Genomic DNA, 71263 nt, shown 5'->3' on the forward strand with positions numbered 1-71263 from the left:
TTCATTCTGTATTTTTGGGCTCCGACCCAAAATTGAGATAGTCATATTTTGAGGTCCTTTTCATGTTTGATTAAGGACCTTTTGTTGTTTGAGATCTCCTACTGCCACTTGCTTCTTTACCCCTCTTTTAGGCCTTTTCTTGCATGATAGTTTAGGTCTACTTGTATTTATTTTCGTGGCTTGTCATAAACTACAAAGTGTCTTATTTTGAGCCTCTATTCAACTTTGTTGAAGGGCTCTCTTCGGTTTGAGATCTCCTACTATCACTTGCCCCTTTATCTCCCTTTTAGGCCAATTTTGGGGGGAAATTTGAATTTCATTTTCCCTCCATTTTTCCCCCTCTTTTCCACCCTCTTGTGTCTATATAACAGACCCCCCAGCTGTGTTTTAGGGGTTAGAAAATTTTGATTTGGAGCTCTCACATTAAATCTCTCTCTCTCTCTCTCTCTACTCTAAGCCTTAAAAAACCCTTTGATTCTTATACCATTTCCTCATCATCACCTAGCACCACACCACCACTCCATTCCAGAAGCTTGGAGGGTCTTCTCAGAGCTTAGGAGGCAGCATTTCTTGGTCCAAAATGCTGTCAAAGATTAGTCTTCAAGGGAAAGTCCTCTTCTCCCCTTTTTGACCCTTTTCTTGGTTCACATCTTAGCTCTTTGTGCTTGCATGTTGGGGCTCCGACCCTAACTGAAAATATCATTTTTTTGAGCTCTATTTCATATTTGTTTAAGGGCCTCTCACTGTTTGAGGCTCCTTTTTTGCACTTGCTTCATTACCTCCTTTGTATGCCATTTTCTTGCATATTATTTTAGGCCTATATGTAAACTGTTTTGAGCTCTATTCCAAACTGTAAAGTGGCTTATTTTGAGCCCTTATTCAACATTGTTGAAGGGCTCATCACTGTTTGAGGCTTCCATTTGCCACTTACTTTTATATCCCTCTTTTGGCCTTATTTTTGCATGATTTGTTAGCCCTTTGTGCTTATATTTTTGGGCTCTGGTCCGAACTGTAAATAGCCTTATTTTGACCCCCTCTTCATGTTTGATCAAGGGTCTTTAGCTTTTTGGAGCCTCCTTTTTGCTCTTTGTGTTTAAACCTCTTTTTAGGCCTTATTTTGCATTGTATTTTAGGCTTGCATGTGAACTGTTTTGGGTTTGATCATAAACTGTAAAATGCCATGTTTTGGGTCCCTCTTCAACATTATTGAAGGGCCCTCTTATGTTTTGGGCCAGCAGCTATGACTTGCTTCTTTATCTCACATTTAGGGCCATTTTTGCATATCGGTTTAGCCTTATTTGTGTTCATTTTTTGGCCTTGCTTAAAACTGTAAATATGCTTGTTTTGGGACTGCCTTGAATCTGTATTCATGCTTCATGATCAAATAGTGCATGCTTTGTATAGCTATAGGCCTTTGCGTGTGCCTAGTTTTGCATTTGGGGTCTCATTTCATGCATCGGGTACCATATCGCCATGTTTCGGGGTTGTTTTGCATCATGTTTTGCTACTGAAATTTGCATGCTAGTGTGCCATATTCCATGCCTTGCCATGTCTTGTTAGAGTGGCATTTGGTGCCTTAGGATCGGTCCTCGGTTTGCGTGCACGCGAGCACGCATCTCGAGTATCTCATTTTCATCTAATGGCCTCTTATGTGAGTGTGGATGAGGTCCACTTGTGTTAGTGTAAGTCCATTTATGCATTGTGTATGCCATTTCATTTCATAGCATTGTGTATGCTAGGTTGTATGTTAGCGCATTGTGTATGCCATGTTACCTCGTGCATCGTGTATGCCATTTCATAGCATCGTGCATGCTAGGTTGTATCTTAGTTGCATTCATGCATGTCATGCATATTGCATTGTGCTTGGGATAGGAGTTAGCCCAAGCACGGGAAACGAGGTACGTTTCGTACTCCGAGTGACGAAACGTGTCTCAATTCCCAGTCGCCGACACTCCGGATTATCCATGATGGAGTCTAGGTTTTGTTGTGTTTTCATGTGCATTCATTCCATATTGAGTTGTGCAATTCGACTCCTCGGCCATCATGCATCGAGATGCGTGATTGGTGGCACGAGGATCGAGGCATGCATACATTTGTGAAAATACATTGCCATGCCCTTTTCCTGCTCTCTGTTGTAGCAAATCAAGAATCAGCAGTCTTTCGGGGCTTGGCGCGCTTTCTAAGAAATCATTGCAAAACAGAGGCTAATTGGGGCATCGCAGTGGATTTTCGTGCAAGGCAACCCGAGCATGCATCATTCATCATCCAGAGCGGAGTCAAGGCAGTCCCTAGCTTGCATGCTAGTTTACAGCTTTCTTACATTAATTTGTTAATTAATTAGGGTTTTGTACATATTTGGACTGTAATATTCATTTGGGACTGTATATTATTTTATTCGGACCCTCTGCGCGAGGGCAATGTTGTAATAAGTGTGCGTGTGTGTGATGTATGTCTTCCAACCCCACGTCTTTCTCTCTTTTATTTACCTGCTTATGATGGTTAGATTAGGGCATATTTCAATTAGCATACAGTATGATAGCATGTTTGCATTCATTCATCTGTTTTACATGCACCGGGCTCGGCGCATCATACTTACTGCATCGTATTTTCAATTCCAAGTTGAATACATGCTAGCTGTAGCATTTCATATGCTATGTTTAGAATAGCCGAGCCTGCTATAGTTGCATTTTTGCATGTGTTGCATTAGGCATTTCTGTATAGTTAGGATCATGCATGGATTTCTAACCTAGCTTCTGTTTTGGCTTGGAGTACTCGGTAAGTTTTATGCTTTAGCATCCTAGCATGCGTGTGAGTGACTGCCATGATAGCATGCTTACCATGAGGCTAATTGCTTATGTGATATAACTGCCTGAATGCCTGTGGGTGAAGGTTGAGTTATTTGGATTGGAACAACTCATTCACTGTGTGTTTTAAGCCCACTAGATAGTGGCAAAATCATATTTTCTAAAGCCCACCTGAGGGTGGCAAATCCACGTCTTAGCCTACTTGCGAGTAGCACCATCAAACCATTTTCAAACAAACAAACATGAAATGTTTTGTTCCAATTCAGGCGATCCAGTCTATACTTGTATGCTGTGCGCATCACATAGTAAATCTAGGCTAATAACCGGAATAAGAACGCATAATGTTTTCCAAAATAGATATCATGGTTAGTAGAGGCCGATCTTTGATCGGGCGAGCGGGGGTGCTCACGAAGTGACCTTCCCCAATCGTACCCAAGTTCCCGAGCCGAGGCAACTTTGGTGATGACGGACACGTGGCCTTAGGCAAACGAGTCAGGGTTTCCTAAATTTTTCCAAAATAAAATATTTAGGTGGCGGCTCTGTATCTGGCAAAGCAGTCCATGTTTGGCACTTCTTTAAAAAAAAATCTGTTTTCTCAAAACGATTTGCCGGATTTGGACTCTTTGGTTCAGATTAAGAACCGTGACATTTGAGAGTCCTGAAATGTAGTGAGTCCAATATCGAACGGAACGGGGGGAGCTCGTTCCTCCTCGGGGCGTTCGGGGACATCTACACACACATGTTGTCAAAGTAATCAGGACACCATCCAGTATACCAATTACACTAAAATAATATCCACGAACTGAAATTACAAGCGCATAACCACCAATCAAACATTTCGCAAATGCACTATAATTTAAACTATTCCTTGGCACTTTTAACTCAATATTTTAATTTAAAAATCAAAAAATCATTAAAAAAATCAAAAAAAAATCAACAACTTATAACAACTTAAAAAAAAAAAAGAAAAAAAAGGTCAAATATTGTTTTTTCTCTATACTTTTCGTACATTTTTCTGTAAAAAGTCAACAAATGATCCCAAATATAATTTTTTTACCTTATATTTTTGTCAAAAAATAAAAAAAAAATACTAAAATAGCATGTTAGGCAGAAAGTTACATATAACTCTAAAACAGGGAAAATTACTAACTCCAGTGTTTCTGAAATTTTAAAAATTAGAGTTCTAAAAGGAACGAAATGCTCAAGGATTGCTTGCGCATGTTTACATTATCTCCATATGGAAGAAACTGAAAAATAAAATAAAATAAATTGATGCATAAATAAATGTAATTTGGTGACACCTATAAGAGAAAATTGTAGATCATATGTTGTATCACATCAGCTCCGGCGGAATTCACACAGTAAGTTTTTATCTGCACGAGCAGAACAAAAGAAAAAGGTCACTCATTAGAAATGTTGATACTACTATCTTTCCCAAACAAGAAGAGATGATAAACTACTTTCTTTCTCTTTTATCTCACTCTTATACTATCCAAACAAGAAGAAGATAAACTAGTACTACTATCATTTCTTTGTTTACTTCTCTCATATTTTGCCAAATGGACTGAAATCTGATTGTGCTGACCCTCTTTTATCTGGAGGGGAATTCAAACTAGAGAGTTCCAATCCATTTCAAGAGGTTGACCTCCAAACCGCATTTTACTCATTGAGGTTATTATGTTTTTCCTTGATTCTGTAGTTAAATTAAAGAGAAAGAAGAAACTTGCCTGAATAGTGCTGTGCGCCAAAAGTCTTTGTTTAGTTCCACTGAAGTCAATATCAACCCTTTCCCAGCTCATTTTTGTGAGACCCCTGATCATTGCCTCTACAATTGGACGCAATGAGGAAAGAGTGTGAAAATTAAGGAATAATCAAGAATAAATATTTTACTTACATATAGAGCTCAGAATAATTCGACAATCTGAAATGATGGTAATGAAATCATATTGAACTTCAAATCCTCAAGAGCATAATGAAAATTTCATTTACTTGTATAAAGTTCTTCACCAAATAACTGTTCTAGAACTTCTAGTATTACCTCTTCAATTTCTCTTTTCCATTTTCTTTCCACTTGCTATAACAAATCAGGTTGTGTGTGTTGTGTGTGTGTGTGTGTTTTTCTTCCAGTTTTGACTAAACCAAGACATGCTAGTTCGAAGCCCAACCTTGTTTCACACTGAAATTCATTTTCAGTTATTTCATTCTTTTCACCAACTGGTATATGCTAGAACAGTCTGTATGCTTGGAAATTGAGCTAGCCCGATACACCTAAAATAATCCGGTACAAGCCAGAAAATTAACTGGAACTGTGTTAAGTCTCCATTATTCCAGTTTCCTGTTAAAATGGTATGTACCAGCTGGTACAACATGGTGTTGAGCGGGATTCACAATATTGCCAGTAACTTTTTACTCTCTTTCACAATTCCAGAAAAACTAAATATACAAGTGAAATCTACATTTAACATGAAGGAAAAACCTTTTTTATTTTAATTTTTAACTTGGTTTTTTAATGGGAAGTAATGGTTCTTGAATCTTGTAAGATTAGTGCTGTAGAACATGAATAACATTGACAAAAATTTGGTAACTAACCTTCCATATCAATGGTCTTGCATACATTGACTTGGCCCTCTAAAGACATTTCTTCTTGAGTATTCACAGGTTTTGCTAACTCCACATTTATGACATGCGGGTATTTGTCAATTCTTGACAGATTTTGACGCTGAAAAAAAAAGAAAGAAAAAAAAGTAAGAAAATTTGGAAACACAATTCTTAAGCTCCATAAAGATTAAGAATTACCTTTGGGAGCTCACTTCGACGCTGCAGTGATGATGTACTCCATCCAGCAAGATCTAAGAGGAAGTGTTAAGTTCTTCACATAAATTAGAGGATTTCAAAAAGAAGAAAATTGGAACAGCCTAACTAGTTTTTCATGTATTGCTTGAGCATATGTTTAAATGTCCTGACATTTTATCTCCAAATATTTTCCTACATAAACAAGTAAAAAATAATAAACAAATGTATATAGTATGGCAGGATACGATCATATCGTGCATTAGCGTAGGCAACCCGATGCCTAAAGGACCGTAGAGTAGATCTGCAGAGACAAGACAAGGAGTCAAGATAGGTTCTATATCATTTGTAGTCACAAAGAAACATTTGTTTGACTTCTAATCAGAATCTATTAAATTCATGAGGGCTCACATAAATGGAAGATCATCAGTATTGTTGGCCATCTGAAGTAAAATAGGAGGTTTTTCATTATCACCATCTCTCAAGAATAAATGTTTCCCTATTCTTCCAAGCAATGATGATGCATGAGCAGCTACTTTCTCCAGGGAATAAAAGCCGCAAAATGAAAATATATCCTAAAAGAAGAATGATATACATACATCCTAAAAAAATAAAAATAGAAATAGAAATAGAAACTCGCGGTTCTCAGCATGTAACAAAATCCAAATGAATTACCAACACCAAATGAAGATTTATAAAAATAAAAACTAATGAAAAGAAAAATAGTGTTCTGCAATAAGGATTCAAAAACCAAATTCATAAATCTATTAGATGTCATGACTGCCACATTCAAATGCTCAGATCAAAATTGTCCACATTTATTTGTCTTTGTGAGAATCCAAATATTCAACATCATCAAATCTTGATAAGAAAATAGAGAGAAAAATAATAAAGAGGGATTCAGGACTAATACAAAGCCCAATACAGTAATCATCTTCCGATATCAAGATCAAAACTTATGAACATCATAATCACCAGTTACAAACCTTCAAAAACAAAAACAAAAATAGAAAATAAATTTATAAAAATGATATTTTATAATTTGAGAGTGAAACAAATAAGACCATTAAGCAACTGACAGACTGACCATCCAATCTCTTACAATACAAAGAAGAAGAAACAGAAAACCCAAATGAGATTATTACCCAAATCTGATGAATCTTTAGGTCCAAAGAAGAGAGAGAAGAGTCAAAATCAAAAAGAAACCACTCTAAAAGTTGATACTATTCAAATGAAAAAACAAAGACAACCCACAAAGAAAAAAAAGCCCCCAAAACATCCCAGGAATTTATAGACAGTTGATCTGGTGACTTGTGAGTCCACAAGATCCTCAATAGTAATTTCATTTTCCAAAACAGTAAACAAGATCCTCAATAGAAAAGTGAAGAAACTGAACCTTCTGAGCAATCTGAGATTGCTTGTGGACTTCACGAGCCTCTTTCTTTCGTTTGCGCTCGAAATGATCATGGCGATAGCCATTTCTCTTCCTGTGAAGCTCTATGTAATCTCCTTGAGGCTTAACAAATCTTAAGAGATTAGGGATTTTTGGTTTTGGGCCCCTGGGGAAGGGGAATGGAAAAAAAAAAGCGGGAATGAAAAAAAAAAAAGAGGGAGACAGGGGTGGATAAAAAAAAAATTAAAATATTTTTTTTGGGGTCACAAATAAAATTTAAACAACAAAACAATGTCGTTTAATTTTTTTTTTTTTGTGACGAGGGTTGCTGTCGCTAAAAAAATTTATTTTTTGTTAAAATAATTTATTTTTTGTAGTTAATGAAAAAAATTTCATTTTTTTTAAGTTACTAAGATTGAAAATTTATTTGTTTCATTTTTATTTTAATTAAAAAAATTATTATTATTATTTTTTATTTGGTAGAAGTAGGGGTAATATTTTAATAAAAAAAAATTCACTAAAATAAAAGTTAATTTCTATGGTCAATGAAAAATATTTTTCTACGGCCTATTTTTTTTTTGTTACTAAAAATCATGAACTATTTTTTTGTGGTCGAGGAAAGGGAGCGACATTAGTGGTGGAGGTGGTGGATAAGAGATGATGGTGGTGGTGGTAGTGATGGTGAAAGATATTAGTGGTGAAGTTGTGGTAGTGGTAGTGTAGATGGAGTGACAGGGGTGAAGGAGAGGTAATGGTAGTAGTAGTGGCAGTAGTGGTAGTGGTAGTAGTGGAGTGGTGGCGATAGTAGTAGTAATGGTAGTCGTAGAGATGAAGTGACGATAGTGGAAGTAGTGGTGGTGGTGGAATGACGTTTGTAGTAGTGGTGAAGGTGGTAGAGGAGATGGGTGGTGAGAGAGAGATGAGTGAGAGACGGATAGAAGAGAGAGAGAGAGAGACAAAGTGGTTGCTAAAAGTACATTTTCTTGTAGTGGATCGATAAATCGAGAGGGAGCTCAGTAAATAGAGAAGACGGGAGGGAGACAGTGAGCAACGCAAACACGGTGGGAGAGAGAGAGAGAGACAAAAAAAGAAAGAGACAGAGAGTGAGAGACAGAAAAGAGACAGAGAGAAAAGAGAGATGGACGAGAGAGATAGAGAGAGACAGAGAGAGAAAAAAGATGAGCGAGAGAGACAGAGAGAGATGAGAGAGATAGAGAGAAGAGAGATGAGCGAAAGAGACAGAGAGAGAAAAGAGATGAGATAAGAGATAGATGAGTGGGAGACACAGAGAGAGAGAGAGAGACAGATAGACAGAAAGAAAAGAGTGATGAGTGAGAGAGAGAAAGAGAAGAGAGAGAGAGGAAGATGAAAAAATATGTGAAAAGATATAGACAAAGAGGGAGAGAGAAAAAAAAAGAGCGAAAAGAGATAAACGAGAGAGAGACAGAGAAAGATGAGCGAGAACAATAAAGAGAAGAGAGATAGAGAAGAGAGACAGAGAGAGAAGAGAGACGAGAGAGATAGACAGAAGAGAGATGGACGAGAGACACAGAGAGAAAGAGAGAGAGACAGAAAGACAGACAGAGAAGAGTGATGAGTAAAAGAGAGAAAAATAAGAGAAACAAAGACACAGAGAGAAAGAGAGAGACAGACAGACAGACAGAGAAGAGTGATGAGTGAGAGAGAGAGAGAGAAGAGAGAAGAGACAGAGAGATAGAAAGATGAAAAAATGGGTGAAAAAGTTTCGTGCCTAAAGCCTCCTTTTCTAGTAGTGGATCATTCATGGGTAGAATAGAGGTGCGGATTTGGGAATTGTATATTTTATATAAAAATCAAATTGAAATATTTTATACAATCACACCTATTTAGGGAGTGTGATTAAAAAGTAGTAATGTATATATAATCACACTTTAATTAAAATGTGTGATTAAAAAATATATATATAATCACACTTATTTAAAAAGTATGATTAAAAAGTAGTAGTGTATATATAATCACACTTTAATTAGAAGGTGTGATTAAAAAATATATAAAAACCACACTTTAATTAGAATGTGTGGTTAAAAAAAAAAAATATATATATATATATAATCACACTTATTTAAAAAGTGTGATTAAAAAGTAGTAGTGTATATATAATCACACTTTAATTAGAAGGTGTGATTAAAAAATATATAAATAATCACACTTTAATTAGAATGTGTGATTAAAATATATATATATATATATATATATATATATATATATATAACCACACTTGTTTAAAAAGTGTGATTAAACAGTAATAGTGTATATATAATCACACTTTAATTAGAAGGTGTGATTAAAAATATATATATATATATATATATATATATATATAATCACACTTAATTGAAAAGTGACATAAAAAATAAATATTATCACACTCAATCAAATTAAGTGTGATTAAAATATCAATCTAATTTTTTTTATCACACTTCCAATAAAAGTGAGATCTTTTTTTTTGTCAAAGTGTGATCTTTAACTATTCTTGTAGTAGTGAGTTACAGAAAGGTGGAGAAGGAAATTTCAATAAAGAATATGATATACAAGCCCACTTTCTAAACCAAATGATATATAAGTGAGATAATTGATTGATGATTAGAGAAGATATGAGAAAAAATATTATCTTATATATTTAATTAATTAGCATATCATTTAAAAATTAAATTTAATTTTTAGACTTGAATAACAATGTCCTTTTAGTAATTACCACAATGAATTTCACCCATTTATAATTGTTATTTTTGATTCCCCACTAAATTGTAAACAATTGCCCCAACTCTATTTTACAAGTGCACTTTTTTTCCCCACCAAATGTATATTATAAATTCAATAAAGATAATGTAATTCAAATTCAACTTTATATGATGAAAAATATAACTTAAATGAATCTAGGGTATACATAAATATTTTTTTTATGCACAAATTTTATGTAACTAACATTGTTGTTATAAATATCATGTATATATCTAAAATTGATTATACTAAGAACTCATTATTTTATAAATTTCATATGTAAATTTAACTTCCGTTGTCCACTATTTTATCATAACACAATTATCAAACTAGTATTCAATTCTATTACTATCAACACCATCACCGCTACAACGAAACCAGACCACTATCACAAGATAAAAGAGTAATTTAAGAATAGCAAATTTCAATTTGTAACTTTTTTTTACCTATTAAACAACTTCAATTAAATTCAATACTTAAATTTTAATAAATATCAACAAATTTTTAAAGATTTAAAAATTTAATATTTAATTAAAAAAATATTTGAGACTCTAAAAAAGTACCCACAATAACGTGATAGAGTATGTATCAATTTTTAATTTATTATATACATAATGATGATAGACTCAACTCTCATGCCATATATATAAATTTATGAATATGAATGTATAAGTCAGTAACGCTACTGAATTTAATTTTCACTTTTGAAATTTCAAATTTCAATTTTATTCAAGAGCATGGAAGTTCCTAAACAACCCGGGTAGGAGTAAAAGAACCCGTTTCGCAGTGAACCGGTGTTCCTCGTTAAACTTCAACCGAAGTTGGGGGTTTTGACGCTGCTTGTGATTGTTTTTGTTTGTTCTCTTCGTTGAGACCGTGTTTGATCCGAAAATGCCTGTGAGAGTTGTTGATAGTTCGGCCCCTTCTCAGGTTTCAGGTATCGAAACAATTCACAAACTCATTCATTCTTCGATTACTTATTCGTAATTTTTTTTTTTTTTTTTTTTTTTTTTTTTTAAGTCCCTAAAATTTAAGGCATTTTATGTGCATATGTTTTGTATGATCTGAATCCAAACATTGATTTTCCATTAATCGTAGGCATACCACTGATTAAAGCGCTGTTTTGGGTTAGTTTCATTGGTAGATTCTGTGTATTTGCTGAATTCTTTATATAATTTTTCTCGGTTGCTTTGGAGGTATGTGTTGGTCGCTGAGAAATTGGACAAAGGTGAGGAAAGTGAAAATCAGCCCAGTCAGGTAGTTATGTGTTCAGATTTCAGACAATAATTTAACCCAATAAGCTAAAATGGTAGTAAATCTTTACTTATTTATTTTAAATGAAAGTATGAACTGAACTGTGCAGCAGATGCTGCCTTTTGGACACACAACTGTAAATAAAAGACCTTTGAATTTTTACTAAGACCTTCGTTTGCCATTTTGTTGTTTTGAAAGACAGAACAAGCAACTTAAATAACATATTCAGACTATTATTCAGCACAACTACAATTTTTGTCCTTGCGAGTGTTGGGTATTGTGGAACCCAATAAGTACTGGTCATTGGGCCTTTGATCCAATGGGGGGTTCGGGAGCCTTCTCTGTGAGTTGGGCCCTGCCCGAATTTTTTTGATATTTTGGTAATTTTTCTATTGCTTCCTTGTTGCCCTAATTTATATTTTTGTATAGATGAGGGGTGTCTCTTGTATTGTAGAAGAGAGTCGTAATCATTTTCAGATCGTAGTGAAACTGCATCTGTCATGACCCAAACCTGCCCCTGAAAGTTTGGACATGATCCGCTGACCTTTAGGCCTCAATTTCAAACCATCATAAAGTTTACTTAATATCGGGGCCGAAACAGAAGCAAAATAATAGAAGAATAAAACATTCATTGAGCTGTGTCTAAATGCCAGGATCTTATCGCATCAGCGTATGTATATAACATTCCATGCACCATTCACATTACCAAGTGTAAAAGGAAAACAACCCAAAGTGCTTAGTGTTGTTAACATCTACATACATATCTATTTTCCCCAGTTTGTAACAAAACATGCCATCAGAGGGGCTTGCCAAAATAAAACAAGGAGTCATTTCGGTTGACTCAGCAAAACGGGTTCAGCAACAGGCTTCTAGGCTGACCTAAGGTTGACCCGCAAGTTGGTTACCTACAAACATTCAGGAAAGTAGAGTGAGCAAGGCTCAGTGAATGATAGCAGTACAAACAAATTAAAAGTACGAGCATAGGTTAACAGTGCATATTCACAAATCATAGTCTCATTCGTTTTTCCTTTTCTGAATGGCCTCGGGGCCACATAAGACAAAATGGCCTTAGGCCCCACATAATACAGAACGGCCTTAGGCCAATCGTAGTACAAAACGGCCTTAGGCCCATCGTATCAGCAAACAGAACGACCTCGAGTCCATATCTCACATGTCAAAGTTCAAACATATATCAGACATATCGCACATAACATAAGGTATTCACTAAAAGTTAATAAGATCTCAAATAACAAGTACCAACACAAAACGTGAATAGTGCATGATATTACGCTACTATCACTCACTGTAATACGGGTGAACGATGGTCCCCTCCTGTAGATGCCCTACACATAGCACATAACTTGTAAGTACATCAAGTATACTGTTTTTCCTTAATTTTCTTTTATTTCTCAAATGTCCAATTCGTTGAGTTACGTGTAATTAAACGTATCAAAGAAACATTAAACGGACATTTGGAGAATTAAATAGAACAAAAGAAGGTTGCAGAATTTTTCCGGCTTGGGCCGCACGTGCCTTTTTAGCAGTGTAGTCCCACTCCTCACCCCTGTTTTCCGCACGTGCGGCTGTGAGCCCCGCACGTGCAGTCATGCCTCCCGCACGTGCGGTCGTTTACCCTGTTTTTCTGCCCGAAACTTCAACAATTCTAAGTTCACAAGAGGTAGCCACATAGCCAAAATCAAGGTAGATTTACACTAAAAACATAGCATATAAACATGTAATTCTAGCTCTTTGGCCTTTAGCCAAAATCAAGGTAGATTTACACTAAAAACATAACATATAAACATGTAATTCTAGCTCTTTGGCCTTTACACCTCAGAATTTCTATGTTTCCCTCACTCTCACTATGTAGATATATATGTACAAATGCCTAGCTATTCATTTATATGAATTCAAGCATACAAAAGAGTGAGATTAGGCAAAACATAGGGAGATCAAGTGATTGAGTTTCCCATCATACACATTCAAGAGGTACATGGTCATTTATGAGATTCAATTATTCCCGATCATAACCCTAGCTTTCATGGAGGGAAGATACTTCAATTCAAAGCTTAATTCAAACCAATTGAAGAGGAATTGAGAGTTTACTTATGATCTATACTCACCTTAAGTTGGATTCTTCAATTGTTTTCCCTAGCAAGGTCTTCAATCTCCAATTCTTGTTGACTTCCCTCTTCTCCCTTTCTTTCCCTCTTCTTCAAGCTTCTCTAGATTTTTCACTCAGCATATATATAAAGAGATGAATTCAAAAAAAAGGACTTATATAACACATACATATATGTCTTTAACTTCCGTGCTTGCCAAACAAGCCTTAGCGATTCAGACGAAATAGATTTTCAATTAAATTTTCCAAATGGTTCTAAAAATTCCCATTAGCATGTTCCCACACTCAATTTCAATTTATCGCGCCTCTACGGCTTATATTTCCAAGTTTAAACGTCCTAATTTGACAGATGTTTTCCAATAACCAACAGATAGAAAACATGATCAAATAATTCACACATATAAGCACAACTCTGTATGGAACTTCACATTGAATAAGTAAGTATTCAGGTAACTAAAACAAAATGTAACGCATATAAGAGGGTCAGGTTATGACAGCATCACGGAGCCTTATTCTGGGGGTGAATCACGTAAATCCTTATGTTTTTGTGTGTGATTGATTTGGTTCGATTCGATTTGATTTCTCTTGCTTGTTTGTTATTGTGTTTCACCGATCATGGTTAGGGATTGCACAATGAGTGGAAACAAAATCGCACTGTAACACCCTAAAGTTGTAGGTCCTGGCCCACCCCTCTTTCCTTGTATTTTTTGGGCATTGAAGTAGCTCTCATGGGTTTAGGACTTTAGGAAACATTTCACATTTTTTGTGAAGAGACAACTATTTTGATTTAATTGTGGCAATATAATCTCTTAAGTGCATGCTAGATTGGTAAATTTAGGCCTTTTGTCAACTGCCTTTGCCGTTCTATTCTTATTTTCATTAATTTATAGATGCATCATGTGTAGGGTGGAAAAAGAAAGAGCCAGCCTTTGATTAACAACTAGTGTCAGCTACTATGTTTTCTGTATATGCTCTATGCGAAATTCCTTTTCTCCAAACCATCATTCCCTTAGGTTGTGTTTGAATATAGGATTTGGGGATGGAAAGGAAAAGTAAAGGGAAAAGTGACAAATTTAGCTGATATTTCTTTCACATTTCTCTTCATTTTTACTTTCCGTCCACAAATCCCTCTCCAAGTTCAAGATCCAAACACATTAAATTTGAAGAGAGATTTGTGGAGGGAAAAAAAATTGGGAAATAGAATTTAATGTTTTTCTCACAAATCCTTTCCCTTTTCTTTTCCTTACACAAACCCCTTCACAATTCAAGATCCAAACACAGCCTAACTGATACAACATGGATGAGATGAGACATTCTTGTTTAAGTTTCTCATAAATAAGTTGCCACATTATTTGTTTTTCGTAGTTTGACAAACGTCTCCTCCGCCAATTGCATTCAGTTACTCTGTTACAGGATACAATGACAGAAGGAATACACATTTTCTTCACTCAGTAGAGGTTTATCAGCGTCATTCACTAAATCAAAATAGAGTTCCAGTCCTTCAGCTGAATCTTTTTGTTTTATACTATATGGTTTTGTGTACCAATTCACCTGTTGAAATCCTAATGGTTGAAGACTCTTATCTTCTTTGAACCAAAGTAGCGGTTGTATGAATCACATTCTTGTCATTTACTTTGTCTAATTTTTTTATTTTTTATTTCTTTCTTCCTCATTTATGCACAAGTATGGAAGAAAAAGGACAAGGAAATTAAGAGTAATATCACATAAAACTTGATGCATTCACCTGCAACATAATCTTAGTACCACATGCATGCAAATAGGTTGAATATGCTTGTCATTGCACCTCAGCTCATGCCTTCTAATACGATCAATATGTTCCATGATTTCAGGGTCTTTACAAGCCCAACTGTGTATTGTTTTAAGTTCCAATTAAATTTCATGATTTTAAAATGATATCCGTCTGCATTTTTTGGTTTTTCTTTGTGATGGAAACTTCTTCGAAGTATTCATTCATGTAAATCTAATATCATCGCCATTCCTCACTTTGAAGGTGCAAATCCTAGCCACACTTCACCCCCTGCTTGTACACTTTTGAGTGTAGGACAGGTGAATTTCCACTTCTTTTATATTTGTATTTTTTGTACTTCTTGAGGTCATTCTAAGTAATTTAATCATTTAACACATGTTTTACTAGATGATGTACATATTCCGATATATGTAACAAAAGGTTGGTCATTAATACAAGTGCAGTTCTCTGGAGGTGATTTGTCCTGTTGCTTGAGTTGAAAAGTATGTAACCTAGAAGTTTTTCATTGCAGGCATTTTCTGGAACCCAGAATGTTTCTAGTCTACAAAAGGATGAAGCATGGAGAGTTAATGTACGAATCCAAGGATGTGACCTTGACCATGGTTATCTTTGTGGCACCATGGAAGCTCTTAATGTTCCTATGGCAGACACACCAGTAAGCAACTTCATCTATTTCTATTTATGAGAAAATTTAAGAGTGTTTGGTAGAGTTTTAGAATTATGATTTGAGAATAGAGTTGTATTTTGAGTTTGTGAGTTTTGGAATTATGATTTGAAAAGAGAAAATTTGTTTGGTTATGAGTTTTGAATTTTTGATGTGACATATGAAATGAGAAAAGTTGTTTGGTTATGAGTTTTGAAAATTTAATTAAAAAACTTATAACTCATAACCAAACACACAATTCAAATTCTATTGAAAATTTTACGCAAAACTCATAACCAAACTCTTTTTAAAATTCAATTTTAAAAAATAATTTGTCATTTTGGTTTAAAAAATATCAAAAGCAAATATATATATATTTTTTTTCAAATAACAGGTGGCGATTGGCAATTACAAATAATAATAATAATAATAATAATAATAATAATAATAATAATAATAATAATAATAAATTTGTATTGTTCCGGTCAACTGGCCAGACATCTGGGAGGATGATCGGGTGGACAAAAAATTCAAAAAATGTCTAGTTACCAAACATGTTTTCTAAATGTGTTTTGAAATTGATTTGGAATCATGATTTGAAAACTCTTATCAAACATAGGATTAGATTGTAAGAGTAGAATTAGTTTTGGAAACTCTTACCAAACACAGCCTTATTTATTCCACTATGATTTCTCCATTTGTACTAGTTTAAAAAAGATATATAGCTTTTTCTTTTTCTTTTTTTGAACATAGATTCACTTTATAACTCGTCTTCTTTTCCTTCTTAAATATGTTCAAATTTCTGTTGTGTACTTTAGAATTATATCTATGATCAATAATGTACAGCATGTATACAGATTGTTGTGTTGGTTTTGGTTTTGGTTTTCTAGTTTTATCCTAGGTATTTTTAGTTTAGTTTTTCGTTTGTTTGTTTGCAAGTGAAACAAGAACACATCACTTGAAGGTAAAGCTAATAACATATGCTACTGAGTATAACTTTGTTTAGAGGGTATGCGAATTATAGTGCCTTTTGTCTGTTATTGTTGTGATCTAGTAATATAACAATCCAGTCAAATTTTTCACTATTTCCATTGTGAACTTCTTCAAGTGTTTCATTTCTTCTGTTGTATATGTGGGTAATTCAGGTTGTAACCTTCTGGGAAGGCGAAATTGTTGATATGAAGAATTATACATTCTTCACTGGCAAATGGGAAGCAACGTATGTTCTTTTTCTTTTTCTTTAGCATGGAAATCATTTAATTTGTAACTAAGACAACAATCCATCATTGATGAGGTTGAATTCTGGCTCTATAGGGTGGGAAAGCCTTTTCCCCTCATGGTCGTTCTTTCAATTGTTAACAGGTCAGAAGTTGACACAAGGCACTGGACCAAGTTTCCATCTTTCTCTCCACTTCTGGTAAGCTATGTTACATGGGCTCAGGTACAAGTTTTAGGTGCATGTGCAGGTGCGGGTGCAAATCCAAATGTCATACTTCTATAAACCTAAATCTTAGGATATTAAGATATGTATCCAAAAGTAAGATATGGGTACGAGGATGCATGAACAATTATATACATTACATATTATATAATATTTTAAATATGAATGTTGTAAATTATGTAGAAATGTATTTGAAATTATGTAGCATTTAGAGAAAATATAGGTTAGAAATGTTTCCTTACTAACAAATATGTATTTCTTCTTCAAACATTGTAAAAAATAGAAGATCCTAGTGTCTGATTGGGTACGCGACACTGTACTTTGGGGGAAGTAGTAGTAGTCAATAGTACTACTACTACATAATACATATGCAAGTTTTGTGCCATCTTGATTGATTCTGCTCCTTTCAGAGCCAAGTGGAAGTTGATGGTGGCAGATCTCTGGATCTGAGTAACTATCCATACATATTCATGGTAACTTTTTTTCAATTCAATTGATTCAATAAACAATTTTACGTGGTTAAGTAATTACACACAATTATCTATGACTTGACTGTGCAGCGATGGAAAGAGCAGTACTTTGTGAATGTTGGAACTGACTGTGGGTTAACTATAGCTGGTTTTTACTATGTTTGCTTCTCTTGTAGTGATGGCTCCATCAATGGCTTCTATTATGATCCTAATAGTAGGTAGGCCGCCACCTCCTTGTTTTTTTATCGCAATTCTTTTCCTTTTTCCATTAAATTTATGCGTCCTCATGAATCAGATCTTCTATTCCCTTTACTTCATGTGTTATAGTTCATGTTTTTTGTTTAAAAAGATCTTGTACATATTTCGAATGATTGTTGAAGATGTGTTCAAACTTATCTGCAGCCCATTTCAGAAACTCGAGCTGAAAATCACTAATGAAGGAAGATCAGGTTTCAGTTTTTCTTCATATGAGTTACAATAAATGGAGGTGAGTGGTTGTTTCCCGGGCTTGCACCAGATGGACTTGCGAGGCTATGAGCGTTCAATTGTGCATTGGTACCCATCTGGATTTTTAGTTGTAATTGTTTCCCTGTAAAGTTTGTGAAGTTGAGGTTTGTAGTTGCAGTATAAGCTTGTTAAGCTGTGGGAGCACATGGAGGCTGTAAACATAATAGGATATGAAATTAACCACCTATGTCATGCGCTTCCTTTTGAAGTGGAAAAGATTATATCCTCTGATCCGTTTGGCCTGTAAACTAGAATATTTATGCTGTGTTTGGTTGAGGGATTTGGAAAGGGAAAGGGAAAGGGAAAGGGAAAGGTGTGTAGAACTAAGTGAAATATAAGCATGTTTTATTCACATTTCACTTGCTTTTTTCATTTCCCTTTCCAAATCTCTCTCCAAATTATCAAATCAAACACAGCATTAATGAAATTTCTATTAACAATTTATGAGGTAAAAATATTAAAATAAATTAAACAAACTAAAATTATCAAAAAGTTAAGAAATAATACTTTTAATTTTTAAATTTAAATCTTGTTAAAATGTCTTCTAAGAAGAGATGTTAAGATTCCCCTAAAAATAAAGTTAAACTTTAATCTCATGAAATGATAAATATATATGCACTATACACCGTACGTATTAACTTAATTTTAAATATGCATACATCACATCTATTCAGGATAGAAGTCTAGAAATATAAAAGTGAATCACAAAATCAAATATAATTATTTTAAAAAACAAAATAAAACAAAAAAAAGGGATGTTATTTATTTTATTTTATTTTTTTTTGTTGTAAATTTCACAGTTATATCAGGAAGTTATATTCAGTTCTATGATTAATTTTTGTATAAATAAAGTAACACTATCATTCAAAGTGGAAAGCAAATGCACCATTGATTTTGTATCATAGAGCTTGTTTGGGAAGAACATTGAGACTAAAATAGTCATATAAGATAAAATTAGTTATTTTAACTAAATATGACAAAGTTTCACATTTATCAAATTTAAATAAATTTTGGAACCAGTTAAAAAATTTCAAATTAAAACCATACCTACCAGTGGTTACTGGAAAAAGGTATGCAGTGGAGGGCGGCCATTAAATACTAACGGAAAGAGAGGACTGTCCTCGTGTGCTCACGCAATTGGTTACTGCAATCAAAATTCCCCAAACCAAATATAAAAATAAAAAAAATAAAAAATAAAAATCTAAATTACAGCATTTACCCCATTTCATGAGGAAACGTGTCCACATTTTTTGTGTCACGCCCCTACAACCGCCTACAATCTCTTATTATCCTCTCCCCCGCCACCCACGCCACTCATTCTCCATTACTTCATCATCTCACATCATAACACAACCATCCCCTATAACTTCTCCTACCCCACTCTCTCTCCTCTATTTCCTTCCATTCTTCTTAGGAGTAGTTTACCAATAAAAAATAAGAAAAATAAAAAAATCGAAATTTAACCTTTATAATAAAATAATTTGTTTTAAAATAGGAAAATAAAATAAATTTTGAATTTATCAATTTAAATTTTAAAGTTTTGATTTGTTTTCAATCTAACATATCTGCCTATTTTTATTTTGTAAAACTGATAGAAAAATGATATTTTAGTCATTCAACTCAATGAAAATGATATTTTAGATATTTTATATATACTTACATTGAGTTTAATGACTAATATATCATTTTTCCATCGGTTTTATCTAACAAAAATAAACTTATGGTTTAGGTTGAAAATAACTCAAGAATTATAATTCAAATTTACAAAATTAAAAATTTATTTTGGTTCAAAAGTCAATTTTTTTTTTTTTTGGGTAATTAGCCCTATATTTTATTACGGCAAGATAAGTCAGCAAATTACATAATTTAACAATTTCAAATAAAATTAAAACGATATTAAAATTACATATTCTAAAACAAAATAATTTTATTATAATTTTGTCGTTGAAACCATTACAAAAGAATCCAAATATTGATCGTCTCTCTATATATTTATTTTATCATATAAAACACACCACTTGCTTGGTTGAAATTTTATCACGAAATTTCAGTTTTAAAAAAAGAAAATTTAAAATAACAATATAATTTTTTCAAATATTAGATTTCCCTATTAGTTACATCTTAGTTTGAAGAACAAAAAAATAAAATTAACAAATCAGAAACAGCAGATTCAGTTACCCAAACCAGATGCTAACAAAATATATCTAAGCAATCTGTACTATTTATCGGTACTAATTTTGGATTAGGTTTTTCTCAAATGGAAAATGCATGAGACCCCCAGTGGGGGTACTGGGGGTCTCTTCCTATTGGCCCAAAAACTGTTTTTTTTTTTTTTTTTTTTTTTTTTTTTTTTTTTTTTTTTCAGCCATTACCAGCCCCCCACGTGGAGGTGGGGGTTGCTGGGGGTCTCCCCTGCTAGGGGTCTCCAGCAGGGCTCTTTCTCAAATTTATAATCTAAACTTGACTATTATGTTAGGGCCTGTGAAGCCCACCACGAGTCTTATTTTGATGATTTGAACCGTTTATTTTGTAAAATGTTCCGTGTATATCATTCATAACAAAAAATTAAGTCTATCGAATTAGTGTTTTCATTTTATTGCCTTTGTTTATAAAAAAATGAATGACAAGTACATTTTAAAAAATAGACCATTCATTATTTTTAGAGACAAATGAGATAAAATGAATATGTTATAATTATCGGATTCATCTAATTTTTTCATGAATAATATATATGTAAAATTTTATAAAATGAACTGTTTGAATTATCAAACTGAGATCTATAACAGACTCCACAAGCCCTAACATAACGGTTAAGTTCAATTTGAACTTGAGGAATCCTAATCCTATATAAATTACATAATTCATTTGGTGTGAACTTATATCACATTTTTTCAAACTAAATTTGTCTGTGTAAGTGTCGAAGTTTCTGATAGGGCTGAGTAAGGAATCCGTGAAATCCGTAATCCGATCCAGTCCAGTCCAATCCAGGAGGTTTGGATTGATTTTTTGAATCCGTGGTTCGGTTCCGGATTGAAAAATTAAAAATCCGTAGTTCACGGATTGGTTCCGGATTGAACCCCATGGTTCCGGATTGGAACTGATTCGGACCGTATACAAATAGTCTATATTTTTATTATACACCATTTTCCATAGTATCTTCTCTTAATTCATATAAAACTTAAATCAAATATAAACTCGTATAGTATCTTCTTTTATTACTTTTGTTTACTAGTTTTTAGCGTTAATTTGTAATGTTGCTATTGGAACCGATCCGGGCCATATACAAATAGTCTATATTTTTATTATACACCCTCCTCCATAATATCTTCTCTTATTTCATATAAAACTTAAATCAAACCTAAACTCGCATAGTATCTTCTTTTATTATTTTTGTTTGCTAGTTTTTGGCGTTAATTTGTAATGGTCTAAATACTTATGGTGGAACCAGTTTTCTTATGATTGTTTAAATTCTAGAATAATATGTCGCTATTATGAAAAGACATGTTGCTATTGTAAAACTAATATGGTGTTATATTTATATTTTTATGAAATTAAAGTGTTATATATATTTTTTTGTTATTTAATTATGTAAATCCGTGGTCTTAAACCGATCCAATCCGTGTTTAAAAGAATTGATTCGGATTGGTTTTACGATTTAAACTGATTAGATTGGTTCTAATTTTTTAGGAACCGTAGATAACGGATTGGTCTTGGTTTTACCCCAATCCGGTTCAATCCGAACCATGCTCAACCCTAGTTTCTGATTCCAAAATTTAATTTTGGGTAATTTACATCTAAGAGGGAACACTAAAAATTATTTACATATTCATGACAAAGTTTATAATTTAACTTTTTAATATTTGTAAAGTTTATCATTAATTTAAAAATAATTTTCTCAATGTCAACTGATTTGAAATTACCCCTTTAATTTTTCAATTTTTTTTCTTCTTCATATACATTCAAATATTTTTTTGAAATAACAGTTATTAATTGTCTTACGTTTCTGTACAGCTCAACTTCCAATATATATAGACATATAACACGTCCATTTCCTGCTTGTAGAGTAGCAAGTACAATTGATATGAAAAACAAGCCATGGTGATAAAAAAGAAACAACTTACAGTACAGTCTAAATTATAACCTGATATGATGATTTCCCTTGTACCCATATCTATCAATGCATCCTGTTGAATTCTTCAGATTATATACATAATATTCACCAATATATGTTGTAACAGTGAAGTCGAGAGAGAAATCTTTAAACTATGGATAGCCTGCTCTGTGATGAAGTCTGGCTTACCACGAGTCCTACTACGACGATCCTTAATCATGACTATGGTGGTTCCTTTTACACGACTAAGGAAGATTCCCAACAAGCTTTTGATATTTGCCTCCAAAAGGAGATTGGTTACATGCCTGAATCCCAGTACCAAGATCATCTTCAATCCTCTGGTTTGATTTTAGCTAGGTTCAGAGCAATGCAGTGGCTTCTAAAGGTTTGTTTCTCCTCCTACTCATAAAAACCTGTTTCTTCATCTTAATAATCATCATATATAGATATATGTATTTTTTGATGTATAACTCTCTCTCTCTCTCTCTCTGTGGTAGTCTCAAAGGCGGTTGAATCTGTCATGCCAAACTGTTTTCAATGCTGCAAATTACTTTGATCGATTCCTCTCTATGAACCAATGCAAAGTAAGTACTGCTTTGTTCTCACCATCTTTCAGTTTTTGTTTTGTTTTGTTTTATTTTATTTTTTTTAAATTAATTATATGTAAGGATCATGTTTCTACAATCTTTGCATTTATTATAATATTTTCATTATTATCAATATAATTTATTTTTTTTGCATATAAAATAAAATAAAGATTTTAACTTTAAAATTGTATATTCTGATCTCTCAATATAAAAAACTGTACAAATACTTTTTTTTTTTTGTTAAATTAAAAGTGATTTAATTTTATAGTTGAAATATCCAAAAATGAATGATTTTATAGCTGAGAAAGTGTCTACGATTAACCATTTTGTCTTTCCTTTCCAATTTATCTTCATAATTTGGTCATTTTTTTTTCTTTTTTTTTAATACGACGAAAATCAATAGTTAGTTGTTAAATTAGTACTTAGAGGGAAGTTGAACTCTTACCATCTCCTGGTAAACATTTAAGTTTTGTCTTCCATTTCACTCCTAAAAGTAGAACTTAATAGCTACTTATAATTCACTAAATATCACTTAACTAAACTAAACTATAGAATCGTACTTTTGATCCCCTCAAGCCCCAATTATAATTTTTTTTTTTTTATAGAAATACACATTTTTGGCAGGTTGAAGATTATGTGATTTTTTAGTAGAATATTCCAATGTAAAATGTTATAATTTTATAATTGATGGAGGTTAAGTGATATAGTTGAGAGGCCATTTAAATATTATTATTATTATTATTTTTTCCTCTTTCTCTTCTCTACTTTCCCTACATTTAACTTCTTTTTTTGGTTATACTACCATTACTATTCGATTAAGAGTTTCTTTCTTACTTTAAATTATATATATATATATATGTATGAAGGGGTGGAAATATTGGATGGTTGAATTACTGGCCATTGCATGCTTATCAGTTGCCTACAAGTTTGGCGAGACAACCCATCTTCCTTTGCATGAAATTCAGGTGACTATTCATTATTCTCCTCCTTCATGTTATTATTAATTTTTAATTTTAGAAACTGTTAATGAATTCACAGTTGTTATGGTGATTGCAGATGGAAGATCTTGACCATTCATTTCAATCGAGCCTGATCCAACGGATGGAATTGACACTATTGAAAACCCTAGGATGGCGACTTGGCTCGGTAACAACTTATTCATACATAGAACTGTTGATGTGGAATTTTGATTCCCTCACTTCTTTCCTGCTTGGAGAATTAACTACCAGAGTCACTGATCTACTTCTGAGCAACCTTTCTGGTAATATGAATTCCTATAATGTCTTAACCTGAACATGAAAATGAACTCCTTTAGTTAATTCAACAAAGACCACGCTCTTGTGAAAACTATAGACAATTTCAATCGTGTCCCTAACAATGAAAAGTACAAAATTTATGATAATTTTTTTTTAAAAATTCAATAAATGCTAAAAAAAATTACAAAACTTGAATACATATTTTTATTTTGTATTTATTGAATTGTTTAAAGATTTATTTATAAATATTTTAATTTTTAAGGAAATTTAGATTATGTACAGTTAAAAATTAAAAAGAGAGCTTTAACTAAAAATATTAACAAAATACAAATTAAAATTTAAAAAATTAATTTTATGGGTGCCCTATTCCCCAATCCCCACCAACTTTCCAATGTTTTTGGTTATATTTTTTAATTTTTAATTTTATTTTGGGTGAATTAACGTTTTTGGTTGTGCTTGCATGTATGTAGTACATTTACCCTATTAGCCTAACAGGATAACCCTAGTTGTTTTGAATGCTGATACATGCATTGCAATTTGCACACAATTTTGAGAGAGAGAAAAGAAAGGCATCAAGCAACCATTGTAGTGAAAAAAAAAAAAAAAAAAAATAGAGTAACAATAACAATCAAAATTGTAATCTTTTCTGTTGAAAAATTTACTAATGAACATGTTTTTATTTCATAATTAAATTTATTGGAGTTAAAAATAATTTTTGGTGAATTTTGTTTAATTTTTAAATATGATCTAATTTATTGACTGATTTTTATACTATTTTTTAGTTTCTATGAAAAAGGTTTAATTGTTATTAATCATAATTCATTAACATAAATTCATATAATACAAGTAAAAACAATCACTCTGTTTGGTTTTAGTTTTCAAAATTTATTTTTCAGAAAGTTCTACGTTTTCATTTTCCTTTTTTTTTTTTTTTGTTTTCACTGAATTTTTTTTATATTTTAAACATTTTTTAAAAATTTTTAGACACATCTAACATAAATACACTTGAAAAGTATAATAGTTGTGAATTTTTTTTTAAAAAATTCACTAAATACCAAAAATACAAAACAAATATATAAAAGAGCAATGGTAGAGGGCTCAAATTCTGTGGCTCAAATGTGGCTCAAATGGCCAAAACGACGTCGTTTTGGCCATTTGAGCCACAGAATTAGGGCCCTCAAACATTTTTCTATATAAAAACTCAATACATTTTTTTGTATTTTTGTGTATTTATTAATTTTTACAAATAGTTTTTCACAAATATTTTACTATTTAGATATATCTACGTAAGATTCATCTAAAAAGGTAAAAAAATTTGTTTAAAATTTTAAAAATATTCACTAAAAATAAAAATAAAAAATATGAAAAATAAAAACTTTAATTTTTAAAAAATTGAATTCAGAAAACTAAAACCAAATTGAATAGTATTTCGTTTGTTCAACAAATTTAACCAAAAACAGGATTTACATTTACAAGAATCCACTGAAAAAAATATATCTAATTTTATCTAACGTTTGCAAATCAAATCTTGTAGATCTCGAAGATTGAAAAATCGAATGATGTAGATCTATTTTCACCCAAAGTCTATTGTATACATGTAATTTTTGGGTGAGATTTGAGGACCTAAAATATCAACCAAAAGAAAAAAGGTAAATTATAAATACACCCTTGAGGTTTGATTAAAATATAAATCGCTACATTCCACCCCTGAAATTTCTAATTTCATAACAAATTTTATTAATAAATCATCAAATCAATTAACAGTTTTTAATGATATTAAAAATATGTTTTAATTAATAATTTAGGTGATTTTATTATTCTATAGGAGAGTAATTATGAATTTCTTTTTTTTAATTAATTTTGTTAAATAAATTTTTTTAATTAGAGGGTATTTGTAATTTTTTAAACTATAAGAGGCAATTTTTTAAACAAACTTCAGGAGGTGTATTTGTAATTTACCAAAAAAAAAAAAAAACATTATAGTCAAATGTGTTTAAAACTCAATTATTACGAGATGTTTTCATTCAAACTGCAAAATCGACAGTGTCATGTGACAACTAAAAAAAAATTAAAAAAATCATATGATAACAAAATTTCATGTGGGTAGGGTGGCAATCACTGTTTGTAACACTAAAAGAAATGCAAAATAATAGTTTTTAAGGATTCTATAATCCCATCACAATTCATTGGTTCGAGTTGAAAATCATGATTTTGCTTCCATTCTTGAAACAATACTATAACAATCAAATTGTACAGATTCTAAATTCGTGGAGTTCCGGCCATGTGTTGTTGCCATTTCTGCTCTAAGATGTGTTATCCAGGACTCACTTCCATCACCAACATATAATGCCCACCTTGACTATATCACCAGACTCATTCCTGAAGATCAAAAGGTAAAAGCCTATTTGGTTATGTTTTCATTTTATGAAAAAAAGGAAAAAAATTTCATTGTTTTTGAAAGCAGGTTTTGAGGGAGAAAAAAAATTAAAAAAGATGTCGAAAACAACCCACTATATAGCAAACATGACAGTTGTTTTCAAAAATTATTTTTGCACAAAATTGAAAACAATGCGCGTTTTTTAAAACACACACATGCGCACACAAAAAACAAAAAAAACAAAAATTATTTTTTTGTTGGTTCATTTTGTAAAGTTCAAAAGCAAATTGTTAAAAACTCAACCCTATTCAATTGTTGACACTGTGGGTGTCTGGGAAGTGGGTTTTTATATAGATTTTTTTTGTTATAGGATTTTATTGGAGAAAAATTTTTTAGTGTTTGGGAAGATAATTGGGTTTTTTTTTTGGTGGTTGAATGTGATGTTTGTGAGAGAAAAAGTGAAATGATTATGGAGTTGAATGTGATATTCTGTTTGGATTTGTTTTTTTTAATTTTGTAAAAAGTTTATCCTTTAGTGAAAAAAAATAAAAAAAAAACCCAAAACACTAACTTATCTAAAACGTAAACCATCATAGAGAGGGAGTGATAATTTTATTATTTATATTGTTATTTTTTTTTGGGGGTAAAAAAATAATATTTTGGTGTTTCCTAGAAAGTGGGTCGGTTTTGGAAATTTTTTTTGAAAATAAAAAATAGGAACAAAAAACAAAAACACACAATGAAACACGGTTGGTTGTTGTTTGAATCCGATGCAACATAGACACTTTCTTGCTAATATGATAATCTTTCTTTTACTACTATATAGGATGATCTAATCAAGTGCCACAAGATCATGGAAGAGAAAATGGTTTGGCCTTCAAGTCCAGTAACTGTGTTAAAAATGGAATACAATTGGCAAGTTGATTTGTCTCTCTTTAATAAGATGCACGGTTTTAACATCAATCAGCTCAAATCAAGCAAAATGAAGAGGAAGAGGGAAGAATGAGGGAAAGTAGCATTGCATATATATATATAGCTATATATATATCTGTTGGCTACATATTTTGTAAAAGCCAGTTACAGTTCGACACGTGGCAGAGTAAGGGTAATAAAGGAAAGTTATTCGAGCCTTTAATCCTGATCGTACACGTGGCAATAAATATTGGTCCTCACATGATCTGAGTAACACTAGATCAATAACGGGATGCAAGATGACGTGTCTTCAACGGTTACTCATATTCAAATTCAAGTACAAGAGAGAAGCTCAATTGCCAGTAATGGCGTAATGGAGCTACTTGTAAGGAAGCATGATCAGCGATCATGGAGGAGCAGTTCGACGGTTCGAAGTGCAGTTCGAAGGTCATCACTAACGAGTATAAATAGCAGGGCAACCCCAGAAAAAGAGGACGGACTCAGATCATACAAATCAGTCATTTACTTCATATATTTTCTTTTCCAGTCTTTTAGATTTCCAGTCTTTAAATACCTGTTCTTTAAATACCTGCACTTTAAATACCCGCACTGCACTTCGATTCATAGGAGTAGCTTCAAGTAGATTCAAGTAGATTGCTGTTGTAAACCTCTTCGAGGCTGAGTTCGGACCATTGTAAGTGTTCATTTTTATGAAATACTTCAATTGTTCTTCATATCACTGTTATTTCTCTTAATTTCTCCTAAGTCAAGCCACCAGTAAAAGTCCTCTTCATTGAGGCTGAAAAGAACTAAAACACAATCGTCTGATAATTGGTTGGCAATCACAATTTCTGTAAGGACTGATTGATCCTTGCTGGCACGCTCACATTCACAAAAATACCCTTCGAAAAGCCAAAAAGCCAACATATATTTTTGGCACGCCCAGTGGGACTTAATTAAAAATGGCTAGAAGAAGACGACAAGGAGAAAATGAACGCTTGGAAGAAGGCGTGGAAGGAGAGGTAGAAATACCAAATCCAGAGGATAATGTGGTAACACATCTTGTGGAAACTCCTATATTGTCAGAACCTATGGTCGAACAGACCAGTACTTCTGGACAAGAACCATATGTTCATATTATTGGACGAAACCAAGGAATTGGACCATCCACTGTGCCATTTACTCAACCAACAAATCCATGGGATGGTTTAGTAGATGCCATGGGACAACAATTAATGAACACAATGGAAAGTTGGGCAACATCCTTTTTGGATCGAATGAATAACCACCAACCAACAAACACAAGACACACGGAGGAAGTTGTAAATGTCCCCCAACAAAGATTGGCTAGAGAAAAACAGCCTATGCAAGTTAATGGACATTCTAATGGTCAAACTAGTACCCAAAACTTTGAAAGACCATCACCTCAGTCTTGGTACGAACCCATTTCAAGGCCTATAGCAGGCCAAAATGCCCCAGTACTTAATAATGAAGCCACACAAGTTGGTGGATCTGGCCAAATACAAGAAACTGGCATAAGAATGGTTACAAATCCCGTGTTCGAAGCCATACCTGGCACAAGGGGGTACACTAATCCCTTATTCGAATTTACACCCGGGGGGTTGGAGGGTTTTCCTACAAATGGTAGAGACACAACACCTGTTCCAGCACCTTTTGCAGGTCCTTTCGCAGGTAATGCTCAAAGGGGATATCCATACCCTCAACAGCAACCTGCACTGCAAGGACAACCAGCCCCAAATTTACCACCTTATGGACCAAGAGGACCACAAGCACAAGTTTGTCCACCAAATCCTGTGTTTGCCCCTCCAGTAGTGGTTCAGCAGGCACAAAATATGGTCCCTAGAGACCAGATTGCTGATATTGTTAGGGAGATATGTGGACCAATGGCTCGGGGGGTCCAGACTCCTATATACAGAAAACCATACCCAGAATGGGTAGATAGGGTACATGAATACCCAAGGGGATTCAGGATACCAGATTTTACCCTTTTTTATGGGACTGGAAATCAATCAACGATAGAACATATTGCTAGGTTTGCTGCTCAATGCGGTGAATTTACTAACCATGACTATATGAAACTGAGATTATTTCCAAATTCCCTAACAGGGGGAGCTTTTGTATGGTACATCAACCTTACACCTGGCTCCATTCAAAATTGGCAACAGATGGAAGAGGCGTTTCATGCCCAATTCTTCCAATCAGAGCCAGAAGTATCTATGGCAGACTTGGCTAGATTGAGTCAAAGGCCTGAAGAAAAGGCTACTCAGTTTATTGCCAGATTTAAAAGGGCTCGAAATAAATGTAGAGTCATCCTGCCAGAGCCAGAATTCGTCAGATTGGCTCAAAATGGTTTAGAATTTAGGCTTCGAAAGAAGTTTGATTCAACTGAATTCAGAGATTTGGTCGAATTGACCTATAAGGTGTCTCGATATGAAGCATTATTAGAAGAGGAACAAGATCGAAATAATGCATCATATAAGACATATTATAGAGATCCTAATTATGAAATAGATGCAGCAGAGATTGTAGGCAAAGAACCTGTAATTTGTGAAGCATTAATTCATAAGGATACAACTATAGACCAGCAGTTTAAAAAGAAAGACTTTCACAGAAAATACTCTTTCGATTTAACAAAAGCAGATGACATCTTTGATTATTTGCTCGCGGCTAATTTCCTTAAGTTACCAAAAGGAGTAAAACTACCATCTCCAGATGAACTGAAAGGAAAAGTATACTGTAAATGGCATAATTCTTGGTCTCACTCGACTAAAAACTGCATTGTTTTTCGAGACAGGATCCAAGAACAGATTCGGAAAGGAAGTTTGAAGTTCCCAGCTAAAACAGAAAAAGCCATGGGAATTGACAGTGATCCGTTTCCAGAAGTTGGAGAAGGCACAGCTAATGTGGTTGTACCAAACTTCCAGAATCTATCTCTGCAAGAGTTGGAAGAGGTCAACGTGCAAATGCATACTGCCAACCAGATAACTGCTAAGAAGGAGGCTAGAAACCCACCAGCTATTGGACAAGGTTTCTCACATCAGGAGGAGCAATCTGACGAAGAAACACTAGATGACAACTCCTTGGAAGCAGCGGTGATGCAGAGAATGTGCCCAAGTGCAGACTCAGTTACAAGTGGTTGAAGGGGCTTCCAACTGATGGGAAGCAATACTATAGGGATGTTCAGAGACGTCCTAAGTCAACCAATGCTTACAACAAAAGGCCGTATCCGGCTAGTGATAGGCAGAGATCACCAGTGGTTGAGCCTGTGGTGAACAGAATGCATGACAAAGGCAAGAAGCTCTTGCATGAATCCAGGCCACATAACTATTATAGAATGGAGAGTAGCCATTCTGAAAGAAAACTGGAGAGGGGTTCAGTTCATGGAATCAAAGCCAGAGATTGGCCCCCTAGACCAGTTTCACGCAGGACAGAAAATGGTCACCCTTATCGAAGGTCTGAATCAGATTCAAAACATGAAGACAAGCACTTACCTTCATGGCCAGTTTTGAAGATGGCTTCGAAGGTGGAAAAGGGCAGTTCAGCGTCTAAATCAGCAAGTTCATGGGTACCTGGAGTCCCAGACTGGTTTGTAATGCAAAACAAGCCTAGAGAATTGCATGTTCGAAGAGATGTTGTAAACCAAGGCAGGATGATCAGGCCTCCTATGGTGGCTCCGAATAACTGGGTGCTGCTTAAACACCCAAAGACAAGGGAGCCAGACATGGTCCCAGTCATCTCAAGATCACAGAGAAGAAAAATTCAGCGCAGGTACACCCAGTATCAGAAAGATTTGAAGGAAAGTGGAGAAAATTCTTCACCAGTCAAAACGGAAGGAAGGAAGAACCCAAAGTCAGACTATGCTCCAAAGCCAGTTCCACAGAGCAAAGTGGTCTGCAGCCGAGAACAGTTGGCCAAGGTTCATTCTGAACTGAAAACCAGAGAGAAGGCTAGTTTGGTAGGGTTGGAGAAAGCTCTGATGGAGACAGATAGCGAGACCGAAGAAGAGATTAGCATAAGTCAGAAGAAAGAGGTCGTGGAGGAAGAGATGTTCGAAGCCTTCATGGCAGAGCAAACGTTTCTGACTGAAGAGCCAGTTGAGAAAGATCCTTCGAAGGGATCAGTTAGCAATGAAATACCAGAATGCATCATGCAGGATGTTTCTGAGGGAGTCAACCAAAGTAACCAAGAGGGGGAACAAGTACAGCCAGCCATCCAGTTTGGCTCGTTTCCCCCAGTATCAGTGAACATGGTACACATACTACCACAGGAATTCCAAGCTGAAGATGAAAATCAGGAGGGGCAGGAGGCTGATCCAGTTCAGATCTCTAGTGAAGACTCGCAAGCAAGCATGGTGCAAGATAACTTCGAAATGGCTACACCGATGGAAGATGAATATGAAAGTGAGGAAGTGGTAAGCATCAATCTATCGTATCCATTCGAGTACCCCTCAGATTCGATGACGCAGCACGTCAGGCCTTTGTACATCAAGGCTTTCTTTGATGGAATACAGCTGAACCGAGTCCTGATAGATAATGGGGCAGCAGTAAACCTACTCCCGAAATCTTCTTTGAAGAAACTAGGGAAAAAGAATCCCAGGTTGATACCAACCAGCACAACCATTGCTGGTTTTGCTGGAGATAAGCAAATGGCTCAGGGGATTCTACCCATTAATTTAAGTGTGGGAACCAGGGATTGTATGACAGCATTCTTCGTAATCGACAGTAATGCTAAATATAATGCTTTGCTTGGAAGGGACTGGATCCACACTAACAAATGTGTGCCTTCTTCTTTACATCAGAAAATCATGATGGCTTTAGGCAATGGAGAGACAGAGGAAATCGATGCAGATCCTCAACCCTTCGTAGCCTGTGCAGACTTTGCGGAGGCTAAATTGTATATTGAGGGAGTCTCGCCGCTCAGTATACTGATGAAAGATGACGATTCAGCCGAAGTGACGGCTGATGAGGAAGTGGCACACTTGAAGCACTTAGTCCAAAAAAGTGCTGATGAAGAGGTTGTCCTTAGAGATGACAATGATGCCTGGTTATAGGCAAAGAGAGGAACCACAGGAAGCCAGATCCTTGGCTTTGATTAAATTTTCAGCATTGGATATAAAAGCAATAGTCCAGAAAGTTCAGGAGCAAGAGAGAGAGGCCATGATAATTGGCTGCAAACAGCAGCAGCAACAGGCTAGAGTCTTGACTCTTGGTAAGTACTGTGCCTTGGACATTGAAGCAAAAGTCCAGGAGATACAGGAAGAGGAAGCCTTATGGACAGATTTTGTCTATGAGGAGGAGGACAGAGATATTGAATTGAAGAACCTGGGGGCAGAACCAAGCTTGAAGATCACTTCAAAGGTAGCAGAAACCAGAGGGAGTTCTCATGCACAAGACCCTTTAGAAGAAGTAAATCTAGGGGAAGGTTCTGTACAGCAGCCCACTTATGTAAGTGCTTGTTTGAATGCTCTGGACAGAAACCAGCTTTTGGTTGTTCTGAAGAAATACAAAGATTGCTTTGCATGGTCTTATAATGAACTACCAGGATTGGACAGGTCATTGGTGGAACATAGGCTCCCTATGAAGCCTAATTTCAGGCCATATAAGCAGAAACCAAGAAGGATGAGTCCAGAAGTAATTCAGAAGGTCAAGGAAGAGATCCTTAGACTCCTCAAGGCAGGTTTTATTAGAACAGCCAGGTATGTCGAGTGGCTATCTAATATTGTGCCTGTAGTCAAGAAGAATGGCAAAATGAGGGTATGTGTCGATTTCAGAAATTTAAATCTGGCAACTCCCAAAGATGAGTACCCTATGCCTATAGTGGATTTGCTGGTGGACAGTTCAGCGGGTCACCAAGTCTTGTCAATGATGGATGGGCATTCCGGCTATAACCAAATCTGCATTGCAGAGGAAGATATCCACAAGACAGCATTCAGATGTCCTGGGAATATTGGTACCTTTGAATGGGTTAAAATGCCATTTGGTCTAAAGAATGCTGGAGCTACATATCAAAGAGCCATGAACACTATCTTTCATGATCTTATTGGAGGATATCTGGAATGTTATATTGATGACATTGTAGTTAAATCCCAATCCATGGAAGAGCACCTGTTTCACTTAGAAGCAGCTTTTGAAAGGATGAGGAAGTTCAAATTAAAGCTTAATCCTCTTAAATGTGCTTTTGGTGTATCATCTGGAAATTTCTTGGGCTATGTTGTTCACAAGAAAGGAATACAGATTGATCAGAATAAAGCCAAAGCAATCATTGAAGCTAAACCCCCATCAAGTAAGAAAGAATTACAAAGGTTCCTTGGGCAGGTTAACTTTCTTCGAAGGTTCATTTCTAACACTGCAGGGAAAACTAAAGTATTTTCTTTCTTGTTAAGGCTGAAAGATGAAGAGGAATTTGTGTGGACAGCAGAGCATCAAATTGCTTTCGAAGGTATCAAGGCCTACTTGGCTAATCCTCCAGTGCTGATGCCACCAAAGGGGAACAAGCCCTTGAAGTTGTACATAACTGCAGCAGAGGATTCATTGGGAGCTTTCTTAGCTCAAGACAATGAAGAAGGCAAGGAGCAAGCTATTTATTACCTTAGTAGGTTTTTAAATTCTTGTGAATGTAAATATTCAGCTGTTGAAAAGCTGTGTCTTGCTTTGTATTTTGCTGCAATAAAATTAAGATATTATCTTTTGCCTACAACTGTCTTGGTAATTGCAACCACAGATTTGGTTAAATATATGTTATCTAGACCAATGTTGAGGGGAAGAATTGGCAAATGGATACTTGCCTTATCAGAATTTCATCTAGAATATGTCCCTCAAAAGGCAGTAAAAGGGCAGGTTTTAGCCAATTTCTTGGCAGATCATCCATCTCAAACAGAGAGCCAGGAGATAATGGAACTTGGTATGACCAGTGTTGAGCCATGGCAAATGTGGTTCGATGGGTCGAAAGCAAATGGGTTAATTGGAATTGGTATTGTAATCAAGTCTCCACAGGGGACAGAAACTACCCATGGTTTTAGAGTGGATGAAGCTACCTGTTCCAATAACCAGGCTGAATATGAAGCCTTAATTGTGGGACTAGAGATTCTTATTGGATTACAAGTACATGCAGTTGACATATTTGGAGATTCTCAATTGGTGGTTAACCAAGTGAAAGGAATTTTCAAGTGTCAAAGCATAAGTATCCTGCCATATTATGTTGTTGCATTACACTTGCTTTCTCAGTTTCAAATAGCAAATGTAACCCATGTTCCAAGATTCTTGAACAATAGAGCCAATGATGTGGCTCAAAAGGCTTCGAACTTCAAGAGAAGGGATAATACCCAAAGGGACATAAGCCAAACAACATATCAGAGATTAATACAACCTTTGAATAAAAGGAATGTGATCTTGGAAGTCAATCATAATGACTTACAAGAACAAGATTGGAGGCATCCAATAATGCAGTACTTGGCTGGTCCCTCTTCGAAGGCCAGTAGAAAAGTTAAGTTGCAGTCTATGCAATATATGATATATGGTAATGCTCTCTACAAAAGGGGGGGAGATGGCTTATTATTAGAATGTCTAGGCCCGAAAGAAGCATTAACAGCCATGGCTGAGGTTCATGAAGGCATCTGTGGTGCTCATCAACCTGGTGTAAAAATGAGATGGTTGCTTCGAAGGCATTCCTATTATTGGCCAACCATCCTTAAAGACTGCATAGAATATGCAAAGGGATGTCAGGCATGTCAAAAGCATGGCACAATAAGGCACGTGCCCATAACTGACCTACATGCAGTAGTGAAGCCTTGGCCATTCAGAGGGTGGGCCATGGATATGATGGGAAAAATACACCCACCTTCTTCGAAGCATCATTGTTTCATTTTAGTGGCCACTGACTACTTCACTAAATGGGTCGAAGCTAAGCCATACAAGGCTATAGACCAAACAGAGGTTATTGGTTTTATTAAAGATTTGATCCATAGATTTGGCATCCCGCAAACCATAACAGTTGATAATGGAACTGTGTTTGATGGGAAGATGGTGAAGTCTTTTGTGGCAGAATTTGGAATTAGTCTTGTTAATTCCACACCCTATTATGCACAAGCTAATGGTCAAGCTGAGTCATCCAATAAATCCTTGAAAAAAGGAATACAAAAGGTTGTGGATGACAATCCTAGGGATTGGCATAACCTGTTATTGGATGTTCTGTGGGCATATAGAACATCACCAAGGTCAAGCACAGGAGTCACTCCCTATGCCCTGGTGTATGGACACGATGCAGTCTTACCAGTAGAGATTAATGTTAAAACTTTGAGAGTAAGATGTCAAGATCAGTTGAATCTTGAACAATACCATCAAAGTATGTGCTTAGAATTAGAAGGCATAGATGAAGCCAGAATTTTGGCATTAAATAGCATTCTTTTCCAAAAGAAGAAAGCAGCCAAGAATTATAATAAGAAAGTCAAACACATTGGCTTTGATGAAGGAGATTTGGTATGGAAGACAATACTCCCAATTGGGATTAAAAGCCACAAGTTTGGTAAATGGTCACCTAACTGGGAAGGACCATATCAAATTCATAGGGTTCTGCCTTTTGGAGCATACCATTTAAGAAATTTGAATGGTTATGTACATCCCAAAAAGATTAATGGCAGATATTTAAAACCTTATTTTCCAACCATTTGGGAAACACAAGGGATAGAGTGAACACCATATGCAAAAACACAAGCTTGTTCAAGTAATATTCAAAATATTGTGCTTTCATAAAGAATTAATTACATTGTGCCACAAATTGGCCCAAAAATCATTACAATGCTTTAGTTGTTTTTGTACAATAGCTTTCCTATTGCTAAGTGAGAGGGTGATTTATGCTCCGGCGTTGGGCCGAGGTATAAACCGAACAGGTTGGGGGCCCAGCAGAGCAGTGGGCCGAGATGATCGACTGTTCACCCGGAGATGGGCTACCAGAACTTGGGCCGGGCAGAGTTTGGACTATGTGCTGCCCCGAACCGTGCAGACCAGGATGCTCGGTCCGAGGATTGACGAGATCAGACAGACCGAGAGGCCGGCGCTCGGAAAGGCGCGGTCAGCCGAGGTAGTTGACTGACCGGCGAGAAGACCGACCAAAGGAGGATCCCGGGCTAAGCTTTGCCGAGATGCCGCCTAGCCCGGTCCTTCATTCGGTTATCCGGTCGGGCGCTTAAGGTATGAAGCATGGTATGACCGAGGTAGGGCAGCTCGGCTGCCGAGCTCCAGCTATGCTGGCAGGCAGTTGAGAGCAGGTGATGAACGGCATGGTTTAAGCTGACAGATGGGATAGCAGAGCCACGTGTCAGGAGATGACAGGGAGTGGATATGGGGCACAGAAGGTATATAAGCCTGTCTGCGCCCCCCATACGCGACAGACGAACACATCTGTAAGAAAATCCTTACACTCAAACACTCTCTCCCTTCTCTCTATTCCCTCTAAGGTGTGTGCTAACTTGACCGTCGGAGGGTTTTTCCGGCCACACACCGCCGGGTAGCTCATCCTTATTGACTCGCAGGTGATCGGACATCGACGGAGCTCGGAAGAAAGGAATACGGGCACGCCGGAATATTTGCTCCCCGTACAATTGGCGCCGTCTGTGGGAATCTTGACAGACAAAACCTTGTCTTCCAGGTTCATCTGATCGCCGTCCATGGCGAACAACGACGAGTTCCCGTTGTCCGCCATCGATGGAGCCACCCCGGAGTATACCCGAAGGAGAGAAGGACCACCTGCCGTCCATCCAATGGCTGAGTTGGGGACGCCCACTGGAGGACAGTCAGGAGACGCGCGGGATAAGCGCGGAAGGAGTCATGGGCATTCACGGAGTCCAGACGGTCACCGGCGGAGAGACTCACACGCCAGGCGACTGGAAAGCAAGTTAAGGGACCAAGACGCTGTCATCAGGCGGATGGCGGCGGAGATGGAGGATCTTAAACGGCATGTCAAAGGGGAAGGTGTAGCTGGAGTGGGAGACCACAGTGAGCGCACCCTATCCCGCCGTTCAGGCGGACAGAGCCAACGACATACTCAGTCCATATCTATCACCAGAAGTTACCAGGTTGGTGATTCCGACGTGCGTGCAGAAAAGTCCAGCGCGCAAGACAGCACCTACAAACCCTCACGTCCGGCGACGACGTCGAGGTATTCTTATTCAGCTCAGTCAGAGGACTTACGGGCAGTATTAAGGGAGCGGGCTCGCCGGCGCGAAGCTCAGAGAATACCTGCTTTCCAGCGGCTCTCCTACGGGGTTCATGCCAGCGAGGAGGTCGGAATGCCTCCACCCCGCCAGGCAGTGCCGATATTCGAAGATACAGACTTGGCAAGGTTGAATGCCACTCCTTTCTCCCTGGAAATAGAAACAACGCCGCTTCCAGCGGGCTTCCATCAGCCTAAGTTCACACTTTACGACGGGAAGACCGATCCGTACATGCATGTGAGCCACTTCCGACAGGTTATGGCCGGACATCGGCGCAATGACGGACTTATGTGCCTAATCTTCCCGTCAAGTTTAGGCGAGCTGGGCTTAAAGTGGTTCGAGAGGTTGCCGGAAGGGAGTATACAAAGGTGGCATCAGTTGGCCGAGGCGTTTGTTACGCGCTTCAAAACCAACACAAAAACACCAAAGGAAGTTGATCACTTGCTGAGTGTCAAGATGGAACCGTGCGACACACTGAAGGCGTACAATTCAAGGTATTGGGAAACCTTCAACGAGATCTTAGACTGCCCGGTCAACCTTGCTATCACGCAGTACAAGCGCGGTCTCCCGGTCGGACATAGACTGCGGGACTCGCTTACCATGCACCAACCGACTTCCATGGGCCAGCTCATGCAGCGCATCAACGAGCACATCCGAGTAGAGGATGATGCGTCGGCTTCCACCGTGAAGGCCACTTTGGTCGGAACAGACAAGAAGACAGCAGGCAAGGTGCACGCAGTTGGGCAAGAGTCCAGCCGCTCAAATGACCGGGCAGAGGAATCAGACCGAGGTTCAAATCGAAAAAACCGGGGTAGAGGACGTCGGAATGACCGGGATGACTACCCCCGTGATGACGTTGAGGACGCAAACAAGAGAATGAAGGCAAGGACTGGCATAACCACGGTCTTTAAGATTCCAATCTATCGCATACTTAGCGAAATCCGAGACGAGGAGTATGTTCGGTTTCCTGCTAAGTTGGGCGATGGACAAAAGGGGTACAACCCGCGGTATCGTTGTACGTTTCACCGGGAGAGGGGCCACCGGACTGAGGATTGTTTGCCTTTGCGACAACATTTGGAAGAATTGGTTGCGGCCGGGCATCTGGACCTTTACATTGATGGCGGAGTGAAACCAAATCAGGCTCCGGTTGATCCCAGGGGACAGGACGACCGAGATGCACCACCACAAGGAGTCATTAATGTCATCCACGGCATCGTGGAACCGGAGCGTGTCTGCGAACTCCGGGGCATGATCAAGAAGGCAGAGCACATGAGGGAAGTTTTGTCAGTACAGCCTGCCATCAAAAGGGGGAAGACAGAGGAGAAAGACGTGATCAGTTTCACCTCAAGGGATTTAGAGCGTATCCAGACGCCGCACAACGATGCTCTTGTCGTAACACTACGCGTCAAAGAATTTGATGTTAGACGGATCTTGATCGATCAGGGAAGCTCCGTCGAGATCATGTATTATGATGCGTTCAAACAGCTCAAACTTCGTGAGACAGACTTGGCACCGGCCACTTCGCCACTGGTTGGATTTAACTCGCAGCCGGAGTGGCCATTGGGAAAGATTATCCTGCCGGTCAAAGCGGGATCCGTGGTCCAGCAAGTGGAGTTTTGGGTGCTACAAGTGCCTTCAACATACAACCTTATCCTTGGAAGAGGATGGCTTCACGCCATGCAAGCCGTAGCATCGACCTACCACCAGGTGATGAGATTCCCCTCGGCTATGGGGGCAATCGAGGAGATTTGGGGTGATCAGGTCATGTCCAAGCAGTGCTTCGTGGCGGTCAACGGGAGCCGGGCTGCCAAAGGATTCGTTCAAATGATCGAGGGACCGGAGGACCAGAGTGTCTTGGATGATGTTGGCACCAAAGTAGAAGACAAGGCAGTTGAAGAATTAGTTGAGGTGCGGATTGATGCCGAGCAGCCGGACAGGTTCTTCTTGCTCGGTTCAAGTCTCTCGGCCATGGAGAGAACCGAGATGATCGACTTTTTAATGGCGAACATCGAAGTCTTTGCATGGTCGCCCTATGACATGCCTGGTCTTGACCCAAGCTTTATCTGCCATCACCTCAATGTCTTCCCTGGAGCAAAGCCAGTCATCCAGCGAACAAGGCGATCGGCGCTGCATCACGCCGAGGTAGTAGCCGAGGAAGTAAAGAACTTGCTTGAGGCACGAGCAATACAGGAAGTGCACTACCCTCGGTGGATTTCCAACACGGTAGTGGTGCCCAAGAAAAATGGAAAGTGGCGAGTTTGTGTCGACTATAAGACAGTCAACCGAGCTTGTCCAAAAGACAGCTTCCCTTTGCCGCGCATTGACCAGCTAGTGGATTTGACGGCTGGACACAGTCGGCTCAGTTTCTTGGATGCATACCGCGGCTATCACCAGATTTCCATGCATGGGCCTGACCAAGAAATCACCTCTTTTACGACTCCAAGGGGACTCTTCTGCTATCGAGTTATGCCCTTTGGTTTGAAAAACGCCGGGGCAACCTTTCAGAGGATGGTGACCAAAATGTTCGCTCCTTTGCTCGGCCGGACAATGGAGGCTTACATCGATGATATGGTGGTAAAGAGCCGACATGAGGCACACCATCTGTCCGACTTAGCCGAGATGTTCGCCATTCTTAAGAAGCACAAGCTGCGCTTGAACGCCTCGAAGTGTACCTTTGGCGTGGGATCCGGGAAATTTTTGGGATTCTTAGTCACGAACCGAGGCATCGAAGCAGACCCTACTCAGATCAAAGCCGTGCAAGAATTGAAACAACCTAGCTCGGCTAAGGACGTACAGCATCTGGCCGGTATGGCCGCCGCGCTTAATCGATTTATAAGCCGGTCATCAGATCGCTGCCGCCCTTTCTTTCAAGCATTGAAGTCAAAATTCTCATGGGATGACGAGTGTGACCGAGCTTTGGCTGAGCTCAAGGATTATTTGTCTTCCCCGCCGCTGTTGGTTACACCAGAGCCCGGTGAGGAACTCTACCTTTACCTTGCCGTCTCCCAGCACGCAGTAAGTGCGGTGTTAGTCCGGGCTGAAGGAATTAAGCACCTCCCAATTTTTTACGTAAGTAAGACCCTTCTGCCGGCTGAGACGCGGTACTTGCCGCTGGAAAAACTAGCGTTGGCACTGATGATGGCTTCGAGGAAATTGGCACATTATTTTCACGACCATACCATCGTCGTACTGACCGAGTTCCCTCTCAAGGCCTTGTTTGAGCGCGCAGACTTTTCCAGCCGAATATTAAAATGGGCGGTCGAGTTGGGACAGTTTGATGTGAAGTTCCAGCCGCGCACCGCCATCAAAGCCCAAACCTTGGCCGATTTTGTTGCCGAGTTCTCACCTGGCACTCATCCGGTATGCCCGGTCGTCATTGCCGGGGCAGATGATGAGACGCCCACAATGCCAACCGAGGAACTACTATCTGCCGAAGGTCGCGCCGTGGAGTTAGCGCGCACCATCGAAATTCCCTCAGTTTGCACGGTAGTATCTCCCGGTGTTGCGATGACGGAGTTGTGTATCACCAACCCATCCACTCTGTCCGGTACCGCATCACCAAGGGGGGAAGGAATGGTTCCACACAGCTCAGAACTTGATGATTCGCCTACGGACTTGGGCATTCTGAACCAACTTGCTGAGTCCGGTGCCGAATCCTCAAGGGGGGAAGGAATGGTTCCAGGCAGCTCAGAACCTGCGGCCGGCTTCACACCGCAACCTGGTGTTTCGCCTACGGACTTGGGCATTACGGACCAACTTGCTGAGTCCGGTGTCGAATCACCAAGGGGCACTGACTTTGAACCGGTCAACACCAAACTTGACACCGCACAGCCGAGCAGTTGTGATCCCATTGCCCTTCGCAACTCTCAGGACCCATCTGACTGCTGGAAGCTTTTCGTGGGGGACATGTGGAAGCTTTTTGTTGATGGAGCGTCCAACCGCCATGGTGCCGGCCTAGGTATTGTTCTTATATCCCCGGACGGCCTAACCATAGAGCATTCTATCACACTCGGCTTCCCGGCATCTAACAACGAGGCTGAGTACGAGGCGCTTCTTGCTGGGCTCAAGAGCGCAATCCAAATGAAGGCTGCCGAGCTTCTGGTATATAGTGATTCCCAGCTTGTGGTTAATCAAGTTTCCGGGATTTATGAAGCGAAGGACGACAGGATGGCGAAGTACCAAGCTCTGGTCAGGGACCATATCAAGCAGTTTGAGGCAATCAGAGTCCAGCAGATTGGCCGGGAAGAAAACAGCCGGGCTGATGAACTCGCCGGCCTCGCTTCCATGGTAGATAGCACATCTCCAAACCCCCTGTTGATTGACTTTCTTCCGCGGCCAAGCATTGAAAACGCCGGGCAGACGGATGTACTCTGCGCCGAGCTAGGTCCTTCATGGATGGACCCATTGATCTCGTTCCTCAGAGACCGGACTCTTCCAGCGGACAAGAAAGAATCACACAAAATCCGGGTGAAGTCCGAGCGGTTTTGGCTCTCTCCATCAGGCGCGTTGTATAAGAAGTCCTTCACCGGTCCTTATCTCAAGTGCGTGCACCCGAACAGTGTGGAGGCCTTCTTGTTTGAAATTCATGAAGGCAGTTGTGGCAGCCACGTCGGGGGACGGTCCTTGGCTTACCGAGCTATTTCGCAGGGATACTGGTGGCCGTGCATGCAGGCCGACGCCCAAAAATATGTCCGCAAGTGCGAGAAATGCCAAAAATTCGCTCATCAGATCCACCAGCCTGCCAGGGAACTTCTTCCCCTCACCAGTCCTTGGCCTTTCGCCATGTGGGGGCTAGATATAGTGGGACCGTTGCCAACAGCACCGGGCAACCGAAAATTCTTCATCGCGGCCACAGATTACTTCACAAAGTGGGTTGAAGCTGAGCCCCTGGCAACCATCAAAGAAAAAGACGTGAAGCGATTTGTCTGGCAGAACATTGTTACGCGGTTTGGCGTCCCCAAGATTTTGATCTCTGACAACGGTACCCAGTTTGACGGTCGCCTATTCAGAGGATTCTGTGAAGATCTAAAGATAGAATTCTACAACTCCACCCCGGCCTACCCGCAGTCCAATGGTCAAGCCGAAGCATCAAACAAGACTATACTGGATGGGTTGAAGAAACGGTTGGAAAAGGCTAAGGGCAAGTGGGCTGAAGAATTACCGAGCGTCCTTTGGGCATATCGAACAACCCCGCGACGTTCGACCGGGGAAACTCCATTTGCTTTGGCTTATGGCATGGAGGCGGTCATACCCTTGGAAGTTGAAATGCCCACCCTCAGAACTGAGAGTTTTGAGCCCGAGCTAAATGCCGAGGCTATTGCCTTGGAGTTGGACTTAGCGGAAGAGCGCCGGGAGAAAGCCCTCATCCATGTTGCCGCTTACCAACAAGAGCTCTCCAAGAAGTATAACAAGACAGTGCACCCCAGACCGTTCAAAGTTGGGGATTGGGTTTTGAGGAAAATTATGGGCAACACCCTGGTGCCAGGAGAAGGCAAACTAGGGGCAAATTGGGAAGGACCTTACAAGATCACTGGTCTGGCGGGCAAGGGGGCTTACCACTTGGAGGATCTAGAGGGAAGAGCCATACCCCGGCCATGGAATGCGGCCAACTTGAAATTGTATTATTTTTAAGCTTTTTACTTTCCTCTTTTTTGTAAAGCAATTTTTTGGCTTGCAAAGCAGAATGTAATTCTTTTTGTCAAATTATAGAAGTCATTTTGCATTAGCACTCGGATTGTTCTTTTAATGTTTAAAACCGAGATGATTTGCTCCGGTTGGAAGAGTTGGTGTTTTGTCCAACTTAGGATTCCCAACCGAGATGATTTGCTCCGGTTGGAAGAGTTGGTGTTTTGTCCAACTTAGGATTCCCAACCGAGATGATTTGCTCCGGTTGAAAGAGTTGGTGTTTTGTCCAACTTAGGATCCCCCAACCGAGATGATTTGCTCCGGTTGGAAGAGTTGGTGTTTTGTCCAACTTAGGATTCCCAACCGAGATGATTTGCTCCGGTTGGAAGAGTTGGTGTTTTGTCCAACTTAGGATCCCCAACCGAGATGATTTGCTCCGGTTGGAAGAGTTGGTGTGTTGTCCAACTTATGATCCCCAACCGAGATGATTTGCTCCGGTTGGAAGAGTTGGTGTTTTGTCCAACTTAGGATCCCCAACCGAGATGATTTGCTCCGGTTGGAAGAGTTGGTGTTTTGTCCAACTTAGAATCCCAACCGAGATGATGTATTCCGGTTGGAAGAGTTAGTGTTTTATCCAACTTTGGATTCCCAACCGAGATGAAGTACTCCGGTTGGAAGAGTTGGTGTTCTGTCCAACTTGGGATTCCCAACCGTGATGAAGTACTCCGGTTGGAAGAGTTGGCGTCTTGTCCAACATGGTATCTTGTCCAAACTTAGCAACAACCGAGATGGATATTTCGGTGCGTGAATTTGTTTTGTTATGCTCAAGTGCGCCGACCATGTTATGAACTCCGGTCGACCAAGTGTTCAAATGATAAGTCATACCGAGATAGTTTGTTGAAGACGGAATTAATTACTACCGGGCAAACACTTAGCGAAAATTCAAAATTTTTCATTGATAAAGAAATTCATTACAAAAGGTGGGGACAAAGCCCGGTTACATCAAGTGTATTGAAAGCAAAAATACAAAGAAAAGAAACCTAAACTAAGGGGGAAAGATTGGTGAACTCATCCTCGGCAGCATCAGCATCAAGGTCAACAGCTTGGCTTGCTTCTTGGGCGCCGGGCTCATCGTTGCCGGGCTGTTCAGGCACCTCGGCCTCTTCTTCCTCAGAATCTGTGTCATCCTCTCCATCTTCAAGTCCTTCCTCGGCCTCCGCTTGAAGCGCAGTAAATACATCATTTGCATATGGCACGAGGTAGACCGGTAGTGAAGCTTTGGGAGGATTGGCAAAAACGTCGGTGTCAGAGCCCTGGCCGAGGTGTTCACAGGCAGACTTCCAACCGGCCTTGAAGTAGATGTCTTGTGTTGCAAACACCTGCTTCTTATAGCTCTCCTCGGCCTCGTTGAACCCGGCCTTGTTGGCAGCCCGGCAAGCCTTCTTCTTCACCTTCTTCAAAGCGTCAACCTCGGCCTGAAGCTCACCTTGTTTTTTCTCGGCTGCGCCCAGCTGACCGAGCAGTCTATTATTGTCATGGTTGGCCATTTCGAGAGAAGCTTTAGCCCGGCCGAGCTCGGCTTGGAGGCTTTCAACATGGCTCGCAGTGTCGTTGGCTTTCTGCCTAAGCCGGTGGATGCGCTCTAGGACCAAATGTTGTTTTTGAATGGCCTGCACAAAGAAGCATAGTACATCAGAAAGGGGACCGAGCAAGAAGAACCGAGCAAACACTTGTGAAATGTTAAAAAGAACGCCGACTTACCCTGGCCATCGACTTCACAGAAGATTTTACCAGCCGGGTGTCAGGGACGTGGTCACTGCCTACCACGTCGCCCGGTAGGAGAAATGCTTTGGAGAGATCGAAGGCAAGCAAATGTTCTTTGTCTGCCTTGATCGATGCAGTCGCCGGGATGTCCTGTCCCCGGTGCTTCAGCTGAGGACGCCAAGCGGGCACGGGAGCAGGAGTTTCAGCAGGATGCTCGGTTGTCAGCTCGGTGACGAGCTCGGCGGAGGGATCTGCCCTTGGTCTTTTTCCAGCCCGGCGCGCTTCTCTGGCAGATTGCACGGCAGCTGGAGCTGGAGAAGCAAGGGCTATAACGGCAGCACTCGATTGACCGGCAGCCGGGGAACGGGTGGTGACGCTCGGAATCTCGGCTGAGGTCGCGGTTAGGAGGTTTTTGATCCGAGATCTTTTGGCCATTTCTTGCTCGTCGGTTAACCAGATTAATGGGACGTCTGGTAGGGTTGGATCTGGAGGTGGCGAAGGAGCTCTGAGGAAGTCAGTTACTCTACTCCGGCGCGGTGCAGAATATCTGTAGGTGGGTGTGTAGCCGAGCAATTCGTTGCAGTCTCGGTGACGGTACCTAAGCACGGCCCGAATTGCCTCGACGTTGGGGAATTGGTAGTTGGCTTGCAAGGCTTGGATGGCTGCAAAAGAAACAGGGAAACCGGTTAATAAAACTAAAAGAATAAAGTTAACCGTGCAAATTTGAGTGGCTTACATGAAGAACCGAAGTCCTTGCTTATGAACCAGCCCGGCACCTCGGCTGTTTCGTAGTTGCCGGACACCCAGAAGAAATCATCATCGTGCATATCTTTGTCCGGGGTGCCGGTTACGATTTTTTCCTTGCCCGGTCTTATTTTTAAATAGTAAGCTAGGCCGTCACCAGTGTGGCCCATTGTGTATTGCCTCAATATCTCGGCTAGGCCTAAGTTGGTGCCTAGCCGTTGGTTCAATTCATGTACGCCGTTGATTATTCTATAAGTGTTGGTGGACACTTGGGTTGGCGCTAGCCCGGTACGGCGTAAGAACTCGGTAATCAGTGGGTTGAGAGGGAAACGAAGGCCCCCTTCGACAATGGACAGCACGGTGAAGGGGCATTCCTCCCTACCCCAAGGCGTGGTCTCTTCTTCGGCCAGCTCGAGATGGACATCGGCCGGGACGCCGTAGTCCTCTCTGAAAGCGGCTAGCGCGGCCGGAGTATCCACAAGGAAGCGGAACTTCCCCATTTGTGGCCGACTTACTATAGCCCGGTTGATGGGTTGGGCACGGTGATAAATTGCTGCAGCTCGGTCCTGAGAGGTTCAGGAATGACAGGGGTCCCCTTGGACTCTGCAAGAAAAGGATGGCAAGTGTAAGTGTGTGGTTTCGTAAAGGGAGCTAGACTTCAGCTCGGTCGGTAAGGGGGCCAAACTACCTCGGTTGTTTGATTAAGGAGCTCGGTCGCCCAAGCAGACCTGATGTTAGCCCGGTTGAGCGACCAAGTCCTTTGATTATCTCGGTTTTTGCCCCGGTTAGAACAAACACGTTGTTTGCCCGGTTTGGCTGGCTTCTTGGATCAAAAAAAGGTCCAGAGCCCGGTTCACCCCAGTTCTTCGACGTTCTTCAGGAAGACGAAGAACACCAAGAACATTGGGAGGTTTAGAATGTTTTCTATGGTCTAAGCCCTAAAAGCTATGTTTTCGGGTCCTAATGTGTGCAAAATAAGAGTAAATAGCAGCATAAGAGAGATTGGACATCTTACCTGTGAAGGGCCGAAGGTGTTCTTCCCAAACACGAAGAACGGCAGGATGGCAGTCGAGCTTGGGTCTGAGAATCGACAGAAATGGATGCAGCAGTAGAGGAAAAACGGAACTGGGGGGGCAAGTTTGTATAGGCGTTAGAGACCGCCCAAATTCAAATTCTGGCAAAAACGGCGGGTTGGCTGCCCGATGACCAATGGCAGACCGCCACGTGTCACCATTTATGGCTTTGGCAGGACTGAAGCGACGGGTTGAAAAGACGAAGAGCCAACCGAGCTACTTTCAACGAGAAAAGGTCAGCCGAGGAATATAACCGGTCAGATCTGCGGACAATTGCGTCAACTAGCTCGGTCGAAGCTTGGCATCTTGACGACCAGATAAACGTTATCTCGGACGAGGTGAATAATCCCAGTCACGCTTCCGCGGACGGAATTAAGGGGCAATTGAGAGGGTGATTTATGCTCCGGCGTTGGGCCGAGGTATAAACCGAACAGGTTGGGGGCCCAGCAGAGCAGTGGGCCGAGATGATCGACTGTTCACCCGGAGATGGGCTACCAGAACTTGGACCGGGCAGAGTTTGGACTATGTGCTGCCCCGAACCGTGCAGACCAGGATGCTCGGTCCGAGGATTGACGAGATCAGACAGACCGAGAGGCCGGCGCTCGGAAAGGCGCGGTCAGCCGAGGTAGTTGACTGACCGGCGAGAAGACCGACCAAAGGAGGATCCCGGGCTAAGCTTTGCCGAGATGCCGCCTAGCCCGGTCCTTCATTCGGTTATCCAGTCGGGCGCTTAAGGTATGAAGCATGGTATGACCGAGGTAGGGCAGCTCGGCTGCCGAGCTCCAGCTATGCTGGCAGGCAGTTGAGAGCAGGTGATGAACGGTATGGTTTAAGCTGACAGATGGGATAGCAGAGCCACGTGTCAGGAGATGACAGGGAGTGGATATGGGGCACAGAAGGTATATAAGCCTGTCTGCGCCCCCCATACGCGACAGACGAACACATCTGTAAGAAAATCCTTACACTCAAACACTCTCTCCCTTCTCTCTATTCCCTCTAAGGTGTGTGCTAACTTGACCGTCGGAGGGTTTTTCCGGCCACACACCGCCGGGTAGCTCATCCTTATTGACTCGCAGGTGATCGGACATCGACGGAGCTCGGAAGAAAGGAATACGGGCACGCCGGAATATTTGCTCCCCGTACACTAAGGGAAGGAAATAATTGGATAGCCGCAGCCATGTCTTCTTTTCGATTAGCCAGCCCTTGATTGGTGATGTGCAGTTTCTTATCAGTTCGAACCAAGGCTTGGTTTACTGCGGCTAACTCCTCTTCGAGCTGAGCTTTCTTCTCCAAAAGTTGGACTCGAAAGTGGGAGGCAGAAGAGTGTTGTTCTTTCAGAGATGATACTTCGGTATGCACTTGAGAAACAAAGCTCTGGTCCTTAGCCAGCTTATCATCCGCAGCCTTAGCAGCATGGCAAATGTTGAGATAAAAATCAATAGTAGCTGCAGCCTGAGATAGATGACTTGAGACACTCATGGCAGACTGCTCAGCAATGTTACAGCATTGAAGGAACCCATTCCTGATGATAGGCCTTTGTAGAGCCTCGAAGGGGATCCTTGAAAAGGAAGTCAGCAGTTGCAAGCATGTGTCCAAATCTACTGAAGGTACAAAAGGCTTGTTACTGGAGGAAGGAGAACTCTCGAAGATTTCCAATAAGGAGTTAGCCAAGGCTAATGGCTCAGCTTCAGCAATAGAGGTGGGAGAGGTAGAAGGTGTGTCAAAGAGACTAGCTAGTCTTCCTTCAAAAATGTCTACCTCATCCTTGACATTAAGGGCATAGAGAGTGTTGTAGTGGAAGACGCAAAGGGCTGCATAGGGATGGGAGAAACGGATGGAGCATCTTTGGCAGCCTCTATGGTCTTGGCCACCAGCAAATCAAGAGAAGAGGGACTGGAAGTGGGCATTGGTGATGAACCATGAATTGAAGGGCTACCAGTGTCTTCTGTGGAAGAATCAACTGCCATTGGGAATGGAGTAGCAGTTGGATTTTCTACAAAGGATGGAGAAAGAGCAAGGCTCGAAGGAAAAATAGATTGAGGTAGGTTACGAGCCAAAAAAGGGAGGTATGGCTTTAATCCAAGAAAGAGAGAGGCAGGAATACTGGGACTTAAAGAAGGTACGCCAAATATAGGCTTTGGAAATGGAAGTACGATTTGAACAACCCTGACTTTCTGCATTTGATCAACCTCAACCGAAATTGAGGAAGGCCTTATTGGAAAGGTGAGTGCAGTAGTTGTCGCTGCAAAAAGAAGAAATGCAGAACATTGTTAAAATTCAATACCATAAGCTGACAAAGCAAAAAACAGCAGAGGTATGAGAGAAATTACTTGTTCCAAAGGCACTGGTACTAATGGGAGAACTGCGGAGAGAATAGTGTCCAGCAGTCCGTTGTTTTCTGGCTAGTTCCCTTCGCAATGCATCAGCAGCAGCAACTCTCTCTCTTAAAATTTGTTGTTGCCGTCTTTTCTCAGCCCTTTCAAAGACGACTATGGCTTTGGAATGTTTTTGTTCCACGACCTTGGCGGCTGCCTCATGGAAAGGATCTTCAATCAAGGCAGTAGTTGAAGTAGTCATTTTCCTTCTCTTTCCTATTGCTTGGGCAATTGTCTCAGAATCAGAATCCTCATCAAAGTTGGAAGGGGAGATATTAAACTCAGAAGAAGAGACAGTAATCTTTCTTCTCTTTTTTCTTTGAATTGTCCTTGTTTGTTCCTCAACTGTTTTCTCAGCTCCTTCAGCCTGAGGTTCGGATTCCTTAAAAATAACCTCCTCCTCTACTTCCTTAGTGGTTGTCTCTTCTTGGGACAAATCAATCACCCTTTTCCTCCTCATCGAGGGCTCAAGCAGTCTCCGCTTCTTTTGTTTCTGATCACCTTCAACTAAATAAACTTCCATATTATTCACCCACCAACTCTGATATCTTTTCAAAAAGGTGCCTTGAGGTATGAAAGGGATGTACTCAAAAGTGGCCAGATCATCCATAAACTTGAAGGTTGCCTCTTCTAGCCTTGACTTTCGAACCTTCAAATCTCTCTTGGTCAGAGTTAGATTGGTGTTGCTGCAGAGAGGTATTGGAACTCCTTGTGTGAGGCCAAATTGTCTAGCAAATTGAGCAGGACAATAAGGCTCAGCTATGCATTTATAGGCTCTGGGGTTGGTGGTCCCAATAAACAGTTCTCTGGGGATCAGTAGGGAAGCCCACATGTCTTTATGAATAGGCAAGGCACAGAGCCTGTCACTGAGGAAGTGATGCAACCAGGCTGGACCTATGCTAGCTTCGAAGGGACGGAAACGATGATCAGGAAGAGCAGCTGGTAGTTGATGAAAGAAGGAGAAATAAAAAGCAAAAATAGCTGGATAAAGTGAAGCATTGGCTAGTTTTATGCCATGAGTGAGAGAGTGTAGCCCAGAAAATTTAAGGCATTTGGTTTGTAGTTCAGTAAAATAGGCAAAGAGCCAAAGCTGAAGGATCCAAAATGGTCCCCCTTGACTAGCATCTAAGGGTTTCTCACAAAAGAGGGAACAAACTCTATATACATGACCCAGAATGTATGGGGCTAAGGCTACTCTTTTCTGCAAAACTAAGGCTTTGGCAAGAGGGGCAAATTCAGGCATGATTCTTTGGGAGGAGGTGCAAAAAAGAAATTTGCAAAGTCAATATAATAAAAAGGAAAAGAATTCCCTATCAGTTACTGGACCCACTCTTTTGTTCTCGGCTCTAACAAAATCACTGTAAGATGAATTAAGAGAGGGGAGGGAGAAAGGGACTGCCAAGTCAGGAAAATCTGGTGTAATGGGGGTACCAATAGGGGAGACTCCTAATAGATGGCAAATATCAAGAACAGTGGGGGCCATCATCCCACATCTAAATTGAAAGAAATTGAAGACGGGGTTCCAAAAGCACAAAGCAGTAGGAACTAGGAAAGGGTCCTCCGAGATAGTTACCCTAGATAATCGAAGGGCATCAAGGAGGCAGAGCTCTTGGAGATCCAGTGTCTTAGCAGGAATGATCCGATCATACCATTCTTGCCATTCCGGTCTTACCGTAGGCCAGCATCGATGAGGACGATTGCTTTTCCAGTTCTTCCAGTCAAGGCCACCTTCATAAAGGAGACGTTGGTCCACCAGACACGGATAAAAAGTTGGGAGCTCAGTAAGGACTTCCTTGAAAATTGGTTCGAGCACGTAGTCCTGCTGCTCATGATGGCGAGGGACGAAGATACGCCCATCGATAGCACTTTTCTCTCCAGCCTTGTACTTCTCACATTCTGCGTCAATAAGCCTCTTCAAAGCTAAAGATGAGCCTACGCGCTCTGGGACTGGCACTTTTTGCGAAGAAGAAGCCATTGATAATGCACTCTTCAGAAGATGAAGACCGAAGCAAAGAAGAACCAGTAGAGAGAAGGGTTTGTAAAAGGCAAGAGATTTCGGAACACGAAGCGAGAGGGTTTTAAAACATTTGTGTCCGAAATTATACCCCGTAAGTCGTTAAGTACTAAAAGTACGAATGCGAGGAATTTCTTCCAAATTGATAGTTTTGGAGGGAAGAGCTTATTCCGGGGATTGGGGCCAGCTTCGAAATGAAATATTTGGCTTCGAAAACAAGATCTTGGCGTCAAAAAATCAAATAACAACGGCTTCGAAATACATAAGTCAGCTTCGAAGCCTAGTATATGCTTAAAGGTGCTAAATTACTTGATTATGGGTCTGTTTAGGGGTTATAAATCAAAGTAACGACCTTCGGAGCAAACCCTAGTATTCTCTGAGTATGAGAAACGCTGTTCAGAGCATACTACATGCTTAAAAATGCTTGAATGCTCAAAGTATTGGTCTACTTCAAAAATCCAAAGACCCGTTTGAAGGTTATCAGTCAAAATGACAACATTCGAAGCAAACCCTAGGACTCTTTAAGGAAGAGGGGCACTGTTCGAAACATCCAAGACCAATCATTGGTTTCTGTATGAGCAAGAGGGAATTGCCATAGGTTGCCCTTCGAAGCCAAAAGAGTTCAGTTTAAAATTGATTGGCTATATCAACCATGACCATATATTGGTTACAGTTAGTATTGAAAAGTAAAGTCATTGAAATCGAAGTACTAAAATAATATCTGCCAGAATTGTCAATTTTACTCCATGAATTGGAAAAAGACATGATTGGTTCTTTTAGTACTTCATAAAACAGTTGATTCGAAGGATGAGATTGTTCAATTCGAAGTTATGAGTTAGCTTTTAGAGATGAAAGGAAACAGAGTCAAACAGTGTTAAGTACAGAAAGACTTTGTTTATATTAAAGTCCAGATGATTACATTAAGTAACTCTATCTGGGTACAAATTCAAGCTCATAAAAATAAGGAATAGAATAAATAACAAGGTCATGAAATTTTGTCCAGCAATGGTCAATAAATTTCTGTTCTTTCTTTATTATTTCTTCTATCTCTTCTAAAGTTGATTGCATAAGCTGATGAGCTCTCACTTCATAATAGAGTTCTTCAGCCTTTGCTTCGAAAGCCTCTTCCCTCGATTTTTGTTCCAATTCATCTATAACCAAATCATCCCAGTACGCAGAATCTTTATTCCTGAAGTCATCGAACTCTTCGATAAAATTCTCTGCTTCATATTGGGCATGAATTCGGAGAGATAAAAGTTGATCCAGATTTTGGATAGTGATCTTAGAATTTCGATGCCAGTAGAGGAGCACTGGGAGTTGGTCCAAAAACAAATGAAGCTCTGCCTGGGCAATAGGGTTGAGAACATGACCTCTAGTCAAGATACCACAAGCCCATTGAAAGTTCTCAAGAGGAATGTCATCCTCAAGAACATTGAAGGGCAGATGGGAGAAAGCCGCGAGCAAAAGTTGAGCTTGCTTTCGCTCGGCTGGAGAAGGGGGTGACGGAGGTTGGTAAGGTGGAAAAACTTTGTCCATTGGAAGGGCAAGTCTTAGTTTCTCTGTCCAGGAAAGGATGGGAGAAGGAGAAGGAGAAGATGGTTCTGCTTCAGAAGACAAAGGAGAAGGAGCAGGTGCTTCTATCTCAGAAGATGCAGATGCAGAAGAAGGTGTGGATGCTTCTATTATGGGAGATGGCACGGGAGCAGAGGGAACAAAGGCATTAATGTAGTCAAGCCAATCAGAAGAACAAATCTTCGCCTTTTTGGCTAAAAATGAAGGGGTGTACCCTTGTGCTTCTTCTGGACGTTGGGCAGGGTGCATTATCTTCGTAGGCATGGAAGAAGTATACCAAGCCACAAGCAGATTCTCCTCCAAGCTACGTCGAAGGTCAATGGGCACGTAAGGGTAGACCACTGAGCTTCGAGCGTAGGAGGGAAACTCCAAGGGGTCAGTAAACTCAACAAAATGGTGATTGATTCGTTCCCTTAAATCATAAGTCTCAGGAGTTGACCAGCTTGTCCAGCCAGAAGCCCCAGAGGATGAAGAGGACACAGTTTCATCCCATGCAGAGGTCTGTGAGGAAGAGTTTCCTAGATCCATATTTGCAACTTGTCGAAGCAAAGGCTCGAGGGTAGTTCGGTCAGAATACAAAGGGAGCTTAGGGGAAGAACTCTTTGTATCTGTAAGTTTGTAAACCAAGGGATTAAAGGCAATGTGTTCATAGTCCAAAGGTTTATAATCTGCAAAAGCCTCCATTACCTGAATATAGAAGGGCGGGTAAAGGTGGCTAATGAATATGTGGAGGTTCTTTCGAGGGGGAACAACATCACTCAAAGGCTCTTCATATGTTTGATCAATAGAAAGGGAAGTTGATGCAGCCATAGCCTGTTCGAATACTAAGGTATTGGGATGTTCGACGAGTTAATGCAGATGATCTCCAAAGGGATGACGGTTGTGTTTCCAGAATATGGACTTCATACACGTTCTAGAAGCGCGGGAAAACTGCAATCCACTAATATCGCCAAGTATTGGGTATATTAGTGCGGGGGGTAATGTTGGCTACATATTTTGTAAAAGCCAGTTACAGTTCGACACGTGGCAGAGTAAGGGTAACAAAGGAAGGTTATTCGAGCCTTTAATCCTGATCGTACACGTGGCAATAAATATTGGTCCTTACATGATCTGAGTAACACTAGATCAATAACGGGATGCAAGATGACGTGTCTTCAACGGTTACTCATATTCAAATTCAAGTACAAGAGAGAAGCTCAACTGCCAGTAATGGCGTAATGGAGCTACTTGTAAGGAAGCATGATCAGCGATCATGGAGGAGCAGTTCGACGGTTCGAAGTGCAGTTCGAAGGTCATCACTAACGAGTATAAATAGCAGGGCAACCCCAGAAAAAGAGGACGGACTCAGATCATACAAATCAGTCATTTACTTCATATATTTTCTTTTCCAGTCTTTTAGATTTCCAGTCTTTAAATACCTGTTCTTTAAATACCTGCACTTTAAATACCCGCACTGCACTTCGATTCATAGGAGTAGCTTCAAGTAGATTCAAGTAGATTGCTGTTGTAAACCTCTTCGAGGCTGAGTTCGGACCATTGTAAGTGTTCATTTTTATGAAATACTTCAATTGTTCTTCATATCACTGTTATTTCTCTTAATTTCTCCTAAGTCAAGCCACCAGTAAAAGTCCTCTTCATTGAGGCTGAAAAGAACTAAAACACAATCGTCTGATAATTGGTTGGCAATCACAATTTCTGTAAGGACTGATTGATCCTTGCTGGCACGCTCACATTCACAAAAATACCCTTCGAAAAGCCAAAAAGCCAACATATATTTTTGGCACGCCCAGTGGGACTTAATTAAAAATGGCTAGAAGAAGACGACAAGGAGAAAATGAACGCTTGGAAGAAGGCGTGGAAGGAGAGGTAGAAATACCAAATCCAGAGGATAATGTGGTAACACATCTTGTGGAAACTCCTATATTGTCAGAACCTATGGTCGAACAGACCAGTACTTCTGGACAAGAACCATATGTTCATATTATTGGACGAAACCAAGGAATTGGACCATCCACTGTACCATTTACTCAACCAACAAATCCATGGGATGGTTTAGTAGATGCCATGGGACAACAATTAATGAACACAATGGAAAGGTGGGCAACATCCTTTTTGGATCGAATGAATAACCACCAACCAACAAACACAAGACACACGGAGGAAGTTGTAAATGTCCCCCAACAAAGATTGGCTAGAGAAAAACAACCTATGCAAGTTAATGGACATTCTAATGGTCAAACTAGTACCCAAAACTTTGAAAGACCATCACCTCAGTCTTGGTACGAACCCATTTCAAGGCCTATAGCAGGCCAAAATGCCCCAGTACTTAATAATGAAGCCACACAAGTTGGTGGATCTGGCCAAATACAAGAAACTGGCATAAGAATGGTTACAAATCCCGTGTTCGAAGCCATACCTGGCACAAGGGGGTACACTAATCCCTTATTCGAATTTACACCCGGGGGGTTGGAGGGTTTTCCTACAAATGGTAGAGACACAACACCTGTTCCAGCACCTTTCGCAGGTCCTTTCGCAGGTAATGCTCAAAGGGGATATCCATACCTTCAACAGCAACCTGCACCGCAAGGACAACCAGCCCCAAATTTACCACCTTATGGACCAAGAGGACCACAAGCACAAGTTTGTCCACCAAATCCTGTGTTTGCCCCTCCAGTAGTGGTTCAGCAGGCACAAAATATGGTCCCTAGAGACCAGATTGCTGATATTGTTAGGGAGATATGTGGACCAATGGCTCGGGGGGTCCAGACTCCTATATACAGAAAACCATACCCAGAATGGGTAGATAGGGTACATGAATACCCAAGGGGATTCAGGATACCAGATTTTACCCTTTTTTATGGGACTGGAAATCAATCAACGATAGAACATATTGCTAGGTTTGCTGCTCAATGCGGTGAATTTACTAACCATGACTATATGAAACTGAGATTATTTCCAAATTCCCTAACAGGGGGAGCTTTTGTATGGTACATCAACCTTACACCTGGCTCCATTCAAAATTGGCAACAGATGGAAGAGGCGTTTCATGCCCAATTCTTCCAATCAGAGCCAGAAGTATCTATGGCAGACTTGGCTAGATTGAGTCAAAGGCCTGAAGAAAAGGCTACTCAGTTTATTGCCAGATTTAAAAGGGCTCGAAATAAATGTAGAGTCATCCTGCCAGAGCCAGAATTCGTCAGATTGGCTCAAAATGGTTTAGAATTTAGGCTTCGAAAGAAGTTTGATTCAACTGAATTCAGAGATTTGGTCGAATTGACCTATAAGGTGTCTCGATATGAAGCATTATTAGAAGAGGAACAAGATCGAAATAATGCATCATATAAGACATATTATAGAGATCCTAATTATGAAATAGATGCAGCAGAGATTGTAGGCAAAGAACCTGTAATTTGTGAAGCATTAATTCATAAGGATACAACTATAGACCAGCAGTTTAAAAAGAAAGACTTTCACAGAAAATACTCTTTCGATTTAACAAAAGCAGATGACATCTTTGATTATTTGCTCGCGGCTAATTTCCTTAAGTTACCAAAAGGAGTAAAACTACCATCTCCAGATGAACTGAACGGGAAAGTATACTATAAATGGCATAATTCTTGGTCTCACTCGACTAAAAACTGCATTGTTTTTCGAGACAGGATCCAAGAACAGATTCGGAAAGGAAGTTTGAAGTTCCCAACTAAAACAGAAAAAGCCATGGGAATTGACAGTGATCCGTTTCCAGAAGTTGGAGAAGGCACAGCTAATGTGGTTGTACCAAACTTCCAGAATCTATCTCTGCAAGAGTTGGAATAGGTCAACGTGCAAATGCATACTGCCAACCAGATAACTGCTAAGAAGGAGGCTAGAAACCCACCAGCTATTGGACAAGGTTTCTCACATCAGGAGGAGCAATCTGACGAAGAAACACTAGATGACAACTCCTTGGAAGCAGCGGTGATGCAGAGAATGTGCCCCAGGTGCAGACTCAGTTACAAGTGGTTGAAGGGGCTTCCAACTGATGGGAAGCAATACTATAGGGATGTTCAGAGACGTCCTAAGTCAACCAATGCTTACAACAAAAGGCCGTATCCGGCTAGTGATAGGCAGAGATCACCAGTGGTTGAGCCTGTGGTGAACAGAATGCATGACAAAGGCAAGAAGCTCTTGCATGAATCCAGGCCACATAACTATTATAGAATGGAGAGTAGCCATTCTGAAAGAAAACTGGAGAGGGGTTCAGTTCATGGAATCAAAGCCAGAGATTGGCCCCCTAGACCAGTTTCACGCAGGACAGAAAATGGTCACCCTTATCGAAGGTCTGAATCAGATTCAAAACATGAAGACAAGCACTTACCTTCATGGCCAGTTTTGAAGATGGCTTCGAAGGTGGAAAAGGGCAGTTCAGCGTCTGAATCAGCAAGTTCATGGGTACCTGGAGTCCCAGACTGGTTTGTAATGCAAAACAAACCTAGAGAATTGCCTGTTCGAAGAGATGTTGTAAACCAAGGCAGGATGATCAGGCCTCCTATGGTGGCTCCGAATAACTGGGTGCTGCTTAAACACCCAAAGACAAGGGAGCCAGACATGGTCCCAGTCATCTCAAGATCACAGAGAAGAAAAATTCAGCGCAGGTACACCCAGTATCAGAAAGATTTGAAGGAAAGTGGAGAAAATTCTTCACCAGTCAAAACGGAAGGAAGGAAGAACCCAAAGTCAGACTATGCTCCAAAGCCAGTTCCACAGAGCAAAGTGGTCTGCAGTCGAGAACAGTTGGCCAAGGTTCATTCTGAACTGAAAACCAGAGAGAAGGCTAGTTTGGTAGGGTTGGAGAAAGCTCTGATGGAGACAGATAGCGAGACCGAAGAAGAGATTAGCATAAGTCAGAAGAAAGAGGTCGTGGAGGAAGAGATGTTCGAAGCCTTCATGGCAGAGCAAACGTTTCTGACTGAAGAGCCAGTTGAGAAAGATCCTTCGAAGGGATCAGTTAGCAATGAAATACCAGAATGCATCATGCAGGATGTTTCTGAGGGAGTCAACCAAAGTAACCAAGAGGGGGAACAAGTACAGCCAGCCATCCAGTTTGGCTCGTTTCCCCCAGTATCAGTGAACATGGTACACATACTACCACAGGAATTCCAAGCTGAAGATGAAAATCAGGAGGGGCAGGAGGCTGATCCAGTTCAGATCTCTAGTGAAGACTCGCAAGCAAGCATGGTGCAAGATAACTTCGAAATGGCTACACCGATGGAAGATGAATATGAAAGTGAGGAAGTGGTAAGCATCAATCTATCGTACCCATTCGAGTACCCCTCAGATTCGATGACGCAGCACGTCAGGCCTTTGTACATCAAGGCTTTCTTTGATGGAATACAGCTGAACCGAGTCCTGATAGATAATGGGGCAGCAGTAAACCTACTCCCGAAATCTTCTTTGAAGAAACTAGGGAAAAAGAATCCCAGGTTGATACTAACCAGCACAACCATTGCTGGTTTTGCTGGAGATAAGCAAATGGCTCAGGGGATTCTACCCATTAATTTAAGTGTGGGAACCAGGGATTGTATGACAGCATTCTTCGTAATCGACAGTAATGCTAAATATAATGCTTTGCTTGGAAGGGACTGGATCCACACTAACAAATGTGTGCCTTCTTCTTTACATCAGAAAATCATGATGGTTTTAGGCAATGGAGAGACAGAGGAAATCGATGCAGATCCTCAACCCTTCGTAGCCTGTGCAGACTTTGCGGAGGCTAAATTGTATATTGAGGGAGTCTCGCCGCTCAGTATACTGATAAAAGATGACGATTCAGCCGAAGTGACGGCTGATGAGGAAGTATTAGAATTATGTCATTTTTTTTTATAACAAAGGATAATTTTAATTATTAATTGTCAATACAACAATTTTAATCTATCTATACTATATATTATAGTAAAAGAACATTTGAAAAAAAACCCTTAAACTTATATATAAAATTTTATTTATGAGAGACAAAATATAAAAAAATTAAATACAATTTTCATATCTTTCATAAAAATCATATTATTTTATTCCGTACATAGCATAGGTGATATGTTAGTAAGTAGGAATGTCATTGGCACAACGTTATGAGAATCTCATGATTCTCAAGAAATGTGATGGGTAGATCTACAATATTTAAAATAAAAATGCCATTTTTACTATTTTTATTTAAGAAAAGATTATGGTACACACCCTTCAAAGGATGTGTATTATATGTACCTTTTTACTATAGAGAAAAATGATATAATTTCCAACTTTTTGAGTCATAACTATAATAAAAATTAAAAAAAAAGGTCATAATCCAATACAAAAAAGTCATAACCAAAATCTTAAAATAATGTTATAACTAAAAAAATAAATAGGTTATAACTAAAAAAAGAAAACGACATGACATACCTAAAAGTATATATGATATATATATATATTTTTTGAAGCAGCCAAGAAAAGGAAATTTATTAATGTAGAAAAAGCAGAGAACATAAACAAAAACAGAAGAGAGACAAAGAGCACAGTTGGTAAGGCACCAACGTAGAAGGAAGCCAAAAGTAGATAACACCCCTAACACATTACAAACCAACCCATAACAGATGCAACCAGGCCTACACAGCAGGCCATAGCAGACTCCACAACAGTAGCAGCAAACACCAGCACTGATCAAGATCAACCAACAGCAGCAGCAGGACATAGCAGACTCCACATTACAAACCAACCCATTATACTGATCAAGATCAAACACCAGAAAATCACCACTAGCACTCCAACACAGATCCAGAACAGTGATAGCAGGCAGAAAGCAGCCCCCTCAGCCCATGAAAAATCCCAGCTGCAATAAAACCAACAAGCCCAGAGAACCAAACAACTAGCCACAAAAAGGGATGGGAACATTACAAACTCCTCCCACTGATGCAACATCTCACTTGCCTAAGATTCACTAGAAAATCTTGCACTAAGAAGTGGTGCTTAGGGAACCTTGGTTTCAGCCATAGAGCAATTCTCACCTTAATCACTTCACACAGCTCCTCCAAGTTTGGAGCAGATGCATTAAACACTATATCATTTCTTTGCTGCCAGAGAGACCAAAGCACAACCAAAGGCACTCCTTTCCAAATCTGCCTCTCTTGACTCCTAATACATTGTCCTTCCCACCATAGTAAAACTCCATCAACTAAATGAGGGAGTGCCCCCACAACATCCTACCACAACAGCATTGCAAACCACACCTTTCAAGCAAAAGGGCAGGAGATCAACACATGATTCACAGTTTCGAAATCACCAATGCAGAAAACACACAGTGCTAAAGCAGAACTGTTAAGAGCACCAATTCTTTGTAGGTAATCTGCAGTCTTAACTCTATTTCGCCAAGCTAACTAGGTAAAAAATTGAACTTTTGGTGGCAAATAGGGAATCCACACTAATTTTGTAGACCTTCACACAGGGCCTGCTGCAGCCAGCAACCCTGTATAAGCAGAGCAGACAGAGAATACCCCAGATGATGTTGCATTCCACACTGGACAATCTGATTGATCTGGAACAGGACTAGGTGCTGCAGCCAGGAAGATTCTGAGTCTGGAAACCTCACTAACCTCCCACTCATACAACCTCCTTCTGAACTGACACACCAATTTCCTTCTACAACCTTTTGGTCATGCATTGATCAAAGAGACTCTTCTTTATTCACCACTAACCCATACAGACTCGGAAAATCCTCTCTAAGACTTTTCCTATTCCACTATTTATCCACCCAGAATCTAACATTATTCCCATCCCCAATCTTAAGCTGAAAGTTATTCATGTATTACTCGAAGAGGGTGTTGTTAAACTCTGCAATGGTAACTATACCTCTCCAAACACTAGACATTCTACAGGTGGTAGAAATGGGAGGGATCCATTCCCTGAAATCCACCTTATACTTACTGCAGATAACTTTCCTCCACAAGGCTTCATTTTCAAACACAAATCTCCACCACCATTTTATTAGTAAACAAGAATTTACCACCCTCACTCTTCTCAGCCCCAAACCCCCTTGCTCCAAGATTTTAGTCAGCTCCTCCCATTTGACCATATGCACCTTCTTTCTAACTTCTGTTCCTCCCTAGAGAAAAGAGGCTTGAAATCTCTCCAAAATTCTAGTTATTCCATCCGGCATTTTGAACAAGGACAAATAATACACGGGCAAAGATGCAAGAGTAGATTTAATGAGAGTAAGTCTACTCGCATGAGATAGAGTTTTCTTTTTCCAACTAGCTAACCTGCTTCTCACTTTCTCCACCACAGGTTTCCAAGTTGCTTTACACCTGGGGTTTGCCCCTAAGGGCAGCCCTAAATACTGGACAAGCAACTTCTTGGTCTTACAATTTAAAATGTCAGCAAATCTGCCTAACAGCCCATCATCAACCCCCACTCCACAAACCTGACTTTTATGGAAATTAATTCTCAGCCCAGACATAACCTCAAAGCACCTTAATAGCCTCTTAAGGTTACCAACCTCCTCCTCTTCAGCTTCACACAGCAATAAGGAATCATCAGCAAATTGCAAATAAGACAACACCATATCCCCAGCCCCTACTTTCACCCCTTTAATAATACCCAATTGGAGAGCCCTATTTAATAGCACATTCAAGCCCTCAGCCACTAAGTTAAACAAGAGAGGGGACAAAGGATCTCCTTGTCTAAGACCCCTCTGCGTACAAAACTCATTAGTAGGAGAACCATTAACCAGGACAGATACACGAGATGAGGACACACACTCCATAATCCATTCTGACCATCTTACACCAAATCCAAAGTTCAGAAGCATTGAGTGCAAAAAATCTCAATTAACTGAGTCATATGCCTTTTCAAAGTCAAGCTTAATTAACACACCCTTTTTTTTAGACCTCTTCCAACCATCCACCACTTCATTAGCAATAAGAACACCATCAAGGATATTTCCCCCCGATAAAAGCTGATTGGGTTTCACTAATAACACTAGGAAACACAACTTTTAGCCTTGAAGACAAAACCTTGGCTAAAATTTTATACACTGAACCAACCAGGCTAATGGGCCTATAATCAGATAATCCCACAGGGTTCTCCTTTTTTTGGGACCAAGGTGATAAAAGAGTTATTCAATCCCTTCACCAATCTACCATTCCTATGGAACTCCTTTATAAAATTAATCACATCCCCTTTCATAACCTTCCAGAATTTTTGAAAACAAAGCATATTGAAGCCATCAGGCCCAGGAGCCTTATTACCATCACAATTCTTCACAGCTACCTTGATCTCTTCCTCTGAAAACTCTGCTTCAAGCATTTCCACCTGAGGACTGCTGTAGACTGATTTGAAACAGCCACCCAACTTAGGCCTAACCACCCACTCCTCTAAAAAATGTTTCCTAAAGTGCTCAAATACTTCCCTCCTCACAGTATAAGGATCCTCTACCACTGAATCCCCTACTTTAATAGATGCTAACACATTTCTACTTTGCCGGCTCCTAGCCATCACATGGAAGAATCTGGTATTCCTATCCCCTTTCAATGACCAACTCAACCTAGAGCTTTGTAAACACATCTATTCAACCATTCTACTCAACCTCCAGACCTCCTCTCTAAGAACCCTTCTTCTACTTATCTCAGCTTGATTGAGGTCCCTGGTTTCAGCTTGAAGATCAAGATTGTTCTCCTCCTCCTCTGCAGCTTTCAATTTAAATGACACATTACCATACACCTCCTTATTCCATATTCTGAGGTTCTGCTTCAAGGCTTTCAGTTTTTTGAGTAAAATATACCCAGCCCAACCATGAACCACAGTCTCCTTCCAAGATTTATCTACAAGAGGAGCACAACAAGGGTGCAAACACTATGCATTTACAAACCTAAATGGCTTGGGGCCCCAGTCCCTATCATCCTCCATCACTAACAGAGGGCAATGATCAGAGATGAGCCTAGGCAGGCCCCACAATTTAAGCTTGAACACCTCCAACCAATTTGGATCCACCAAAACCCTGTCAATTCTACTCCATCTCTCCCCAACTGCTGAGTTACACCAGGTGAACTTTCTACCCAATAATGGTAAGTCATTCACCTCACATTTTTCAATAAATTCATTCAAGTCTGACATCCCCTTATCCCTCCTAATGCAGACTTGAATGAGGATATGTATAATAGAATTCTCATTTCATTTATCATTTGATTCAACACACTCTATAAACCTTAAGGTATTAGTACTATAAAGGTGGCCCAACGCTCGTAGGCGGTCCGAAATTTGCCCGCGACCCAAGGTGGGCTTGGCCCAAGCTCAAGTCTAGCCTGGGACCCTGGACTGTTATTTTGAAGCCCGGCTCAACCAGTTGACCCGGCCCAGCCCGACCCAAATTTTTTTTACCCTACAGGCCGTTTGACCTGATCCAGCCTACATGCCCTCTCCCTCTCTAGCAGGAACTGCCTGCCAATGGTTAAATTTAATAAATAAATAAATAAATAAATAAGTCATTTCATTGCGCAGAGACTAATGCCTACACTGCCTGCCCTGTCCCATGCCATGGCAATGGCACATGGCACTGATTCAATGAATGGAGGAAAAAAAAAATTAAATTAAATGTCTATAGGAGCAGTCTAAAAGTAAAAAAATAAAATAATAATTTAACGGTCACATGACCATTTAATATAATGGCTCAATTTTTTATTTTTTATTTGTAAATTAATCTCAACCTTCCAAACTCCTATAGATATCCCCCTCTTTCGAAATAAATCTCACAAACAATTCTCTCTCTCAAACTCTCAATTAATTTTGAAATCTCATCTCTAAGTGGCAATTGTAATTATGCAAGAAGAAATTTTTATCAGAAGAAACTAATTTTTGTATCGCATTTGCTGGTCAGTAACATTAATTAGTTTAATTAAATTTATTAGCTACTTATTTGTTGATATTAATTATTTTTTAACATATATTAATTATTATTGTTTACTCATTATTGTCACTTATTATTTAAATTAATTGTTAATTTTTATATATTATTTTACTTACATTACTATGGATCGTAATATTGCTAATTTTTATGTCGATATTGATGCCCATACTACACAACATAAATTTTTTGATTCCCCTCCTAATATCCCTCTTCTAACAGTTGGATCATCTTCTAAGTGCATAACTAATGGTGTTTGGGAACATTTTGAAAAAATATCTATAAATAATCCTAATGGTACAATCACATTTAAAGCAAAATATAAATATTGTGCACATTTACTTAGTGTTGCATCTATAGTCATCTAAAAAGGCAACAACCTGATATTAGAAGTCAAATGTAATTAGGGACTTCATCAACTAGTCATTTGCTATTTCATATGATCCTATAAGTGTACAAAATTTTGTAATTGATTATATATATTTTTTAAAAGACAACATTTTACTACTAGTGAATGCCCCAATTTTACCCAAATGATTCACGAAAGTTTTGCACCGCAATATTAAAGTTTTTCAAGAAATACTACTAAAAATAGGATTTTAAAGAAATTTAAAGATATTAAAAGTGAATTATTTGACATCTTTAAAAAATTGAATGGAAAAGTTTGTTTAACATCTAATCTGTGATCAAATAATAGTTTAGACTATTAATGTATCACTGCACGTTTTATTGATGATGATTGAAAATTAAATAAAAGAATTATTTCATTTAGATTAGTTGAACTTTCAACTTTAGAATTACTTGTTGATAGTGATTTATTTTATATTCGTTGTTGTGTCCATATTTTAAACTTGATTATTAAAGAAACTATGCATATATATGAGACTTATGTACTTGTAATAAAAAATGCAGTTGTTACTATTATATTTTCTGCTAATCGAATTTCAGAATGTAGAAAAATTTGTAAACGAAAAGGTATGCTATTTAAAAAATTAATTTTAGATATAGACAGTAGGTGAAACTCAACGTATAATATGTTAAAAAGAGCTTGTAAACAAACAACATCAATAGAAGGCGTATGACTCCCACATAACTTAATTAGAGTCAAATAGCCTTGTATAAAAAAAAATTAAAAGATTTTTTATACTTTAACAAAATTATATTCTTATATATATATATATATATATATATTCTTATTTCACCATTTGTTTTACATATGTTAACAGAAATAATTAAAATTTTTATAAAATTTATGGGTAATGAATATTATATAATTATTATTATTTCAATGAAAGTAAAATTTGATAAATATTTTGATACATTGCGTCATCATTTAGACTTAGCCATAATAATTGATCCTAGGTGTAAAAATATTGGTTTACAAGAATTTTAGAACGTATTTTTGCTGATCAAAAATACTTTGCCCCTATTATGCAAACATGAAAAATATTATTTGAATAATACAAGGCATCTGCAAATATACCTACACACACTACACTAGCAGTCTCATTTCGAGGCGGGAGATTACTTATTTTTTCAGTAATAAAAATAGAAGAATATCTTAACATACAAGCGTAAGTAATTCTGAACAACAACGTTATTTGAAAAACCCATCAGTGGATGATTTCAATGATTTTGACATTTTAGATTGGTGGAAAACAAAATGAAATTATGTGGCCTGTGATTTCATAGATGGTTCGTGATGTATTAACTGTTCCTATTTCTACAATTGTTTCAGAAATAGCTTTTAGTGCAAATGGATGAGTGCTGAACGATTACTGCAGTAGGCTTTCACCCATATGGTTAAGGTACTGATGATATCTAAAGATTATATACATGCGCTTTTGAGGAAACAAAATTATAGTGAAAATGAGAGAATTTAAAATGATTTGGATGACATATCCTCGGACAAAGCGAATGAATTGCCTGTCTCCTCTGATGATTGATCAATAATTTGTTTTTCACTATATCATTTTGTTATTTTTTAATATTAGATATTTGAGGTAGAGTATAATGCAAATAATTGGTAGACTAGTAGGTGCCAACCTAGTTGGGATGTACTATAGTGATACAATTGCTCTACCATCATCAATAATTTACATTTATTTTATTTATTGATATAAATTTTTGTAATGTTTTTCATTTTGCAATAAAATTTATTCATTCAATAAATGTTATATAATTAATTTAATGATTGTAATATTGAAAGTTTCGTTTTGATATATATATATATATATATATATATATATAATTATTCATTTCAAAAGAAGAAAATTACATAATTTTATTTATTTTTAGTTAAAAGTTAACTAAAAAAATATAAGTCATACATAATTAAATTTAAATACCACCACACATGAAACATAACCAAAAATCTCATTAATCTTAACTAAACTACTCTAGTACAATTTTTCTTTTTATCCCTAATAAATAATCTACATACATAATATATTTATCGTTCATTTAAAATTAAAAAAAAAGGCCCGCGTAGGCCCTGCTCATGGCTCGAGCTCGAGCCTAGGTCCTAGGCCTGATACTGAGTGGGTCTTGACCTAGGCTTAGGCCTCACTTTCCGGCGCACTAGCCAGGCCAGCCTGACTCGTCAAAAAAGCGGGACCCCGCGAAGCTCATGAGGCCCACACAAGCCACCCTGAGCTCGTGCTCAAGTGGGCCAAGTTGAGCAATTATTACACCCCTATATGTACATGGATCTATTGTACTGATGGTATTGGAGTCTACCACATCAAACAACAAATATAAATGGTCAAATCAAATAGTTAAAACACTACTTATTTTTGGTTTTGAGTCATTAAATAACTTTTGCTATTTTGCAATCAACCAAGCCAATTTTTTTTGTAAAGAGAATGCAATTCGTGAGGCTATTGTTGAATGAAAAATAAAAACCCCATAAAGAAAAACACATGTCACCAAATAGGTCCAAATTTCAATTCTGATAAAATACAATACATTTGAAAACTGAGCAAGGGGTAATCATTGAATATCTAAACAATTCTTCCTTGCGTATAGAATTCGATCATTGTCACGACCTAACCCCAGTCCCAAGGGATTAGAGAAGTGACCAGCTAGTAATCCAAGATTATCAAAGGCCTGCTTAACAGTAATATAGGAATAGTGGCTGGCGGAAGCCAATACATATTAAAATATAACATCTAATGAGTTGTAAAGACCTAGATGAACAAAACAAACCTTTATATATACATATATGCACATAAGTCTATGTCAAGTTTGTACAAAACATAAACAAAACTTAGGGATTAAAGCCCAATAACAAAACCGGTCTTAGCAACAATCAAAATCATATATAACACTTGATCATAACACAAAAGGGTGAATTATAAACCACCCATGAAGCCTTGAAACTTGACCGTTAGGAACCTCGCGGTAAGGCACGAGAGTTGGCTTGACAAAGCAGAGGCTAGGTCGATGCCACTAAGTCCGATCTTGAGCTTGGTCACCTACATATATATATATATAACAGTGAGCTAAAACCCAGTGCATAACAACTCTATAAAGGGGTTATGAATGATATCCTTACAATATTTAAAATAGTCAATTATCATCAGCGGATCAGTTCCTCATTTCAGAATCATATTGCAATCATAGTAGTTATATGTGGTACATCCAGTAACATAATAGTATAGTAGGCCTTAGAAGACCAAACAGTCATATATGATGGCTGTCAATGCAGCAAACAGTAGTTTCAAAAATTGGAACGGAAAGAGATCTCTGTAATAGTAGTAATAACAATAACAGTAACAGATGCTAATGATGCAACGAATACATTTCACAAATTCAATCAATTAGAAATCATCACTGCAAAAATAGAACATATTACAAGTCAGAAAATATTTATAACTTGAACATATCTTTACAAGGTTGTTACTCACAGTTCACCCCCTGAATCACGTGGTCACAATACGGTGTCTGACCTACACAAACATATTCAAGCATAACATTTCAAAACGCATTCAATTCATTCAGTCGATTCTTAAACCTGTTTGATTCATTCACCACTTGTTCCCTCAGTTCTTTTTATTCGTTCTTTACTTTCCTTCATGTTCATGCTATGCATATGAATGTAAAAAACACGTGAAAACCATGCAAATTGAGGCTCAGAAGTCCGAAAAACGGAAGGAAAAAGAAACCAAGTTTGCCTTGAAAACCGCGCGTGCGGGAGCACCTGCTGCACGTGTGGAACCACCATTGCACATGCACTCCACATGTGCAATTAAAGTGGAAGCAACACTGGAACAGGGGAGGTTCAGCCGCACGTGCAATCTGGGCTGAAACTCAATCCAAAAATCTGTTCTTGAATTGAAAGTTCCTATTTTCAAAATCCATCTTCAAATCCATGCATATCAAGGCTCAAAATTCTTAAAAACAACTTAATTTTACCATATCTAACTTCAAACAAAAAATCATAACAAAACTCAAATTTCCATTTAAAAGATCAAAATCTTAACTTGAAGTGTAACAACATAGAACATGCATATTTGAGTTACAAACTCAAAATCCATGGGGTTTCCTCCCCAAAGTTGAAGAACCATGCAAGAAGTTTTGTGTATGAACAAGAATTTTATGAAGTTATGCCATGCATGTTGATATTTGGAACTAATTCTTATAATTCTTCTATTTTATGTTCATATGAATTCTTAACATTAATTTCCACCACCAAACTCACAATTATGCATGATTTCTTACCACGTAAGCTTAATTTCAAGAGTTCATGAATGTAAATATTCTAATTCAAAGAAATTAAGAGAGAATTCCTACCTTAGATTTGTTGATTTGAAGATCAACCCTCCTTCTTTCTTGTTCTCTTCTTTCCCTTCTTGACCCTCTAGAACTCTCTCTCAAGTTATGTCTCTCTCTCTCTCTCTCTCTCTCTCTCTCTCTCTCTCTCTCTCTACAAAGCCCAAGTTTCTTCTCCTAGTTGTTTTTGATGAGTAGACTTAAGGGTTCACTAATCACTAATTTCTTCTAAACTCTAATCAATTAGAAGTTTACTTATGTCCGATTTTGTTATTAACATTTTTTTTTTTTTTTAAATATCTAAAACCCCAATGTACATCTCCTATCTCCACTATGATGGGGCCCAGAGGGTTAGTCCTCAAAAGCTTTAGTTGAAAGGCATTAGTGGATAAGGTTTTGGGAAGAAAGAACAATGGCTACTCTGCCATCCATTTCCTCCTTTTTCCTCCAAACAAGAACTCCAACAATTCATCCTCAGAATCAACAACCACTTTCACTCTTTCACACTCCCAATCCAAATATCAAAACTTCTCGAAAGCACTCCTCTCTCAAGGTCCAGGCTGCCAAGCTTCCTGCTGGGGTATGTTCTTTGTTTGGCCTTTTTCTGTTTTCTTTTTTAATTTATGTGTTTGGTATGTAAGATTAATCTGTGGCTTTGTGTGTTGGCACACTAAAATTTGTTTAATTCAAATGGATTTTTGAAAATTTCAGGTAGAATTGCCCAAAGTAGAGCCTCAGTTCAAAGCACCATTTCTAGGGTTCACAAAGACTGCAGAAATATGGAACTCCAGAGCTTGTATGATTGGCCTCATTGGGACATTCATCGTGGAACTGGTAAATCCACTTTAAGTTCACTTCTTTCAACAATTGAAGAGGTTATTTGTTTTGGTATGAGTTTTTTTGTCCTTAAAATTCTGTTTTCTATCTCAATGCACCTCCGGCCGTACAATTGTGCCTTCAAATTTTTATATTTCAAAATTTTCACCATGCAATTAGGAGTGCATTGGGAAAGAGTAACATATACAAACACAATTTTATACAAAATTTTCACACAACTATATGACATCTCGTAAGGATTTTTTTATTTTTTTTTAGGGTGCAAAACACACACTATAATGGGTTTAATGTTTTTCTATATAAACTTTCTATTTACCAATCATTTTCCTAAGATTTTAGGGAAAGGAGTACCCTTTCAAGTGTGGTGTTCTTTTATAATTGTGGAACTCTCTGTTTTTCAGATAATAAACAAGGGAATACTTCAAGTCATAGGGGTGGATATTGGGAAAGGTCTTGATCTACCTCTATGAGCATTCAATCCAAGTACATACAGTATTTACATCACATGGGGTTTAATTTAATTTTCACAAAGCAGTAACTTTTATAGTTCTGTAATCCTTCTTTTAACTTTGTATTGTATCCATTGAGCAGTGTCAGTAACTCATGAACCCTGTAATTCATGGAAATTACTGCAGTTGTATGCATTGTTTGTTTCTTCTTGTCGTTTCTTGTCTATGAAGTTTGAAAATCCTCTCATAATTTGATTTTTGCTTTCATATTTTGATTTTTGTGTTCTAGATAACATCCAAAATGAGACATTTTTCTACTTGAAGCAGTAAGTTTGCAACCCAAAGTACAATGGCCATTACAGTACTATGGCTAGTTTAGAACAAGTCCAAATGAACCCTAAAAAAATCGTCAGAAACTTGAATTTGACTACTTTATTTCCTCTACATAGTTCATGATTTATCCGCAAGCTATTATTCAAAAAAAAAAAAAAAGATACAAATATACATGCTTCTGCTTGTCTTCACGGGATTTGAACATATATACAATAACGCCAACCAAAAAAAAAAGGGCAGAAACTACATGGCCCTGAAAGTTCGAGAATCTATAACTGGCACTTTGGAAGAAGGCTCGGATATATCCAGTGCTTCAGCAAGAGACAGACGGGGATTTCTCCAGGCAGACTCCGCCCAACTCTTCATTCTCTCTCCTTCCCCCTTTCTATTCTGTTGAATACACAATGTTTCTGCATATCCACCTACACAAACAGAGTCAACTAGATGATGCAGAAATTACCATAATAATCACACTGAATGCATGAATGCGCCACACACAAACAAATAAATAGATAAGAAAAATAAGTACTTACATACAGAGATTCATAAATACATATATAGTTTGACAGCTACGCTGCAGTGGTTTTTTTGATCAGGTATAGTTTGACAGCTAAGCTGCAGTGGTCTTTTTGATCAGGTCATCAATAATCATACCAATTGCATGCACACCCAAGACAGAGAAACATACACACAGAACATGGACACATTTATGCATATATGCATGAATAGCCGCTAGTATGTATGCGCATATTGTGAACATGTATATCTCATTATATTGTTGATGCCGTCGTGTCTAGTTCAAAGGCCTCACGTACAACTTTTGGTAACCCCATTTCTGAGCTCCTTCATACAATGCCCACTTCTTGTGTCGAGTTGATTCTTCTTCTGATGAGGATGAAACCCAAGGATTAGACCATGACGATCTTCCATCCTTAATTTACATGGTTAATACTCCACCAGAGCCAGTTCATACCTTTATAAGATACAGCTATCAAACCTTTGAAACAGAGGGGACTAGAGAGCCTAACCACTTAAGAGTCGCATCCCAACTAAAATTTTTGACTTTAATTGTTACTCCCTCTGTCCCAATTTGTTGGTCCTTTTGAGCATTCATGCCTTTTAATCGGGTAAATAAATAATGTACGTTCTCTTATAAAAATAATCAATTTTTTTTTTCACAAATTAGATCTCAATTAGTTTTCAAAATCATTAAAAAAGAAAGAAATTAAAAAATATATACAATTTTTTGGGATGTCTAGAATAGTGAAAGTGGACCAACAATTTGGGACTGAAGGAGTAAGAACATATACTTCTGCTAGTGGTAAAAATTCACAAGAGTGCCAAAAGGAGGTCAATTTTATGCAGGTGAACG

The 71263-nt window shown here is 38.9% G+C and overlaps 5 protein-coding genes and 3 long non-coding RNA genes across 11 annotated transcripts in view; 4 read left to right on the forward strand and 4 right to left on the reverse strand.

The window, feature by feature from the left end:
* Positions 1–4526: 4526 nt before the first annotated feature.
* Positions 4527–5653, reverse strand: LOC114305624 (uncharacterized). Its single transcript, XR_014343253.1, has 3 exons — positions 5601–5653; positions 5394–5523; positions 4527–4629 (listed from the first exon to the last, which is right to left on the reverse strand). It is a non-coding gene; the product is annotated as an uncharacterized LOC114305624 (long non-coding RNA).
* Positions 5654–10401: 4748 nt separating this feature from the next.
* LOC114305641 (uncharacterized) lies at positions 10402–18168 on the forward strand. 4 transcript variants are annotated; one of them, XM_028250770.2, is made up of 8 exons: positions 10402–10684; positions 15135–15190; positions 15403–15546; positions 16668–16753; positions 16849–16951; positions 17386–17448; positions 17536–17663; positions 17848–18168. In XM_028250770.2, the coding sequence occupies exons 1-8, from the start codon at positions 10639–10641 to the stop codon at positions 17924–17926; spliced, it is 705 nt and encodes a 234-aa protein (XP_028106571.1). In that variant the 5' UTR covers positions 10402–10638; the 3' UTR covers positions 17927–18168. The 4 variants fall into 4 exon arrangements, with proteins under 4 accessions (XP_028106571.1, XP_028106573.1, XP_028106572.1 ...); XM_028250772.2 differs by having other exon boundaries at positions 16897–16951; XM_028250771.2 differs by having other exon boundaries at positions 16680–16753.
* A 3854-nt stretch (positions 18169–22022) lies between these two features.
* On the forward strand, positions 22023–27326 carry CYCD7;1 (CYCLIN D7;1). The gene is made up of 6 exons (XM_082891412.1): positions 22023–22448; positions 22561–22647; positions 23517–23615; positions 23707–23911; positions 26163–26299; positions 27110–27326. Exons 1-6 carry the CDS (start codon positions 22218–22220, stop codon positions 27287–27289), a joined length of 939 nt encoding a protein of 312 aa, XP_082747538.1. The 5' UTR covers positions 22023–22217; the 3' UTR covers positions 27290–27326.
* A 16762-nt stretch (positions 27327–44088) lies between these two features.
* Positions 44089–45255, reverse strand: LOC145800393 (uncharacterized). Its single transcript, XM_082890060.1, has 3 exons — positions 44810–45255; positions 44428–44718; positions 44089–44190 (listed from the first exon to the last, which is right to left on the reverse strand). The coding sequence occupies exons 1-3, from the start codon at positions 45245–45247 to the stop codon at positions 44089–44091; spliced, it is 831 nt and encodes a 276-aa protein (XP_082746186.1). The 5' UTR covers positions 45248–45255.
* A 21504-nt stretch (positions 45256–66759) lies between these two features.
* LOC145801115 (uncharacterized) lies at positions 66760–68388 on the reverse strand. The gene is made up of 2 exons (XR_014342018.1): positions 68294–68388; positions 66760–66975 (listed from the first exon to the last, which is right to left on the reverse strand). It is a non-coding gene; the product is annotated as an uncharacterized LOC145801115 (long non-coding RNA).
* OHP (one helix protein) lies at positions 68335–69771 on the forward strand. The gene is made up of 3 exons (XM_028250768.2): positions 68335–68852; positions 68984–69106; positions 69511–69771. The coding sequence occupies exons 1-3, from the start codon at positions 68685–68687 to the stop codon at positions 69577–69579; spliced, it is 360 nt and encodes a 119-aa protein (XP_028106569.2). The 5' UTR covers positions 68335–68684; the 3' UTR covers positions 69580–69771.
* Positions 69772–69949: 178 nt separating this feature from the next.
* The window catches only part of NDP1 (Tetratricopeptide repeat (TPR)-like superfamily protein), a 4669-nt gene continuing 3355 nt past the window's right edge, over positions 69950–71263 (reverse strand). The window contains exon 12 of the mRNA XM_028250767.2: positions 69950–70313. Coding sequence (XP_028106568.2) covers positions 70135–70313 — 179 coding nt within the window. The 3' untranslated portion in view covers positions 69950–70134. The remainder of the gene's footprint in view (positions 70314–71263) is intronic.
* The window catches only part of LOC145801114 (uncharacterized), a 1788-nt gene continuing 823 nt past the window's right edge, over positions 70299–71263 (forward strand). The window contains exons 1-2 of the long non-coding RNA XR_014342017.1: positions 70299–70487; positions 70529–71263. The exon at positions 70529–71263 is cut by the window's right edge and continues 823 nt beyond it. This is a non-coding gene — a long non-coding RNA (uncharacterized LOC145801114). The remainder of the gene's footprint in view (positions 70488–70528) is intronic.

The sequence above is a fragment of the Camellia sinensis genome, chromosome 10 (assembly GCF_055761805.1).
Source record: "Camellia sinensis isolate YWXY chromosome 10, ASM5576180v1, whole genome shotgun sequence".
NCBI lineage: Eukaryota > Viridiplantae > Streptophyta > Magnoliopsida > Ericales > Theaceae > Camellia > Camellia sinensis.

Coding starts and splice junctions, on each gene's coding strand:
- LOC114305641 (XM_028250770.2), top strand. CDS start 10,639: ATGCCTGTGAGAGTTGTTGATAGTTCGGCCCCTTCTCAGGTTTCAG. Junction 15,191..15,402: donor CACTTTTGAGTGTAGGACAG/GTGAATTTCCAC, acceptor TTTTCATTGCAG/GCATTTTCTGGAACCCAGAA. Junction 17,449..17,535: donor ACTATCCATACATATTCATG/GTAACTTTTTTT, acceptor TTGACTGTGCAG/CGATGGAAAGAGCAGTACTT.
- LOC145800393 (XM_082890060.1), bottom strand. CDS start 45,247: ATGGCCAAAAGATCTCGGATCAAAAACCTCCTAACCGCGACCTCAGCC. Junction 44,719..44,809: donor CTGTGAAGTCGATGGCCAGG/GTAAGTCGGCGT, acceptor TTCTTTGTGCAG/GCCATTCAAAAACAACATTT. Junction 44,191..44,427: donor AGGAGAGCTATAAGAAGCAG/GTGTTTGCAACA, acceptor GTGCCTGAACAG/CCCGGCAACGATGAGCCCGG.
- OHP (XM_028250768.2), top strand. CDS start 68,685: ATGGCTACTCTGCCATCCATTTCCTCCTTTTTCCTCCAAACAAGAACT. Junction 68,853..68,983: donor CTGCCAAGCTTCCTGCTGGG/GTATGTTCTTTG, acceptor TGAAAATTTCAG/GTAGAATTGCCCAAAGTAGA. Junction 69,107..69,510: donor GGACATTCATCGTGGAACTG/GTAAATCCACTT, acceptor TCTGTTTTTCAG/ATAATAAACAAGGGAATACT.